The following is a 71,686-nucleotide window of genomic DNA, read 5'->3' as shown; positions in this document are numbered from 1 at the left end:
GGAATAGCCACCTTTGAAAATACGTGTGCTCTGCAGTAATCGTTAACTAACATGTTTATATATGGGAGACCAATACTCCACAGGACAGGAATTAAAACCTCCTTAAACTTTATCAAATACCATGTTTAATTAGCTACTTACACCCCATGGCACCTTTGAATATGCAAGAAGAGTTAACAAGGAAAGCAGGGCACAGATTAGGAAAAAACCTCTCCTACTCCCACAAGAGAGTTACAAGGCAAAACAGTTTGGGCCAGTCTAATATCTGTAATCCCTCTAGTGGTAACGTAGTGGCACGTAATTAATCACCCCTCCAAAATGCAATTAAGGGAAGTGAAATCACAGTTAGCACGTGGGTTTTGTGGCACGGACTCAGGAGCACCATGCAGAAAAAATGACCCTTCTGCAGTCTGAACTAGCCTGTAGTCAACTGCAGAGCTACTTTGCAAAGACAGTTTGAAGACTGAAAATGTACTTAGGCTACCTACAATGAGGGGATCTGAAGTTTTGCAAGAAGCAATGGAAATGGTTTAAAGAAAGAGGGTTCTGAGGGTTTTTTCCAGCACAGAAAGGGACAGAGGGTTTATAACGTAGCTAAACATCCAATTCAGAGGTTAACCAAGAAGTTGAGGTTAACAGCTTGAATTTCTATCCTGATTCCATCTCTGGTCAGCCACTCAGGAAAACAAGACATATTTGCTAATCTGGACCAGACGCAAGTCCCATCTAGTCCAACATCTCATCTGAGAGTCACCAGCAGCAAACATTTCAGGTGAAAACCACGATAGGTCAGCAAGGAATACTCTGCTCCCCAAAAAGATGTCCCCTGATCTATAACAGCTAGAACTTAGCTTGAACAGTGAAGCCTTTCTTCCATTTAAGAAGCTTTTCTAAGCATTAACTTCAACAGCCCTGGACATTCACCATTCATGTTATTATCTGCTTTGATCCCTCTTTGAATTTTACTAGTTCCTTGAGCCTAGCAATGGTGCTTCTTGGCTCGGCTTCACAAAGCTACTGGTCATAGTGACACACTCGCAAATGGGAGATGTTGAAGCAGAAGAGCCTTTTCCATTTATAACCAATCCACTACCAGTGAATGCAGAAAGAACTGAAAAAAAAATCCAGCCTGTAGCAATCCTACTCCAATCTTCCCTGAACCTACATGTAGCAACACGACTTCAGCCATGCTGCTATCCATTTGCAACCATTAAAGGCATCTGAGTTCCACTGAAGTTTTTACTTTTGCCTTCCTGAAAACTGCAGAACCATGAGGAGCTTGCCAGAAGCTGCCATCAGAAACTGCAAGCTCTTTCTTCAAGCAAGCTGTAGAATGACAGCAGGGTCTTGGGAGCGTGCAGGGACAGGAAGAACTTGAAAGAGATCTGAGAACAAATTTGATGTTGGGGCTCCCAAAAGCTTACCTTGATGAGGGAACTCAGTTCCTAAATGTGAACAAAGATTCAGCAAATCACAAGCAAGAGTTTTCCTATCTACACAGACCCTTTTAACCTGCTGCAGAAATGCAGGGAAGAAGCAAGGCCTGTCAAGTAATTCAGTGGCAATGCAGACACATTCTGCTTGCTGTGAATAAATTCTCTGGTTTTGTATTGTCTATTACATAGAGAAATGGAAGAAGTGCTCCTCACTCTGGGAAAACCAACATACGGCCAATGGAAAAAGAACCATTGCCTTCACGTGCAGTATTTCCTAGCAAGGTACCACCACAGTCAGAGCCGTCAGAAAAAGCAGTGCCTGAGCCAAGAGAAGTAAGCGAGCATATGGTTCTTGTACTGTGTATTGTATAGGGTCAGCAACATGTTATCTTACAGAAGATTTAATTACTTTTCTACTACCCTGCTGCAAGCAGTGTGAAGGAAAGTGTTTCCTGAGCTTTGCTCTGTGGTGACCTAAGCACTTTATACGAAGGTCACCATTTTCATAAGCATGTCGTGTCTTGATGCAAGTGTGTCAAGAACAGCTACTAGAAGCTAAGAACTAATCCCACCTGAGCTGGAATTGAACAACACAAGCCAGAAGAGCAGTCAATATCCTTCAAGCACATCTCCAGCTTTATAATTTTACAAACTTCATGGGCTGTACCTGAGAAGACTGTAAAACAAAATAAAAAAGACATAGGCAGGTTTCAAGTGAGGCTTGCATTGAGTTTGCTGAGTTCACAGAGGCATGGAAAGGAGTTCCCCTCCTGTTCACACAGACCCCAGCACACATGCACATACAGACAGTTCTGCAAACAGAGACCCAAAGTACATTTCCCCTGTTTGTTCTTCAAACTGACAGCTCAATTATAGCTTTTCAAACCCTCCTGCATAGGGGAAGCTAGGGCACAGTTTGAACTGACAGTGGGAAATGACTGAAGAGTTTTTTGAAGGCATGAGGAATTTGACCAGGATCTGCGTTGCTTTCTCAGACTGGTTCTTATGAACGCATAAAGCCAAAGGCCAGAAGAGATGATTGGAGTCATCACACTACTGTCTACTACAGGCCATAAACTTCTACCCCACCACAGTGTTATACCCGGCACAGCTCTGCTTTTATTAAAATACTCCTGATGCCTGTTTTGCAATGTTAACAGAAATAGTTAAAACTGGACAAACCAGACCAGACTGATAAGGTGATGCAATGGGAAGCAACTCTAGGAAAGACGGCATCCTTTATATCTTTTCAGAATTGAATTACGTCATGTGAAAATGCAAACCCCTAAAACTGACAAGCGCCAAATAAGCATTAGCAAGAGCTGAATTAGGACATGTCTGGCATCAACAGTTATTTTTCCCACCCTTGTAAAATTACTTTAATGTGTCTTAATCTTTGTTTCCTTTATAGTGTTCCCCCTTTAACATTTACTCAAATTTGAAAAAGACTGTTTTGATACACAGCTGGTCAATTTGCCATGTCCAGGCAGCACCTTTTAGTTAAAAACAAAAGAAGGCATGCATCTGTGTTTTGTCTGCTGTGGACATTTTCATGAAGAGATCAAGAAGTTTTATAATGTAGCAGGACATGTTACTCTACACCAGAGAATTCAATTCACTTTAAGGTCAGCCTGTACCTTCCCTGTAATCAAATGGTTCCAAAACCCTCCCAAAGCCAGAACAGGTGTTTCATTCATACTGTCTGTCTACCTGGCAAGGACCCAAATACTTTCTTTTAAAGCCTAAACTCCGTATTATTCTGGGGCGCACCAAAAACATACATATGTGCTGTCTCCTAGGCACGCTTCAGGCTTGGTCATCATTAGCTACGTGTTTTTCTTTGCACAAATCAAACAGGAACACAGCTGCTTTCATGTTAATAACTAAATCATGCTTTAAATTTATGCCACACAGCTCTCCCTTCAGCCAGAAGGGCCCTGCAGATTTAACGAGCTGACATGTCAACAGAGATCAGTTCACCCACCAGAAAAGTGCAGCTACTTCTAGGGTGAGACATGGTAGCTGTTTAGCACCGCGGGACAACGAAGACTGCTGTGTCAAGTTGAAGCCACAGAGGAAGCAGGGGGATGAGCGAATGTGCTCGGGATGGAAACCAGTGCAATGATGGGAGTTAATGCAGCCGCTCGAGTGTGAAAGAGCAGTGGGGGCAAGCTAGAGATGCATAGACAGAACATGCTTTCACTTCTTTTCTGAAAGGTGGGACATACCCAGCACTGCAAATGGGACACTGACTCAAGCCTGACTCAGAGAATAAGATTTTTCCTACTATGTCATTATAACTTCTTTGAATACCAGAAAGTTCATTCTCCCACAGATTACTTCACCCGGGTTTCTTTCTGTACCCTGTGGCTATGTGCACAAATATTCTTCAGGCATGGGGTCATGACAGACCCTTGCTGGCTTCCACAAACATCACATCACATCACATCCAATTTTTCAAAATCTAGGTGGAAATTATTAGTGGCAAGGAATTTCAGGGATTTCAGAAAAAAGTTAGCACTTCTAATGCAAATGAGCACATTTCTTTGAAGGAGGGGAAGGAACGATTCATGCCAATAAGGATTGCTTGGGTTAAATCATCCACTGCGTTTCCATTCTTTTCTCCTTGCCATTCGTGAGAGCTGGCGCTAATGCCACAAATAACTCTGAAAACAATAGGTCCCGGAGAAATTTAGTAGCTAACATGGCAAAAGGAAGATCTCATCCGGATCAGAAGGGCAAGACACCAGCTGACCATTGCACAGTTTGCCTCTGCCTGCCCTGTCCGTGTGACTGAGTTTTCATTAAATGCGCATCTGTTCAGCTGGAAAGCTACGGGTTTGCTTAGATCAGGGAAATGCTCTGATTTCATTAGCGCTACTAAACCAGCACAGAATGGAGCTTGTGTGCCGTGTTTGGTAAGTAACACCGTTGTCTGCAGGGAACACAGCGCTGATACAGATATACCTGCTCCCCAGGCAAGCACAAAGCTGCTACTATGTAAACAACTTCTACCTTCAAACTGGTCTTTTGTCAGTAACTTTTGTCACTTGGGCTTAGGGACTTTAAGGTCAGACTTCTCCTTTCCTATAATCAGATTGATCCAAATCTACTCTTCTGGTTTTGCATGGGAAATCTTTCTACTTATAATCTAGATTTAATTGGAGTCAGGAGATGGTGGGGCACACACTCAAGTACCCAGTATGAATGTAAATGGTTCTTGATAGAGCTAATTACACTATCATATTATATAAAGCCAATTTCCCCAGGACTGACGAGACCTAAATCTTGCCTTAAAGCCCCTCCACTATCAATTTCTAGCACACGGACTTCATGGAGACACTATCTTCTCTGCCATACAGGATAGTAGTATTGGCATTTTCCTATTAAGTCCTGTTTCTTTAATGAGAAATAACACATAGTTAATGAAAAGTGTAATTAGGAACAAGCAAGAGACCCCAGCAACATTACAAATGCCAAGCTGGACCCAGAGGAAGATTCATCTCAACAAATAATCCCACACCAGCAGATGTCCTTTGGTTTTCACGTGCATTTTGCCAGCTGAAGGGGATGCCCAGCCCAATACACAGTGCCTGTGGCTCCCCAAAGGAATCAGCAACAGCTCTCGTGTCAGTCACAAGGAATACAGTTAGAGGAAGGTGCACAGACCCAGCAAGCCAACGGACTTGTTGGACTTCGCAGAACAAACATTTAAATTTGGAATTTCCCTGTTACCTCCAATCTGCAGCTTAGCTTGATACTTAAAAATGCACAAAACTGAATGAAGCAGCGGAGACACATTCCAGCCATAAAGCTCCAGTTTTTGCTGCTCCCCAGCAGCTTTTCTAATTGTGCTGCACATGTTTTCCCAGATGAAATGAGAACTGTGGGTCTTATAAAGAGTGCCAGCTGGTAAAGAAGTTAGATGCAAAGTTTGAAAAAAAATATGTTAAAAATGAAGGGTTTCTTCCCTCCTCCCTTTCAAAGCAGTTTTTGAATGTGGGAAATAACCTCATTCCCCATGTCCAGGAAGTTGAATGGTCAATACCAGGAGCACTGGTATAATGAGTACGTGGGGCCTCTGCCAGAAGGTCTCTGCCACACAGGCAGGCTGTGCTGGGGTCACCAAGCAGCCACAGGGCTTTGGCTGCAAGACGGGAAGCAAAGACCAGCCATCCGCCACCCTGCCTCGTGCATTACTTGTCAGAATTGTAGACGAAGACCATTACTGGAACCTTCCAAGCTGTCAAGGCAAAAACCAGTCTCAATGCACAGGTTTTGTGTTTTCTTCTTACTTCAGACAGGGCAAGGGCAACAAAAGGTGAGGGAGAAGATAACTCCTCTGGAGTAACAAATATCAATGCGGACAAACAGAAGGAGCTGATATCCTAGGTATGAACCATTGACACTAAACACCCTCGTGTTTGCATTATTTGATTTAAGCACATTAGGAGACATAAATGTGATACCACTAACTCTGCCCAGTAGTCCCCATCCTTTACCAGGGCAGAAGCTGCAATGGAAAGAAAAAAAGTCAACAGACATTTGTGTGCAATGCCTCAGCCCCCATGACCGGGAAGGGTCAAACAGCGTATCCCCGCATGCTGGCTCTGGGGACGTGATTCCAGCAAACACGCTGATCACAGCCACAGCAGTTCGGTGTGAAGTTGGCTCATCTGGAGCATGCTGGCCACTCTGTCTGAGGGCACCAGCTTGTACTGGTGCAAGCTGTGCTGCAGCCACTCTGAATGGAAACTGGCACAGCACTGCTGCAGGGTGTCTTAGCATCATCTCAACACAGATGAGGATGAGTTCATACCTGCATTTTCTACTTATCTCAGAGCTGGAAGGAGGGAGATTAGTTACTACCCAAGACTCTCCACAGGGCATAAGGCAGTGCTGGATGACAGACAGAGCTTAGCTCCAGCTGCACATTTTGGGCTCTGCCTATGGGGAATGCTTTACTTTTTTTTTTTTCTCTGGGATACACTCAGTCCAAGCACAATATTGACAATAAACTCTTCTTTCTGAGATTCCCAGTCCTAATCCATGGCAGTTGCAGAGGGCGAAAGCATTGTAATGAAATATTAGCAAGAGTTGCCTTGGTAACTGCTCAGATGAAGCCCTCTTATATTCACTGAAGTTCTCCCAGCGTGACTAATACCTCCTGGGCTGTAGTTACACCACTCTGAACGTCCTGAATGCATGACCAAGTCAGCAGAGCAAACACACTCAAGCGCCATTTATACAGTTATGGCTTAATCTGATTATTTTGTAGTTTGACCAAGTGCAAGAGAAATTTGCAGAGCCTCACTCTGCAATCATTAGCTTCTCACTTTCATCTCGTCCCTCTCACTAATTCAGGCTAGGATTTCCCATTCTGCATATCCTAAGACAGAAAAAACAGCAGCCTAACAGCTGAGTGCAAATTGCAGTCATCTGTTAAAATGCATTTGGTAACATTTTCTTTATCCTGTTAACCTTATCAGTGAGCGTAACGTGGGGAATGTGGAGGGCCTTCATGCAATGCAAAGCAAGAAGCACTCCATGTACAGGCCTTGCCAGCCCCTCTGCCGCAAAATCCAGATTGCAATTTTCAGCAACTTAAAACTGTTGGTGTAAGAGAAAACCAGCAGAACCATGGGATGCAGGGAAAGGCACTGACAGCGATCCTTGCTTGACCTGAACAAGCCTTCTCCCCCCATAACTTCCCTCCCCACAAGCTCCCTGGCTCTGCATGCACACCGTTCCCGTTCTGCTGGGTGGAATCTGAATTGCTCAGGTACGTGCCCTTGACCATGTACAGCTTAAGCCTTGCACAGAAGGGAGATTTTCTTCTGCTTGAGCAGAAGCCTGCAAAGAAAGCCCTAGACTGCAGTCCTGCTGTCCCCAGGAAGGCTGGCACCATTCCACCCACAGGACTGTGACAGCAGGGGAAGCTTAAGTGGTTCCTTTGTAAGCTGCAGCTGACAGCAGCAGAGTACTATCATTACTCCAAACTTGGGCTCATTCCTTGTCCTGGCTCCCTCCATCCCAGCTGTCCACCCAACCCTTAATTTTCCTTATGCAAAGCTCCTTTCACTGCCAGGACTGAGGATTTATAGGTCCCAGGGAGAACGACTCATTGCCCTGATCCTCCCTACTTCTCAGTCTTGCTCTTATTTCTAAGAGTACGATTCATTTCCCTGAGTGGGAATGCAGAGCGCCTGCAAGAGAGGAAGACTTGCAAGATCCAGAGTTCTTGACTATTTAAAACTTTTTGGAAATGCACAAAATAATTTCCTTTGACAAGACAATCTCAGAATTCAGAGTGCCCTATTTCTGTCCAGCACACCAAGCTTCCAAGACTCCTGCTTTAGACACGACAGAGGCCAATTGCAGTATCAGAGGCAGAGAAAGTTAGGGTGATAATGTGCACTGTGATGTTTTCACTTCAGCTAAATAAGGGGAGATGCTAGTAGCTGTCCAAGGATTTGAGCTAAAAGATGAAGCACAGCTCAGCGAGCACTGTGTAGCTCCTACAAGGTAACCACTGAGCTGTATCTTATTGCGGCTACAAGACCACTTGGTTCTCCACACTTCCCTGTGAGCTTTCATCTCCACGTGGGACATGAGCCATAACCATATCCTCTGCAGGGATTAGCCTCAGCCAGCTAAGGCCTTGCTTTCCTGGTGAAAGCAAAAGGTCACAGAAGTCTTAGATCCTTCCTACAGCTCAAGGTGCACAAAAAAGGGTTGCTGCAGGTCTGCAGCTGTGGTTCCTGCAAGTCTGCAGCTGTGGTTCCTGCAGACGTGCCCGGCTGAGGTCTGAAACAAGCAGCACCAGATTTGCTAACAGAACAGCTGCTGCAGGGCAGAGCTCCTTTCAGGCTGCAATATTTGCCTGACCGGCTAGTAAAAACTAGGACAGCTGCGCTGCAAGGGGTACTCGAACCTCCTGGTGCCTCCCCTGGACTCTGATCAGCATAGCCTATTCCTGAAAAAAAGCTTCTTTAACAACAAGTGAAAAATAAATATAGCAGCACAATCTCTCCTGGCACTAGGGACTCACAGTTTGGTTTTGTGCTGCACTAAATTGCATACGACCCAGCTTTTAAGAATCAGTTTATAGGGGATACAGGAAAACATATTATTGCCCACTCTTAAGCTATTCACCAGTACCAGCTGACTCACCCTCTAAATGCACACCGCAGTCTGGATGCACTGCGGTAACGGGGATATTTATACCTTTCATTAGTGTTTGTCCCTTGCGTGCAGCATAAGTGAGTTTTCACACCTGTGTCTGCCATAGATAAGAACTAGCCATGGTTTGGGCTCCATATCAGGAAAAGATTTTACACAGCCATTAATCTGAGATCTAAATTACTTCCTATTTGGGAAAGCATCTGAGTTTTTTCCATGCAGATTATTCCTACAGTAGCTTAATAGGAACAGCTAGCTATTTTGCACTTAAAAATAATCCCCCCCAAGTACAAAGAGAAAGCAAATAGGAAAATAGGTGCTTTCTCTAAAATAGAAGAGCTCTGAGCCTCTTTTTAACATCACAGAGAAAGACGGTGCCACAGCCAAGAACCTAGGCTACATCTGAGGCTCAAATCCCTTCTGTCCTAGTTTTCTGCATGACCTTGGACACATCACTTAACTTTCTCTTTGTCTGTCTTCACCAACTCAAAACAAAATGAAGTAGCAGTCGTGGGGTATGATGAGAATGAAAGCTGAGAGCTTTGAGCTAAAAGCTCAACCATCAAATGTAGGTGTATTTTTAAGTTTGTAAAAAATGGATTTAACAGCCAAGCCCTGCTTGATTTTGTAGGTCAAATAAACTTCAGTGAAAATCCCACACATTCTGCACAGCCTCTCCAGTTCACCTTCCAGAAGATTAAACCAGAAGCACAAAAACTGACAGGTTTGTCAGGATTTACACAATTCAGAAACACAGCAGTCCCTCAACTCGGCTCCAAGGGCTGGTGAATGGAAAAGCCATCACCAGCTCTCATACACAGGGCAGCCTGAGGGATTCTCCAAGGCCATGAGCTCAGGAAGTTGCAGCGGGATGCTACAGCAGCCTCCCTACAAACTGCCCTGCTAAGCTGGGGAATTTAAGTTCATCCCAGAGGACGAGCTGGTGTGCAGAATGGCTGCATCCCTGGAGGTCAGAAACCCTTGTTTATATGCATGGGGAAGCACTTCAGGATCCTTCATTGCAAAAATTTTAGTGCGGTTTTCCAGCCATAACACATCAAATACGGTAGCTGGAAACATAACAGAGACTAGTCCTGGGTTAGTTCTTTGACTACTGGTTTTCACCATGAGATTTTCCTCCCTTGCAATAACCTTCAATTTTCTCAGCACTTTAAGGAAGGTTTATACTGTGCATAACCTTTGTACAGTCACCCAGGTAACCAGAGAAATCTTCTAAAACTCAGAATGGCTGGTTTGCTGGGATAGATCCTGTTACTGCTTTTAAATACTTCACATTAATATCAAGGATAATATTTTAAATAAAGAAAAAAGAAACCTCATAACCATAGCTGGGCTATTTGTGGGAGGTTTCTCCTCAGTGTTCAAAGATCCTTGAAAAACTGGCAAGGAAACCAAAAGCTCTTTTACTTTCTTTAGGAACACTAAAGGGGAAAAGGTACTTTGCGGATTAGAAGATTAAAATTACAAATACATTGCCTGGTAATTTTATAGTAATTAAAGTCATTAAGTTGATTGTATACTGCCATTTCAGCTGGTTTGGGCTTTTAGAATTTTATTTAAAGGAGCCACATTATTAAAGAGCTTCAGATGTGGAATTACTGCTGAAAGGTATCCACTCTGGATTGATCCATAGCTCTGAACTTTTAAGGACTCCCAAGATGAAAGCCATTTGGAAACTCCTTATGTGATTTATGCATATAGTGCCTGACATCCTCATCTTCATGCTAGGGGATTTATTCCTTCCCTAATGAGGTGAAGGTCAGGCATGCCACGCTCGTTCTGGAAACGAGAGGGTATGGGCGTGTGCCCATTGGCATTCTTGCTTTGAGCTCTGCACTTAAAGCATGAGGTATGAATAAAGGAATTTAATTAGTTCTTGCCTGCTTCTATTAAACCGCTCTAGAGGGAGGGATACAGAGACAGTGTAATAAAGAGGGTATGTGATTTGCATGCTAATAAAGGCACATACACTTTCTCTGGACAAGCCTTGACTCGATACCAAGATTAGAACTTGCACTAAACCCAACTTTGTTCCAAAGTGAGCCTGCCACACACAGCAGTGCGAGTTTCACAGGGTTTTAAAGTTAATTACAATCTATTCTGCTTTTACTGTTTAATGTCTCTCTGGCTGTTCCCTGGCCTGCAGCTCTCTGAAAAAGCAGATTAAGTGCTTTGGGGTGTTTATCAAATCCTTATTATTACAGGCACTCGCTGGCTTTGGGAGAGGAAGCGTCAGATTCTCTTTTGCTATTTGTTGATCATGTTTAGGGCTGGAGAGAACAGAGGAGGCCGGCTACCCACACAGGAGGGACCGAGGCTGTGGTTTGACAACATGTTGTCTTTGGCAGCAGTGTAGACCTAATCTGTTTCTGCCCTCCTTCCCTTTCTGGTTGTGCCAACAGAACCATTTGTGGAACCAGGCTATGAACCAGAAGAGGGAACTGACCCGGCTATAAAAAGGGGTGTAAACAATTTTTTCACAGTTTATTTTTTTTAAGCTATCTTAAGCCATTTAAGAAATAGCCCTTTCTATGAGACTGCACAAGTCAGACGTCTGGAAGCACAACTATTTCTGTATGAAGCTGTTAACACAGGTAAGACCTAGAAGTTGTTGAAAGGGACATCCAGCTCTTGCTGATTTAAGACAGCAATTCCTAGTATTAAGAGCAATAATAGCAAAGCAGAGTGTCAATAGGCCAGAACTGAAAGTGATCCATCCATTTCGCGGGAGAGGAAGACAGGTCAATGCACTTAAAGCAGAGTTTTTAATTCCTGGAGCACACATAAGTTGTGCTGTTTCAGCTAGCCTTACAGATCTTGTTAGGGCAAAAACCCAAATGTTTTGCTGAAGCAGTCTCCAGCCAAATCCAGATTTGCAATAGGGATAGGAGAGTTAGTCAGGAAAGAGCAATCAGCTGCAGTAATCAGCAGCAAAAGAGGAAAAAAAAATATTTTAAGTGCATATCTGGGTGCTGGATTGAGGCCTTGATTTTCATGAGTTTCCTACATGGTCTTGGAAGAATTGCTTGCCTGCACCCAGTTTCCCAGCTGTAAGACAGATACAATAGCACTGCAGACACAGCAGATGAGACGCTAGTCACTGAGGTAAAACACTCTCCTAAGGTAACTGAAAAAAAAGACTCATGTAAAAGCACGTGGCATCAGCAGTGGACAGGCAGCTTGTACCCACTGCAGGGACAAGACTGCAATGGGATCTCCTGACGGGAGTTTCAAAGCACAGCCATGTTCTCAGGAAGAGATCTGGGTGGTCTCTGATGCAGCTTACACTGGTAATTTGCAATAAAACACCATCTTGGCAACATACCACAAACACCTTCCTACTAAATGAAAGCCCAACTTTGTCCCTGGAGCGTACTGTTCAACCTGACGCAGCTGCTCTGAACACAGTCCAAAGGTGCTGCAGAGGGTGGGAGGTACATGGGAAAACCCTGCAGAAGTGTAGGTGAAACAACCTCCTCAATTCCCCCAAATCCCTCAGCTTACAGCCCAGGCATAACTTCTGCATTGGTGGTTTAACCACACCACAATTGCTCGATGGGTTCATTCCCAGCAGATCTTCCCCGGCCCACTGAACCGCCTGCACCAACCGGACTTGGGACCTTCACCCCCCTGCCCCATCCCATTCCAAAGGATGGGAACATCTCTCTTGTTGAACTGCATCCAAAGCCCCCCCAAAGCGGAGCTCTGTGAAATGACAAGCTTGGTGAACTGCTGCTGGCAGTTCACCCAGGACCCCCATCGAGCTCGGTGGTTTACACCCAGGGAACGGTAAGCAGGAGCCAGCCAGAGGTTTAGATCTTCTGTTTTACCGCCTGCTGTGCATTAGCAATCAATCATTAAGCTCCTCCAATCTATCACAAACCTCCTAATACACTATAACAGATGGATCTCAAGACCAACAATATCCTAACTCACAGGTGTGGATAAAGACTAGTTTGAATGCATTTCCCCCTCCTCCAAATTACATTACTATCACCAGTTAGCAGAAATTTATTTCAAATACAGCAAATCCTCCATATGTGCAACGGGCTGGATTTTTCAAAGGCTGCATCTGTCATAACCCAGTTCCCAACTATTCAGCTTTTGGGAAGATCCACCTTCACGCTTTTTAACCCCAGAGTATTTCACAAGGTGTACTAAAGGATCGAGATTTTTTTTGAGAGAGAGAGAGATGTGACTTGCAATCCAAATTTGTACACTGTAAAATGGTTACATTTTAAGGTAAACCATCAACTTCTAAAAATCAGACATGCTACACCAGACACTCAAGATCAATAGCTGTGTTCCGAAGTGCTGCCCTGCATGCAAAAGATTAGAAGAAAAGGATCGCACATGAATACGCTGAAATGTATAGAATGACAGAGGGTTGCTGTTCTGCCATATAACAACAACGCTTCACGGTCAGAACTCCTTCTCTGAGAACACCACAGCACTATCTGAGCCAGCAGTAAATCCCCAAATTCTTTGACAAGTACATACATCCTGTTACCCTGCTTTACAACTGCAGAAATTAAGGCAAACAACTGTCATGTCATTTACACAATGTCACAGTGAATCCATGCCAGACTTCTTTAAAAATAGTTGAAAATCCTCCACAAACATCTCCACTGTCTCCAGACAGCAAGTTTGAAAGGAGATGAGCTGGGGAATAGCATAAGCTTCACCAAGTAAAGGAATCCCTGCAGAATTCCTCAGGAATGCAGAAAAAACCTCACAACTCTTCCCAATATTTTTTCTACTCTCTTGGTGATTACTAATCTTTATGGAGTTTACATTCCATCTATCATTTTTATAACCAGAGATCAGAAAGGGATTATGACCAGGGGCTGCAAGCTATTCACACAGGGACCCTGTTTATCTAAGCAGAGAGAGCAGCCCTTCTACTTTAACCATTTATATGGTGGCAGAAACATTACCATCTGGGACATGTGCAAAGCTAATTTGCTGTCCAACACCAGTAATTTAGGTGGTGCCATTTATATCAGCAGAAGCATCTCTAAATACATAGCAGTCACAAATAACAAGCACACACCCCAAGCAGATTTTCATTTTTACACACAGTTTCCATCCAGCTTTTTTTGAAATTAATATCAATAATTACATCCCTTCTCTTGCACTGCCGGGAGTGCGCTGGGAGCTGGAAGTGCTCTGACGATAGAGTGCTGTGACCCGAAGACCTCTGGCAGGTGTAATTTAGAAAAGTCACAGTGCCGATCTAAATTCATACTAAAGGTCAAATCATCCCCTGGGGGCTCGCTGGGGCCAAAGCTCAGCTACAGGAACTGGGCTGCCCAAATTGACTAGAAAGTAACTGAAGTCCAGCCCATGCTGCTGGATTTAGTGTATCTCAATCACCAATGCCTACTCTCTTGGATGAAAAAGTTGGTTATTTAAGATGCGGCTGCCACCTCTTAATGGTAACAATGATGTTTGAAAAGGTTCCTTTGATCCTCAGCAAACATTACAGCCCTGATATCAGAAATACTGTAGCTTTTGTTTTGAAGCAATAAGTGGTGTCGCCTGGCTTCCACTTCCCTTTGAGCTGGAAGGTTAAAAGAAAAAAATTAAAACAAAACCCAAACCAAAACAAAAAAAAGGAGCAAGACCTTAAAAAAAGTCAATAAAATATTTGTAAATATTCAGTGGCTAAGAAATGAAATTGATTCCTTGATGCATGAGAGCATCTTAAATATCAGGAAGAACAGTGTCTGCTCTAATCTAGAAACTTGTATGTAATAAGAGCAAAGCAACTGATGAAGGGAAGAAAAAGGGACCTCAGGAGACTTTTTGGAGCAGGAAGATGTTCCGGGTTCCGGCAAAAAGGGAGAGTCAGGGATTTAATGCTTGTAAGGTCATATTGCAGACTTTCTAGGGAGTGGATTCTCCCCTAGTATTTGCTTGCAGAGTGCCCTGATACCTTTGAAGTACTATATAAATTATACAATAACCAAGAAGAGTGGGACTTACTGGCCTGATAGGCCTTTACCCTCGTTTAAAGACCACTCCTTCTATACAGATACTCGCATGTTACTTGAAAAAAAGCTGGCATCCATTCATTTTTCCTACCAGGTGTGTTTTTCATCTCCTGTGTAGCTATTGTCTCTGCTAGCATATTGCAGCTCATATCCTCAGCAAACACAAAGCCTGTACAGCTCACCATCACTCCAATGGGCTGCATAGCAGCTGTCCTGCCTGTGCACAGCCAGGGAACGGGCACGGGACTCTTCTTTTGTGCTTTGCTGTAAGATAAGCCACACAGACTAAGCTGCCATAACATCTGGAAACTAGCATTAAAAAGAAAATCTGAATTTGCATGCCCAGGTCTTTAGTTGATGGGGAGAAGAAGAGTTACTTCAAAACAAAACCCAACAGCCCCAACCTTTAGACAGGAGCTGTCTGTTTGCAGTAAGTCAGGTCTGGGAGGTGCTCTGCATCCCAGAAAGGTGACCAGCAATTTTCTGAAGCAGCTCTCAACCACCCTCAGCAAGAGCAAATCCAGCACTTAGGGATCCCTCCCCAAAAATGAATCTTCTGTGGGTTGGGGTTCAGCTAATGCCGGGACCCCCGGGGCAGAGATGGGCTGTGCTGCTGCTCACTGTTAACAGAAGAGTGCCACTTCAGCTACAACAACCCCTGCAACAGAGGAGCCGAGGGTTTCCAGGGCACTCTCTGCACACTCCCCACTCCCACCCCTGCAGGTACGAGCACCCACTGAAATCCACAGCCCCTCCCCACCTCCCCCGCAGCCTATTATTTTTGCATTTGCAGTCAAAAGCAAGCCTTGGGGACAACTGCAGACAGCTCTGGGAGGCAAAGGTTACAGGTGTGCCCTGCGCTCCCCTCCTGGGTGAACCAAAGTCGGCAGAATGATCTCCAGGCCCCGGGGTGACGGCTTGATGAATGACATGCCACATCAAGGCTGGCAGCTTCTTTGCCTGGGAGGAGCAGAGACGTTCATGAGCATTTTTCTCCTCTGAAATCATTCCCCTGCCTGACTGCCATTTCTAGCCCCTGTAGCTCATTTTTTCCCCTAATAAGCTGTTTTAATGATAAAAGGTACCAGGAGAAGATCCCCTCCTTGAGATGAAGACAGTTGAAACTCCAGGTATCTCCATGCTTCGTGGCTGGTGGTTTTCCCAGTCACCTCCTGGCACGACAAGGCGGCTGCAACAAAGGGGACAACTGCCACAGGGGACCCGGCACCATCTTCTCACCCCTTTCACTGCTGTGCAGCGTGGAGGGATAGGACAGATCCTCATCCCACAGGTCACTCCTGGTTCTTCAGGGCACTGTAGTTAGTGGGTATCTCCTTTATCTTCTTCCCACCTTGGACACTGGCTCTTTTTATCTCTGAAAAGAAGCCTCAGGAGCTGTTCTGGAGGCTGGTGACTACCCTTCATTTCCAGAACTGGTGGGAGCAGAAATCACCGAAACACAAGCCATTAACTCCAGTCATTCTCTTACTTCAGGCAAACTAGAGAGATGCTGCCTTATTAAAATATAACCCTTCAGAGTCCCTTTCTGCTATAGATAGAGGCACTCTACTGTCAGCAGGAGACTCCCCCACCACATCAGCAGCTATGGATCAAACCCAGAGATCTGTTCTTCAGCCCATACTGAAGCTCTATCAGTGTCGGAGCCTGTCCCGAGTGTAGTGCAGTGCCGTCACAACACAAGTACCGCACAGCACCACCATGGAGCCTCACAGTTCTTTACCTCAGCCCCACTGCTCAGTAAAAAATTTGCAGAAAAATCCAAGTCCAGTAGACAAATATCTTTTTTTTTTTTTAAACTGAAGATGTAAAATAAGCGAGACTGCAGAATTACTAAAGGGAAGTAGACAAGGCAAGAAACACCGAGGAAGAGCCTAGACAGCTGAAGCTACAGGCATCGCTCAGATGGCTGTATTGTAGCATGGACACCAAATGGATGGGAAAATATCGCCTGCAGCTCTCCGCCACATCCAGGAAGGGCCAAGGCCCACCCCCCTCTGTTTTGGCAGTTTCAAGTGACACATCCGACCATGGCTCATAAATCTCAGCTAACCAGGGCATTTCCTTAGGCCCCCGTATCTTTGTTTAATCTCTTTCTCTAGACCATGCTGACTTTCCAGATCTTGCATGCAATAGCTCAGCAGTTCCAGCAAGTGACGCGAATGAATGCGCCGTCCTGATGTACCCCCCCCCGACAGCTCAGGCTGCTGCTGCCTTCGTTCACACACAGCAACAGGCATCTGCAACCACCCTGTGAGCTGCAGTAGGGCTGTTTTGCAGCAGTGCCCCACACCAAGAGCTGGCCCGGACAAAGGTTTACTGTTAGATATGTCCGCTTGTGTGGTTTAACATGCACCTTCTACCATGCTGACAAAGATTAAATGAGTCATCCTTTAGCAAGTGCTCAGCTGGCCAAACTCAATCTCATGGGGAATCTTTGACTGTAACTCAAGCTACTTAAATCTGTTCTACATTAGACTCCCGTCAGCCAAAATGGCTTAATTTAAAGCATATGTTGGGGTGTAATTGCACCTTTCAAAGCGGACTCGATAAAACCTAAAGGTGCTTGAAAACCCAATGCGGTACAAACGACTTTTCATGAAAGCCTCCTAAATATGTAAGCCAAGCAGTCTACTCTTCTGAGAGAGCAGGAATCTGACTCAAAACGCACCTCAGTTAGATCATGTCTCTGTCTGATACTAATCCATGGGAAAAAGTTGGTATTAGTACAAGACACAGTAGCAAAGAGTTTAAATTGTCCATGTCTGGGGACTGTTCTTTGAGTTTTGGTGAACGCCTGCTATTAAAATCCTTGTGCTGCAAATAGTCCAAAATCAACTATAATTTTAGCCTGTGACTTAAGCAGAATTTAAAAATATTTTAAAAGCAAAACAAAAGATGCTTCACTTTCATTTCTGAGTTACTAACCAGCTGAGTTTGGATTGGGGGAGGGGACACTAATTCACCTACAGAAATAATGAATGAAACAGTAGGTTATCTTTCATAGAGTTTTAAACATGTTGGCCACAAAACTCCAGAGGATACAATGTCCCATGCATCCTGGCATTTTCAGTCATCGGAAGATTCTAGCCTAACATTAAAAATTAGAGGTTGGTATTTGCATGGGATAATAGTTTAATCTTTTTAACAATGAAACTGCCTGGCTGACAGTGGTGGTGAGGATTAGGTATTAAGATGCATTTTTATAAATGGGGACAATCAGTCAGAGCTATCAGGATGGCTTTTGTTAGGATTACCAAAGTAATATCCAGAAGTGAAGGTGTTCGTAGGAAACCAGATGCCAAAAGCAGCAGTGCTTTGCATTGCAGCAATTAGCAAACAGGGGAAGACTCATTACAAAAGAGACTCACCATGTGCATACATAGACCCACAAATATTTGCAAACAGAAAAAACCTTATGAAATATACCATCCTAATGACACTTTCGGAAAGCATCTATACTAGATCTCACACTTGTCCCAATCCCACTGGCTACCCTAACCCATTTACACCAACTGAATATTTACACCAACATAAACCCATTAAAAATGATGCCCTGTGTGTTAAGAACACCACACCATGATGTAGTGAGCTACTTCCACATGTGAAGGACCCATATTTGGGCAATAAAGTACATAGGCAGTTGTATCACATTTGCCTCCACACTTGCTCCTCCCTTGAGCGAATGCGCTTGGAAGGGGCTGTGCTGCAGGCAGCAATCTCAGCTAATACCAGGATGAGGTGGAGAAGCTTTTGGACTCTAATGTTTCTGAATGGTGTCCCATAGACCAGTTCCTGCAGCTGGCATGAATTCCTGTGGGCATCTCTCCATTCAATTCAAAGACACCACACTTGTCTGAGCACAAGTTAATCTTTCAGAACGCTTGGGGAAAAAACCCACCGCAAATGGTAAAAAAAGGGATATTCTCATTTGCCTCCATACCAAACACTGCAGCAAAAACATAGAAACACATGAATAGGGTGAAGTCGGCGTACACAGGCCGTCACTGTCTGTCATCAGCAGAGCAAATGGCCCCTACAATTAAGAGCACAGGCTCTGTCTGGTTTTGGCATCGTTCATTTCTAATAGCTGCTGCCATATAATATACAGATGCTGTCGGTGAAACTAAACCTGGAACACCATGACAATATATCATTTTTATCCCAATCACTGATGTGAAAGGTATGCTCATCCTGGAATGCAACAATTTAAGTGTTGTTCCTGTCAATCTTCAAAAGCATTTGCAGTCAAATTGAGCTGCCCAAACTACTTACTCCATTTGAAAAATTATCAGTAATAAAAATAGTGTTAGCTGATGAGCAGCAGAGACAGGTGATGCTGAAATGAATTAGCATGTAAACTCTTGGGGACTTATCTGTATCTCCTCATCCTGCAAAAAGCTGATCCTTGTAATACTTGATGTATGTGGTCTTGGTTCAGGAGAACAGAGGCAAGTGGAAATAGTGGGGACAAAGTGGTGTCTCAGCAAGTCTATGCCTAAACAGTGGGAAACACTGGGGTGGAGGCAGGCAAGAGAACAGTTTTGGTGCAGGAGAACCTGATCCCTGGGGGGCTTCCCTGGTGGGTGACATGCAGAGTCTCTCCTCCACAGCGGTGGTAGCTGAGCAATTCCCGTTACGCAAGCGAGTGACTTTTCCTTCCCTCACCGTTGCCCTGATTAGCCTGGGCGATGCAAGCAGCAGAGAGCACACTGTGTTCACAGCCATATAAACTCCCATCCCCACACACCCTTTTTCCACGTGGGAAGCCTGAGGGAGGCCAAACAAAGGGATTTTTCAAATTTCAAGTATGTACTGTAAGTACCACAGCCACAAACAGGATAAAACCAGGAGCCAGCCTCTCTCTCCACTCAAAAAACACTACTGCAGAGGCACTGCCTGTGCCAGTACAGTTGCACGTCCTTTATCTTTGCAAACAGCGTCCTCAGCTCCCCATTCAGCCTGTTACATCTAACACAGGATTTAGTTAATCATATACAGTAAGAACACAGCCCTCTTTGTCAGAGCCCTGCAAGTGTAAAAGACTATTCAGGCAATGGGTGGGCATCACTTGAAATTATGACACTAATGAGGGTCAAACACTCCTTGTTTCCCTTCCATTAGTCACATCGAGTCTGTGTAACACAGTCGAAAACCTGCACCTGCCCACCTCCAGGCACTGAGCAGGGCAGTGCCCATAGAGGGGTCCTTAATGATGCCGGGGCTGGTCTCCAGACATGGGCAGGCTGGAAGCGGTGGCATGTGGCCAAGCACGCAGTGGTTATGGCTCCCTTCCCCAGCAAGGGACACCTGCGCATGGCACCAGGAGACTGGGAGAGAGCTACTGGCCCATCAGTCACTCCCAGTACATTTGTCTTGGAAGGTAACTTAACGCATCTGTCACCAATGCTATGAGACTGGCTGTCACTGAAGTTTGTGCCTCAGGTGTACAAAAGCCTGTATATGCTTATGCCTGGCAGTGCCCCTCCAGCACAGAGGAGATGGAGCAGTTTGGATTCCTACCACAAGCTGTCATGCAAACTGCAGTGAATTATTTCATCCCTCGCCTTCCCGCTGTATATATGGCTGCCCTACTTTTGGGATAGGGCTTGAATGCTTCAGTAACATAAAGTGGGGTTAGATGTGAGCTCCTCTAACCTCCTCTCAACCAACCACATAATGACGCCTCAGCTCCTTAGCTCAATCTCTGCTTGAAAACTTAATGGATTTGGTCTGCTAGAGTGGCAGCAACTCAAGCAGCAGTTTCTAGAAGTGCCTCTGTTGGGACTGAACCTCAAAACAGCCAAAACCACTCCACAGATGCACCTCACACCTGCTTGTGTTCAACCACAAAGCTTATGGGGAAAGCCCAAGTAATGGTTGCCTGAGGTAAGCCCAAAGTGGACATGGTGACCCAAAAGTTGTGTTCCCTACACTCCCATAATGGTGTTTTCAAAATCAAAAAATTAGAAATGAGCTTATGTGGGCTTGGGCTGGTAAATGGCCACAGGCTGCCCTGTGTGGGCTGACCTACTGTCATCCCAGGACCTACAACAGCCAGAAGAAATGTGCGTGGGCAGAATTCCTGAGTCCACAACTGGCCTCAAAAATCAGATAATACCATGGGAAAACACGGGGATGACCCCTGGGGGAAGCAATCCTGTATCCCCAACAGCCTTCTTGAGAGTGAATCTAAAGCTGTCTTCACTGCACATAATGCCATTAGTTTCTGTAACTGCAGTAAATGCCTTGTTGTTTGAGAGCCGACTACCAAACACACTGCCTAGACCTGAGCAATTAAAAAAAACCAAACATATATTCTGCCAGCCAACTGTTTAATTATCAAGGGTATTAAGCACAGTGTGCAACTAATAGAAAAGCTTTAGATTTTCAGAACAAGATATTCTCTCTGCTCCGTTTATTGGAAAGAATCTGAGTACAAAATGGGATGTAAGTGCAATTTGTTCCCATCGGTACCACCCATACTGTGGGCTGTGATGGAAATGCCACAGGTCTGGGTACACGCTCTTTGGTATGCTCCCAAGGGAAAAAGTGGACTGAACTCCTTTTAAGAATTGGGCAAGATTCCCATTATGGAGAGAATTCCCTTGGTAGGTTTGTCCTACCCTGTTACCATAGTTGGCTTTATGTCATCTCTCTGACCCTCCTGATCTGCAGAGCAGAGTTTTTGGTGGTCTGGAAGAGGGCAGTGCTGAGCCCCACCATTTCAGGGGGATCTCACACTGTTCTGGCACTGGAAGCTCTCCAGGGAGATAATGCTGTCACTGAGCGATGAGCCCACTGGGACTGCTGACACAGCATTTCTTTTCAAATGTAAAGAGTTGTTCATGGTCCAAGAAAGCATTTCACACTGCCCAGCCCAAACATTTAATAAAACCCCTCCTCTCCCTGAGTCTTGTTTAAGAATCTCAATTTAATTTTCATTAAGTTAATGAGCTCTGGTGTTTTTCATCTACCTTTTGGCTTCTGAACCATCTTTGGGGTGTACTTCAAGTTTTTCCCTACAGAATACATGAGTAGAAATGCAGATTTTAAAAAAAATGCAAGCAGAAAAGGAAGCTGCAAGTAAAACATCTGATATTGCAAGACATGATAAAATCACAAGAGCTGGCAGAACTGGCAGGCTGCCCTCTCCTCCTCCATCCATGGCCTATGTCCCTTTGTGAATTGGCCTTTGTTTGCTACAGATTCACTCTAGCGGTTTCTCACACCAGAAATTAAGCCTTATTTTATCCAAACCTGGCCCAGAGGGCCTTTGGCTCCTAGCCAGAACATACATAGCATTTCTTTTTATTTGTTCTTCCTTTCTCAGTCTCTCTCCCTTCAGGGTCCTGTTATTATTTAAAAAAAAAAAAATCCTGGATTTTACTGATTAAAGTGCTTACTTTCATGTTGATACATTTGTTTTGTACTGCCTTTGGGGTCATAAGGAAGTACAAATTATTTTGGATTTAAAGGGAGCTAGGAGAAAGCTGAGGAGAAAAAGGGATATTATCAAGCATTCCTTTGGTACTGACACACAGGCACTGATATTAGCCTGGTGATGATTCAGGGCTGGGGAGGGAAATGGTATTTGGATAAAATGAGATGCCCTGTGATGTGCCTGCAATGGGCTAAGGGAACATGCTGTTATCAGCAGAGCCATGCCAAAGGATGTGCTGGGAGCGTGGTGGGACATCGGGCCCTGTCACAACTGCTGCCGGGCTGGACGCAGGCAGCACGCCTGGGAACAGGCATCCGAGATAGGGTGCATCGCAGTCCAGTGACTCAGCCGGGGCTGTGTTTCCTGAGCCCACCACAATACATGCTGCCATTTCCCTTAGTGCCATAGCTTTAAAATTACAGGGAAAATAGCACCCAACAAATTGGTCTCAGCACAAGCCATGCATTCCAGACAGGAGACAGATGCCTGACACCAGGGACACTCACTCCAGACCATGCCTCTGCCAGATGTAGTTGCCTGCATCTGGCATGCATGTGCAGCAGCCTGGGCCAGACTTCTTGTCCTACCTACCTAGACGTGTCCATGCCGCAAGCTGCTTCCCACGGGGCTGCTCCTCTCCTGCTGCAGAATGTTGGTTTCTTGGCTTTGCTCCCAGCGAACTTCTAGACTGCTGCTACACACCACCACCTCTCCAGAGGCAGGCACGGAGTCTTTTGCTGTTTTGCTGCTGCCCTGAGCATTAAGAAAACATTGGGTGAGGAATCTCCAAATGGAGACTGTCTGAGCAAAGCTAAACCTGCCCTCTCAGCTGGGTATAAATGTGAGTGGCTTCACAGTGGGGTGGAAATCTGCATCTGAGAGCCATCCAATTCTTCCCCTCTTCCAAGTGCGGAGGTCTGAGATCAGAGACGTTTCTGGTGTGCAGCTCACAGATGCTGCCACTTTCCTAATTCCCAAGGTTTGAGGAACGCAGTACCAGTGGAGTCACGAGCACCCCAGAAGTCACTTACTGTCCCCTGCATACTCACCCTGTGCAAGCATCTCTGCTCCTCAGGGATGCCAGCACCTTGCTATGACTCTGGCCTATCTTTCTGGCTCTGGTTGCTCTCAGAGACCCCAAGACATAGGGTGAAATCTCTGAAGGCGGAGAATGGCCAGAATCAAATGGGGAAATATTAGAGGATTGTAGGACAAGAAAGATTTTCTTGAAGACTTACAGGTCTTCTTTCCCATCCTCCTCTTGTCCGCTCAGTTCCTTCTTCATATCGTTATCATTTCTACCTTCAAGTTCTCTTTCCTGATCCTAGAGATCTGACTGTGTGCAGGCCGCTTCCAACAGATAACTAGCTGCTACCTAACCCTAACCTAGCCCATTTCCTTCCTTCTCTCCTGCTTGTGAGATGAGACCTTGTGCAATTGTCTGATTACTCCCCCCTAAGGGCTGGCTGTACCACCTTGCCTTCGTCTGATAATACCTGGACCTTGTAAGCATTTGCTGAAAAGCATGGAAGAAATAGCTACATCTACAAAGACCTCAAGCAGACTAGAGAACAGTATCTTTATCCAAATCTGGAGTCAATTGTCTTTTAAAATCAATTTAAACTGAAATAAGATCCATTCCTCCCTTGTTCCCTCTCCAAAAATCAGCTGTAATCACAGGGTACTCTCAGTCTCGCAAAGGCTGGAGACCAGAATGCACCTCTGACAGGAGTACTGGGCAATTTATCACAGGAGATTATACCCAGGGAGGGTGCTCATGTGATTAGGATTTAACAGTCAATTAAATAACACCGACATTTCTAACAAAGAAGCTGGGATTAAGGAAGGACTTCAAAATGACTCCTTTTCCTTCCCAACTCTGATGCCAACCTTGGGAATCTCCCTGTTATTAACCCAGATGTTCGATTAAAGCCAACCGGAACAAATAAAATTGCTTCTAAATTTCCACTACAATGGGAATCAGACGGTCAGGTCTGCCCTGAGGCAGCCAGGCCGTTAGGAAAGCGTGCATAGGAAGTTATCCTGTGTCTTGGACTTTATCAAAAGGATTCCAGCCATGCGTTCAGTGCAAGTGATTATGCTGTTGCTGCTCAGGTCATTTCTAATGAGCAGACAGGGAAGTACTACTTGTTTTCAAGATTAACCACTAACAGACAGTGCAGATGAATGTGGCGCTGCTGGTTAGAAAGTACACATTGAGCTGTGATTGCCCATGCATTTACAAAGAACACGTTGCAGTGCAGTGCTTGCACAGTGATCTGAATGTCTGGGCCCCACACAGCGTATAAATACACAAAACCTCTCCCTTCCCAATCTCTTCCAGCAGGCAGCAGTACCTCCCTCCAGATCTCAGTGTGGCTTTCCTTGAAATTTGCCCCAAGTCATGACCACTGAGCACCTCAGTCTTGTCAGCTGCTCACTCCTTCCTCACCCACTCCTGCCTGAATGTGTCCATTGCTCCTGCGTTTATCCTGCTTTATCCCTCTTTACAAGCAGGGCAGGTCAGGCATAGGGATTCAACAGACCTACCCTAGATGCTCAGCAGATCTCCTGTTCTGATGGCATCAGCTCCAGTTTCATGGCTTTCCTGCTCTTTATCTAACTACCAAGCCACGCTGTCTCTCTTCACATCTCACCTCTTGTTTTCTGTTACAGTCCATTCGCCCTCCCTTCTTGGCCATGAGAGAGGGTTGCATCCATCTGTAAAACACCTCATGCACTTTGCGCAATGCATTTCAAAACAGTGCAGGAAGAAATGCATATCACTGTACTGCCTCTTCCATACTGTGAGACGCTGTACTGGGATGGTTTTTAAAGCAAGATCACAGGCTCAGCATTTAGGTAAGCAGCTCATTTCAGGACAGTAAGAAGAGCTTGCTGCCCAACCTGTATTCACCATTCACTAAACACAAAACATTTCCATCTGCTCCTTTCTTTAAATGACTTTTTAGAATAGTAAAAAAAAAAAAAAAAAAAGATGGCTGTGTCACTATTTCCTCATTTTATCAATTTCTTCCCCCAAATGCTGCTCCCCAGAGCTGTTCTTTGGGAATAGCGCTTTGCACTGTGTCAGCCCTGGTGCCAGAGCTGTTACAGCACTGGATCTCAGCGTACAGCTACTGTTCTACTTCGGCACAAGCAGCCTATTTAGAAGTTACCTGGCTATATAGAAGGACACAGCTTTTGTGGCCCAAGTTTCCTCACTGCAGAAGTCAGGGAGGTGATATTACATACTTGTGAAGGTAGCCAAATGCTGAACATTTCATAAGCAGAAGAAACAACCTTCCCCTCTCCATACCCCCATTTACACTGCAGGCTGCCATATAGATTTGATGCATCTGCTTGATTGACACCAAGTCCCATGGGTTCATATCCCTCTCTCCACTTTGTGGGGTAAGTCCACAGTCTTGTTTTATAGGTTCATCCAAAATGTCACAGTTATTCCCAGCATCATGTTCTGGACAACTCATCCTGGCAGTGCTTGATGTGATGTTTTCCTAGAAGAGTATTTTCTGAGGTTACTTCATCATCTAGTCCTTGTTCCACGAGGTCATTCAAAAGTCAGGATAGTGGAGGCAAAATCCCCTTATGCTCTTTTTGACATGTTGGAAACTACAGAACTGTTTGCTGGAAGAGACTAAATGTGGCTGAAATAAATCCACAGATTTTCCCCTACAGAATTGCTAGAATAATAGCAAGGTTATGGCTACCTCTTGCTCTTAATAATTGTTGCAGCATCCCCTAAAAGGGATGGCTGACCACAGTACAATTTTTTTTTTTTTTTATGTAGCAGGAAGGAGTTGTTGAGAAACCACTTGGAGCACACGAGAGGCAGCCTAACACTCTACTTGGGACCAACTACTTGCCAGGGATGCTCATCCTCTCACATCTACATCATTCTTTAACAACAAATCCATAGTTTTCCATAACAAAGCTATGGGTTTTTTTCCAAACAGTAAACATAAATTTTCTCCCAAAGGTCTTCCTTGTTTTTATTAAGCCATAAAATGCTTTAGGCAAAACCAGAGTTAAGATTACCATGGTGTGGTCTCCTGTGCTCCTCAAATAATCTTCATCTGCCAAGATGTAGAGTAGCTCTGCAACTCCAGTGATGACACCAAAAGGGTGACAGTGATACAGTGAAGGTGATGCTACCCATGTGTTCATGCTTCATTCAAGGAGCATGAGGGTATTAGGTGTTTAATGACAAGTCCCAGGAGAGACACTGGCACTGTTTCTTATTGGAGACTTTTTGTATTCCAACAGACACTTTGGATTAGAAAATCAGATCCCAAAGTCAACATTTAAACAACCTCCATACTTTTGGCATGTTGGTTTTGCCAATATATGTTGTTTTACTCATTAGTGCATTTCCCAGCCACCCGAGTGACAGCCAAACAGTAGTTTGGGTCTGTTTATTGGAACAGTAACAGGTTCTGCTCCTTCTCCCTAAGGCCACACAGACACTCAGAACTAGCATCCCCACAAATATTTTCCAGGAAGTAGCGACTTTTGGGAACCCGAAAGATAGAATGGAAGTGGTTGATAAGAACAAGCAGCTGTAGATCCCTTGAGGCAACACACAATGCAGAATGGGATGCTGCCTGACACTCTGTTTAAACTGGGTGGATTTATGAGCTTCTCTGATAACAACTGTTATCTGGAGCTATAATCAGTTACCACTCCCTTTGCTGGAATTTCTCTTGGTTTGTTCTGTTCCCAGCTCTGAGCACTTCTGGAGAGTGTTCGGGTGTAGCTCTGCCTTTTGCAAATTCATGAAGATGGGAATCTAAGTCTAATGGTACCCTATGAATTTGCATTAAAGTCTCCATTGACCTCAGAGATCCAAGATGCGTTTAGACTGGGCCAGAGCAGTAGGAGCAAACATGGCAGCTACAACTGCATGCCTTGGAGTAGCAGTGGATTGTACAATGATCAGTCTGTTGTGCCATTCATGACTCCTGGGTCCCAGCTACTGATACTAGAAATGGGTGACTGAGAACAGGCTCCCCATGAGCACTGCTTTTTGCATTTTGAAGTCTCCAAATACCAGAGGCATTATCTTAAGCTGCAGAGCGTTGTAAATCAGAGTCACTCTTTCCAGCAGTCAACTTTGATATGACCCTCCCTCTCACTACCCACCCCCTAAAAGGAATTAAAAAATGTTCAAATGGTCCTACCCCCATAAATGGTACTGGATTCAAAAAGAGAAAAAAGATACCTGGATTATTTTATTTGCATATCCAGAAAATTCATGGTGTAAAATTTCCTGGCTGAATAGAGGATAAAACCAGGGCTTAAAATAGTAAATTAGGACACCTGCCTCTAGCTCAACTCTACTGAGTTTACTGCAGATCTACTTTAAAGTATATATTCCTTGTATAACAGTTATTTAAATAACTGTGCCACCTCATATTGCATTTTCTGAGCACTCCTCAAATCAGTTCAAAGCTTCCTACTTTTTTCATCAGATTCATTTTAGAGATGGGTAAATTCTAGTATAGGATGTAGCAGTCGACAGGTCTTGCTCAAAACAAACATCACTGTCAGAAGTAGAAACTAGGTCTCCTGAGCCTTGGCCCCAGTGCTCTAGTTTCTCTGAATGCCTGTGATGCAAAATTCATGGGAAGCATGCCAGGAACAGCTCTCTGCTCAGCAGAAGCAAACGGCACTTTTTTCTTTCTTTCTCTTTTTTTTTTTTTTTTTTAAGGCACTGAAATCAATGAGGGTTGAGTAATGGAACAGACATGACCCACAAGATATCTGATGAAGTGGCATAGTTTGAGGTTTTTACCTAACTACATGGAAAGCTGTTATACATATATGTATATGAGACTTTCCTGAATATTTAAAGTTTTCAGGGAATTAAGACTTAGGGCAGTGAGTCAGCACTGGTTCCCACTGAGGCAAGGATTAACTCTGCTGTCAGGATAGTCTCAAACCAGCTTGAAAAAGAAAACCCACAGAGGTTTATGACAGACTATACATTTTGGAAAATAAAAAATCTGCATATGGGACCTTAAGACCAAACCAGGTCTGATACCAACCTTTCGGTAGCCAAGACCAGAAGGGAACGCCGGCCACAGTGTCACTGGCAGGCACGTACACTGCCAACTGTCCCACACCTGCAAAGCCTCCCGTTCCCAAGGACAGTGCAGCATTTGGGAGAAGGTCAGAAAAATCTTATAAAATTGCCTCCCTTTACCCTGAAAGGGTTTGTTCCTAATGTGGTCACACTTGTATCACTTAGCAAGAAGGTGACTGCTGAGACATCAGTTCCCTCTGTGATCAAAAGACCCAAAGCTTGGCGCCATTATCTTCTGCAGGAGGATGCAGGCTCTCCAAAGGCAGTGCTGTGTCAAGATGTGCTGGGTTTCCAGAAATATGAGCTCTGTGCTACAATGATCAAGCTCCCTCTCAGGTAATATACTTTGTAGCCTGAAAGCTGCTTCCTTAATCTGCCTTTTGTAGTTCACATTTTAATCAGTACCATCTGGGATTAGCTTCCTTTTATTTACTTATTTTTGGGTACAGGGAGTCTTAGATCCTCAGATTTTGGTCAGCTTGCCTGGAAACTCTTCAAAGTTTGAGATTACCAGTTAATGCACTGAACTCTGGGATGACGGTTCCAGGCACTTGAGAGCCGACAGAAGACAGCAGCAAAAGTGACCCATCAGCAGACACTGCACTTAACTGCAGTGTCGACTTTTTAAGGTCGTTATTTCCTCAGCACAGCTGGCTTGCGGGCTGTACAGTCACAGATCCGGCTCGTGCGCTCGGCTGAGTGATCTGGCACAAATGACCCCATTTTCCCAGGAATGCAGAGGGAGTTCGCTGCGAGCATGGCTCCGTTGGTCAGAAAAGAAATCAGGCGTATAAATTCCTTTCTTTTAGCCTCAAACTAGTCAAAGGGAGAATTAAATCCCCAGCCTTTCTAGCCCTTGTAGAGGAAAGAACTGAATGAACCAGGGACAAGCTGCAAGTAATGATCTCTGCCACCTCCCCAGTGCACTACCCAATTTATTCTGAAGTGCTATTTTTATTCAGCCTCAGACATTTGAAACACTTTGCCTAGAGCATGAACTATCACATTTCCCAGCTCAATGAGCAACCCATATAGAGTTTTGCTAAACACTTTGGGAAAACGCTGTTTCATGAAATAAAACACGCAGTATCTTAGGATTTTTGCTCAACCTCACTTACCTGACAGGCACTGCAACTCATAAGAGTGGGCGATAGTCTGAGTAACTTCACATCAGGACGCCAGTGCGTTGCCTTTTGGTATGCGTCGATAGACAGATCAAGGTGCTTCTCAGGACTCTGGTGCCCTATGAAAGCAGTGAAAAGATTATTGCATTTAGAGCCAGATAAGCAATTAACTCAGTTTTGATATATGTGGCATGTCCTAGCGCACAGCTTACAGTCAGCTTATCAAAATGCAAAGCATGACTTTTACTTCCATCCCTGCAATAATCCCCAGTCAGGACCCAGCAAGCCCGGCCTCCCTGTGCAAGGATCATCCTCCATCCTCTCAGAAGAACATCTGCTGTGGGTTAACAGATAATATACGTACAGCTCTGGGGCTCCCAAGATCTGCATTTTATTCCTGGCGCTATCAGATGGCTGACGGATGGCCATGCCTCACTTTCGGAGCACCGCTGCTTTCCCCTGGATAAATAGACATATCCCCCCACAGAGCCGGTGGAGATCTGCTGCAGGAGATGAGCAACACAAAAGCGAGGCATTTCTGAAGCCCATCACCAGCTGTAGCACCAAAGGTTTTTATTTTAACTCCCTTTTGATCGGGACAAGAGTTGTGCCGGGTGTGGGTGCCCAGGTGAGGGCACCTCTGTGAGGAGAAGCAGGGCCGCCTCAGGCCAGACGCAGCCGGTTCCAGCTGGCTCCAGCCGCCTCACCACAGGGCACAGGCGAGCGCCTCAGCAGTGCCGGGCTGTGGCTGGGAAACGGGTGTCAGAACGGGCAAAATGGGTGAGGTAAAAAAAAAAAATACAGTAATTGTGAGAGACAGCCCTGTGAGCGCTGGGGGAGGACGGGGAGCTCTGGGAGCCAGAACGGGTGTTGCCCTGAAGCCAAACCTAAGAAAAGGGGGTGGTAGGGGTTTCTCGCCATCCAGCTCCGTTTTAATAAGCAATAAACTAATTTTCCTGTTTTGCCCGTGACGCTAATTGGTAAGCGATCTCCCTGCCTTCACCCACGAGCTTTTCCATCTCATTTTCTGTCCTGTGGAGGAGGGGGAGCAAGGGAGCGGCTGGGCAGGCGCCTGGCAGCCGGCCATGGTCAACCCGCCACAGGACTGCAAAAATGAGCTAACGCTCTGCTCCCAAACTGAGGGTCCCGCATCCCCAGCAGAAGAGGCATGTATCTGCTTTTCTTCACAGTCCCAGTCCAGTAGAAAGAAATCAGAGAACACAATTTATTAACACAATAAAGCTCAGGTACGTACACTGCAGAATAATATGCTTGGTTCAGCCTGGCCACATTTGTTTTACTCGCTGTTGGCTATGTGAGAATAGATGTTAAAATAATACCTTTTTCATCATAATACATTTAAAAAAATCCTGTTGACCTTATTAATTGTTCTTAATTCTTAATCCTGCAGTTCCTGTTGAGGATTTTGTCAAGAACTCCTGGCTAATATTAAACAATAGTGTATTTCCCAGCAGGAAAAAAAGCCTGATTAGTTTTCTATATTTTTTCCGTGGCTGATTAGTCCAACATACGTATGGGGAAGCTGCCTCCCCTGTGATGCTTCAACACAAACAGTCATCAATGAATTAACTAAAATCAAAACCTCCCTTAACCTGTTCAAAGTAACGTTTGCAGCAGAGGCGTTTTTCTCTCTGTGTATCACCAAGACTGACAGCAACTGAACAAAACAGGAGATAGGAATAGACAGCTCTCCCTAACATTCAACTGAAAACCAAAATTGCTGCCAAATCTAGTGTAACAGCTTAGCTCAGTCCTATAGGTAGGCTTTCAGCACCCTCCAGCATCACTGCGTGCTTTAGAAAAATAAACTATATCCCTCACAAGCTGTCCCAGCTTCCTTTCTGCAGGGAGCACTAGTGAGACAGCCTCTGCTCCACACACTCCTTGGGAGCTTAAGCTGGGAAGAAGAAAGCAGCAGTAATGGATATACATGAAGGTGAAAGACACTCTTGGCCTTTTTTATTCCTTTTCTGAGTCACAGTGCTCCTTTCTTCAGTGAAGCACAAGTGATGCCAGGGAAGCTCGTTGCCTCTTGTCTTTTCCCAGCCTTGGCAGCGTTTTGCCTGTTTGGCACCTTGCAAGCAAGCGTGATGTTACCAAAGCCGCTAATTCTGTGGCCCCAGCAATAGAAGATGCAGTGGCCTCCTAACCCTGGACCTCTGATCACAACGGACTTACAGCTGAGATTGACTAAAGCCTTTCAGCACCATGTAGTTCATTAAAAGAATGTCAAGGCTCAAAAGAAAAATCAGTATTATGAGGCATCTACAAGCTCCTACCAAAAAAACCCCAGGTGTTTTACAGAGTAGATAGGCTTGTCTGAGCAGCAAAATTTTGGCCAAAGACACTAAAATAGCCCAGTTAAATCAGATGTCTTTAGGATGCCACTGCCAAGTCCTCGTAAGTAACAGAAAAGAATTTCACGACTTGGTGCAATGTAACCATGTAAGGGCAACTCTGTCCATCTTGTACAGTACAAGTACAGTTCATTCCCTTTCATGGCTCTAGAAGATCTGAACTATTCCTGTCCCAGGAAAACAAAGAACATTTTACATCACAATACTAGAAAATGAAACTCAAAATTGTTTTTTTAAAGGGACACATTCTCCCTTGTTAAGATTCTGCAGAAATTTTTGTAAGACTTCATGTGCCATGCAGTCTTGCTGGTGAAGACGGTGTGAACTTCAGGAAGCCTTTAGCACAGCACTAATCCATTTCCAATTGAACTAGGGTTTAGGGTATGGCACCATAACATTTCATAAGCTTATTCTGACAAGAAATTAATGAAAAAATAATTTGTTTCAATTTTTTAACATTCTGAAAAACAAATGGCAACAATCAGTGTCACAAAGCAAAGCAGAAGTGTAAATTTGGTATAGCTGTATGCTAATGGAGTTTTATTGCTTAAAAAGACATCTGAGAGACCTCAAGTTCATCTTGAGCTTTTAAGCTGTCAGTTCACTTTGCCTTATGGAGGAATTCCACTGAAATCCACATGGATGAACAGAGTCGCAGGGGATTAGAAGCAAGTCAACAATATTTAAACTCTTTGGTAAATGAGGGATTTACCAGCAGTAAACAGTTACTGGTTTTATTTGAAGTTCTACCCTAATGCCAAGGCAGAAGCAGCTAATTTAAGATATGTCAGAAAGAAACATCAAGTCCAATTAAAACTTATCTCCTTTTACTGTGTGCAAAGGAAAGTAATGAGGATTGGACATAAGCCAAGCCAAAATCTCTCCAGTTTGGAGACTGTATTTGTCTTTCCAGAAAGTGTTTTCAGAGATTTATCTACTGGAAAAATGAATTATTTCCAGGAGAATCACAACTAACAGCCCCCCTCTTTTTTTTGGTTTTTTTTTTGTTTGTTTGTTTTAATGCATCTTTCATGGTTGACTTAGATGTCAGAAGAAAATAGCTCAAAAATAAAGTGTGGGTTCATCTTTTTTTCTGCGTGTGGTATTTAAAACGTATCTCATGTGCTTTCTGCATTATTAAGTTCAACATGAATTCAACATGAAGCCTTTTTTTGGTCTTTTTAGCAGAGTTCCCCCTTACTTGAAACATTCAGGAGTTTATCTTTTAAAAGATCTATCAGCTTGGAGGAGGACTAGTAAATTCAAGCGTTGTCAGTGGGAAGACAGAATGCGCAACCAAAGATGTTTTAGTTTACAGCTATGCTAAAAAAGGTTAACAGCCTTTTTGGTTTTCTCTGATGAAATTGCTTCTGAAACAAAGGTTTAGTCACGTACTTCATTATATCCACACAGTGGCTTACACTTGAAATCCTAATTCACTTAATGATTTGAAAAAAAAAAAAAAGATTAAAATTAAAAAACCACACCACACTGCAACTACACATTAACATGGCCTGATTTGCTCCGCTTAGACTCAGTAAACATCCATGGTGTCAAGACAGGATCTTCCAAAGAAATATGCTGTGTTTTGACACGTCTGAGAAGTAAGAAAAATACAGGTAAGGAGAAAGATACTACACTTGGGTAGTTCAGCCATCCTCCTCCTTAGTTCAGAGGTGATAGCATCTCTATTCCAGGCTCTCCTGAGAGAAGCCTAAGGCTTAAGTTTCCCACACCCACACGCATTCACAGTAACTTGCAAGTAAGTCAGAAATAAGCCACATGGTAACCAGTTCTACATGGAGACAACTTACAGCATAAACAGGAAAGCATCACCAAAACAGTTTGTATCACTTGAGAAAACTTTGAGAGAGGGCCTATACAGAGATTTGAGTAAGGACAACTGCAAACATTGGCCTAGAGATGATCCCACAGGAGCGAACATAGTGTAAACTGGATATAATCTCTCTCAGTAATTCTTGAGAACGCGCAGATCAGAACACACCATCTGAAGGCCAGCCTGTGTATAGTTGTAGATACTATGAAATTGGTAAATATGTGGCTGACAGTGGAAATTTTCAATACTAGTCACATCACACTAGCATATTTTAAAAGTACCAAAACCATACATGACATTCTATTGAAGTCATAAGCACCAACTGACAAATAAACCTGCTGTGTGCAAACAAAATCTACCAACACAAGAGCAGCACCTGGAAGAACGGATATCGCCCTTGTATCCCTCCTGCAAAAGAAAAATCTGAGAGACATTATACCACTAGAAAAGACATCATGCTTTTACGTCCTTGTGGAATTACAGCCAAAGTAAATCAGAAGTCTCTTTTCCCAATAGAGGTGCCAATGATTTTAACTAGACACTTTAAGACACAAAGTATAAAGTGTCTGCTCTTCTCTGAACACCCTTCGCCTTTCTTATACCCATATCTTAGTGCCAGCAGTTGCTCCTAGCTTAGCACTAACTGCATTCAGTTTCTCAATTTCTGCAGAAAGTAGAGGAAAATAAAGATTGTGTAGAGCTTTTGCAATTTAATATAGAGCTTAATACTGTTAAGACATAACAAAGTTGTAATACTGCCAAAAGCACTATGGCCCACTAGAATGAGACGCAAGATCCCAAAGGTTCATTAGTACAGCTATAGCACCTTGAGCACAGCACTTTCCAAATGCAATACCAAAGCTGAATGTGAAGAGCTGATCAAAGAAGAAAAAAAAAAAAAAAAAAGGCCATGAAACAACATACTTCTGGCATATTTTGACACACAAAGCAGGAGCAAGTTCAGAGGTGTCAGAATATAGTACTGCAAGGTCTAATTCAGCAAGCTGAATTAGATTGCTATATTGCAAAACGTTCAAGATCAAGAAAGGAGTTGAGCTACAATTGCAAAACTTATTAAATCTGGAAAAGAAAGGTGATAGGGAACCAAAGAGCGAAGTGGAAATTCTTGATTTTCAACTCTGGCACTGCCTTACAAGCTGATTTGTTTTAAGAATTCATAATCATAATCTGTGTATCTTTTGAAAACACACATTTCTAAGTCTTTTAAGACTAGCTATAATAAATCCACTGATGTTTATGAGTTGAACAAAAGACACAGCACAATACAGGTTTGAACTGTTTATTTTATATCAGATGTTCCATACCAGAGGTTCTTCAGTTAGAAGTTCCTAGAAGAAAATGAAACAAACATTGTTACAAACCAGTTTGCTTCAACAACTCAAGTAAATATTTTTGAGGGACTGTGTAGTCATCCTATAAATACAGTGTATACATTTTCACCCTAGAAGTTGGATTTGGGTATGGAAGTTACTCCTTTGAGAGTTAGAGGATAAGATAAACATACGTACTTGGAAACAATTCCATCATTTTTTGCCAGACGCAGAATGGAGTCATCCGATTCACCCTTTAAAAAAATAAAAGACGATTATGAAGTGACGAAATAATTGCTGATACACATTAAAAAGAGGCAGCTGCAGCATTTAATGCTGGTAGTGAAATGCAGAATGCTTTCCGCAGATCACTACATTTTATATGCACAGATTAGCATTTTCAAAACAAGCTGTTAATTATTTGTCATCCTTTAGGGTAAGAAATAGTTTTAACTTAATAAAATATACAATAGCTTTAATAAGATATATTTCTGGGTAAGCAGACTTCTGATGAACTCTAAGAAGCTCCACACCATGTTTAACAAATTTAAGTTATGGTAGTATCATCTCTAATAATTGTAAACAACAGATAAAAGCCAGACATTAGTAGCTTGGTACATTCTTAGAAGAAAAAAAATCCACTTGCATCCTTCACTGATTTTAAAAAAAAAAAACAAACAAAACCACCCCCCATACATAATTCTACAAACCAAAGGAATGAAGAAAAAACCAGAAGAAACTGATTCTTGCAAGTGAATTTGTTCATGTCTTCACTCTGTCTTCAGTATCCCCATAAAAGCTCTTCCTCTAGAATGAGCTGAAGGCACATTGTGTTTTCAGGGCCAAATATCAATCTAAAAAATTACTAATCAATATAAAAAGATGCACAATCATTTTGTAGGTCAAGAAAGTACTTACCATTCTACGAATTGCTCCACAAATGGCATACGTTTTGAACTGGCCATTTACTCTGCCTGTTACCTTGTCAACCTGTAATTACATGCAAGTTACTCCACACAGATTCTTATAAAATTTTATACTCTTACATCACACTTGCCAAGCATGCAAAGATAAAAATTGCTTGTTAAATTCTGCAAATGTTTTTCTGCAAACTACAAAAACCCAAGGCAAATATTGAAGTTAAAAAGACAGCTATAGAATATCTTTTCCCAGCAAATTTATAGTTTATTACATAGCGCAGCTATAAAATTTAATGGATCAGACAGCGTAACAAGAACACGATAGAAAATTGTGGCTAAAAAAAGGAAAATGCTTGAGTTCTTAAAAAATGTAAAAATTCGACATAAAGTTCACTTGTGGATTTTACTGCCTTTGTTAATTTTTTCATGTTTCTTTTCATTAAGATCAGTATTAAGGAAAATTGAAGTGAAAAGGGGAAGGAGACAGTCTTGTTACACAGGTAGAACACACATTGTCTCACTCCCTCCAGTTGCTGAGAAATTTAACAGGAAAAAAGACTAAACAATATAAATCATGAAATTAAACAGTGTAGTGAACCCTGTAATACTACATGGGTTTGTTTTTGAGTTCTGCTAATCTCTGATCCTTTGAAAACAAGGAACAGGGATCACTGAAGGAATGAAACACAGTGAACAAGAAAAGTATTCACCTTAACATTTACAGGAAATTGCAAACAGAGCATTTTTTAAAATGATTTCTTTAGTCAGACAGATAACACAAGAGATTCAGTTGTTTAAAAACACGGGACATAGTCTTGTGGTCTCCCATTCAAGAAGAAATAAATCAAGCTACATAGCTCATAAGCTATAGGAACATTGTGTCCACAGAATTCCTGCAAGGTGAATACCAATAAACAAATAGAGGGAAAAAAAGCACACTGAAAGGAGTTCAAATTAACTGGAGCCCACATGCATTAACTGGGATCCTGCAGGAGTCAAGTCTACTGTGGTTTTCTCAGCATTTATGTTAAGCTTGGAGGGATTCACAATAACGCTACCTTGAAAAGATTAATTTCATCTTAGACAACAACAAATTCCTTATGTTACAGAAAGAAAACTAAATGTACAAGACCAAGTCAATACAAATAACCAGCATGCCTCAGGAAAAATTCTAAGCATATAATACCCCAAGCACTGAGTTAACGAAATGATAATGCTGCACACAAAACACACAAGCAATCTCACTTGTCACCTATCAAGAGCAGCAGTATCAAGAATTAACAGAAATGATTCAAGCAAAACATGGAAGATGGCATTGTAGTTAAGCAAAGTAGAACAGAAATAGAGTTCTGCTCTGCAAACTGTATCTTTCTTGAGGGTTGGACAAACTAGAAAAAGCACAGAGATCAACAAGAATAAAAAAATTAAAAAATGGTGCACAAGGACAGCCTGAAGAACAGTCCTTTCTTACAGACAGGTGAAGGCAGAAGGCCAAGGAATTTCCTAATTTATAACTCTAAATATCTAATTAGGAACTTCTATTTAGTCAAACAATTAACAGACTATACAGAGCTTTATGCAATTCCCTATAATGAATATTTTCCAATAGGCTGAAAAATAACCAGGGGTGACATAGTAATATATTTGTATGTTTGAAAGCCCTCAAGCTCTACACTTATATGGTCTCTAGTGAATTATTTGGAGATGCAGCACACTGTTATATTTCTTAACTTCTATCAAAAGTTTATAGGTGTAGTTCTCTCATCACGTTCTTCTGCTATGAAACTTACCTCAGAAATATTTATCTGAATAGAAGCGTGATCCTTAGCACCAATTATTCGGTTGCTAGCAGAGCTAAGGAATAAAATAACAAGATAAATTTAAACAAGAGGAAACAGACAGTGACAATGAAAAAAAAAACCATTAAGGCCAAATCTACATGCAAATTAAAGCCACGCAAGAAGTTTAGACAGTAACAGTTTAACCTTTCAGTGCTCAGAAAATTGAAATACAGTGTTAAGTACATTTAAAGGAGACTTTCAATTGGTAGCATCATGCTAAGTTGCCAACTATCCCTTCACTTTGGTTTTTATATGCCTAGTTCACCCCTACACAGTACACACAGCAGCACACGCCTTCAAAACACACAGAATAAAAAGTTTTTCTCTTCTGAAGTGCAAAAAATACAGCAATCAAGGTAATTTATGAGAATGCAGTTTCTATGCCTTTTTCATTCGGAGCCATTACAGCTGTCAAAAGATGCTCAGGTTGCAAACCCTCAAAAATCACGTTGTAAAAACCGTTCGACTTAAGTCTAATAACATGCATACAAATGGTTTATTTTTTAGTGGTTTTTCTTTTTTTAACACACACATTCACAAAAAGCTTCTCACTGTCCATTTACTAGAACCTCAAAGTTGTACTTAAGATGTGCTACCAAGGCAACAAGCGATGACTTAACAGGTTCACAAGGAGAGCCTGTCGCACAGAAACACGAGCGTACTACAAGCGTGCACATTTACTTCTGAAACGAACCACACGTGAACTATGACCGCAGGGCTGACAGTTACTCAACAGAAGATGCACAGTATTCTCCTAAACTTTATAGTCTTTGCTTCACGTATTTTATGTAAGGCATTTAGAAATATAGAAACGGACAGAAAACAGACGGGGTTTTGGGGGTTGATTTGGGGGTTTGGTTTTTTGGCTTCTTTTTTGCTTCCCCCCCCCCAGATATTCGCTACTATGGAAAAAACCTGCTTCTGCAAAGACCGTTTATCGGCCTCTGGAGCGGTTCACTGCCACGGTCCCTGCCCCTCGGGGTACGCACATCGCAGACCCGCCACCCCCACCGGCACCCTCGCCGCCGAAGGGAACCACTCACCATTTCCGAGGGACGTAGAGATCCACAAACTCCCCGGCGTCGTTCTGCATCTCGTTCGGCTTGCCGCTGAGGAACAGGCGCCAAGAACTAATACCTACAAGGAGCAAGGCAAGGCTCACGGGCCGTCCCCTCAAGGCCTGGCTTACCCAGGGTGCTGCTACCCCCGGTCCCCTCCCGCGGGGAGCGGGCCCAGACCCGGAGCACGCCGCCCCTTCCCCCCGAGCCTCACGGCAGCCCAGCAACCGAGGAAAGATCGTCCCCCGGTCCCCCCCGGCCTCTCCCTAGGGAGCAGCACCGCCAGCCCGCTCCTACCTCGCGTGCGCCGCGGCGGAAAAGAAGGACCGGCGGCGGAAGCGGAAATACGCCAGAAGGAGCGGAATGCTTCCGGCGTGGCGGCGCGACGTTCCTTGCGCGGGCGCGCAGCCCTTAAACGGTCGCCATGGCGGCACCGTCCCCGTCCCGTCCCCCCCATTCCCGCTGAGGCGGCCCCGGGAGAAGGGCACCGGCACGGTTCAGCCCGGGGGGACGGGACACCCCCCCCCCCGGGGACCGCCGTTCGTTGAGGGAGGGTGAGGGCACGGTGAAGCTGAGGGGAAGGGACCGGAGCAGGCCACGGGAGCAGCCCTGAGGGAAAGCGAAAGACCATTGCAAAACAAGACGTTTGGTTACAAAACGTGTACCAAAACCAGTGTTTATTTCACAGCATCTTAATTTCACAAGGTCAGAAAGGGAAAAAAAAACCAGCCAAAACCCAACCAAACAAAAAAACCCCAAACAATGGAACAGGCTACAACTCAGACTTTTAAATAATGGGAGTAAGACAAAAACATAACAGTATCGTTTACATAAAAATGTACAGCCTCTTTTCAGGAGGGTTCTCCGTCAGGGAGTCAGCTCATCAGCATCTTTAAACGGTTACACAGAGCTAGAACCCCCCCTCGGCACAAACCTTGAAACCTTGTTCCTCGTCGAAGCAAGAGGAGCTGGACTGTGAAAACGTCAAGCCGGCAACATCCACGTCCTGTTTTGCATCCCGCTTTCAGTTTATTAATGGCTAACGTAGTAATAGTCCTTTGCCACATGGTGGCAGCTTTTAGGTGAAAAGATAAATATTCCCACACAGGACTGCAAGCTACACTTTAGAAAGAAAAATCGACACCTATACATACACACACACACACAGATCACCGTATCCCTGCAGAAGGACTGTTTCTGCACAGATAGCACAACAGAGGTACCGATGTACGAGCCGCAGACAACACCTCTGGACGGCATCAGCCCCAAACCCACGCTCCACCAGAGACATGGGCACAGCGTTCACTCCACCGCGTCGTTTTCGGCCCATGCTCCAAACAGCCTTTGAGCTCAAGAACACTCTGTGTGCCCAAGCCCACGTTTACAGTAACCTTTAGACAACATTCAGCTTTCTGTAATTTAATGCTCCTTATCCCAATTTGTTCTTCTGAAAGAGAAAACAAAAGCTTGCCAGTTTAGGATGTGAAACCGTAGATTCTGGGAGTGTAATGCCCAGTGCAACTAGACAAACTTCCACTGAATAGAGACTGCAAAGTGTTGCAAACCAAAATGCGGGTTTTTTTTCCCCTTAGATGGTGAGAAAGGAAAGTTAATTTTGTTACAGAAAACTCTTTATACGCTAAATAAAGAAGTTCCCAGAGAAAGACATTTTCCGATTTCATTCATACTAACCAAAGTGCTTTACTCGTTCTGGAGATACCATGTGAAAAATCTCTTCGCTCAGTTCTACCTCTGTCCCCTCCCCTAATGACTTTAGGAAGTGGTGGACCACTTCAGTTGTCTTCGCCACTGTTTGCTAATTTGAAGGCTCATTATATGCTAGATGTTTAGCGCATCACTATTTCTTGCATGCAAGGACAGTTATATTCAGCAGAATGTTTAACTAGTAGGCAATTTTTTTAAACCTTTTGGAAGATAACTGGCAAGCTTATTGTCTAACTTATTAGCTACCACCTCACTTACAGAGACTGGAAAGTCCTTCTGTGTTAGAGAAAAATCACAAGCATATTAAATTTTACACAAGTAACTTGAAGCTACATACAGCTGAACACAGTTACAAAAGATTTGATAGTCACTGTAATTATTATATATGAAAAATACATTTTGAGCCTTAAAGAGGAAAGGGCTCCGTTAAAGTTTGCTGCAATTCTAATGAAGCCAAATTAGCTTCAGACAAAACACAGCTGAAGAGCAAAGATTCAGCTTTGGTTTTGGCTACAACCAACATTTAATACAAGGAACAGGAATTTACATTACTTTACATACTAGATAGCAGGTCCCTTACCTCCGTATGAGGTCTAGTATTTCATTTAGAAGTCAAACTTAAATTACAAATTTCTCAGTCGTAATAGCCAAGCATCAGTTTTGTTCCTTGCAAATGGACACACAGTTACTTGTATCATAATATTGCTTCAGAAAATAAACCCAAGAGCCAATATCACAGAAGGTTCCACATATAAGAGTTCATTCCCAACCTGGATATTTAAAAAATAAATGAAAGACTAGCCAATGGTCAGAGAAGTTATTTAACCTCTGCATAAGCATTAGAGCTCTGCTGGGCACCAGCCGTTAAGTGGCTGTTCAGATGTGCAACAAATGCCAGTTTTATGAGGACCATCACAGTGATGCAATGCTTGGAAGAACAGAGTAAAAAGGTAGCATTTTAAATATTGAGCATGCTTTGTTACATTGGCTTAGTTTGGCAGCAGTAGCTCTACTGACTTAAGTATTTGCTCAGAGCACGCAAGACCATATATAATACGGTCTACTAAAAAGGTGCTTATTTCAGACTATTGAACACTGAAACAAAATCATAAATGATACATTTAACAGCAAATTGCTCTTAGTCAAGCACTCATCTTCCACTGAAGAGTGAATTAGGATGGCAATCACTTTGCTGCAGCTACCTTGTTCAACGTGGTACTTCATGACATTTTCAAACAATCTTTCCTTTTTAAATAAAGTGTATACTCTTAAGGTATTAATAGTTAAGTAAATTAGAACGGAGTAATTTCAATCTTGCTACTTATAGGTCTATAGTATAGTAGAGAATAGATGCCCTGTGTATCATTAGTGCAGATATACTGGAATTGTTTTCCTTATATGCAAGGCCAATGCAGGTAAAGAATAAATGGCTATACAAATTCAGGATTCCCCGCTAAATAACATAACTAACTTAAAAAGCACTGGTACCAGACCAGCCAGTTTTAGGCACATCTTTAAAAAAATAAAGTATGCATTTCATTAATGTAAAAATGCAAGAAGATTCTTAGAAACATCTGAACTTTATGGTGCACTGGAATGGAAGTGATGCTTCCTTTAGTCTCAAGGAATACAACAAAGGCTTAAAAAAAAAACAAACAAAACAAAACAAAACCAATACCATAGTATTCTTCATAGGGAAGAACAGTTTTAGTAAAACCGGAAAGATAAATAAGGAATAATAAGCAGCCATGACAGCTGACTGGTGAATATTTGTGCTTTAGATGTCCAAAAGAAAATAAAGTCCAATAACTCTTCTCGTACCATCCCCCAGACTTGGCATACGTGTCCATAATGCACACCTCGACAGTTTAGTAACACACTGCAGACTTCAAAACTAGCTGTGGCCGTGGCAGGACGCACACAGCGGCACAGAAAGGCCAGCGGCAACTCCAGCAGCAGCATTCAGTGATGCGATCCACCGGCACCACTGGCTGTCAGCTGGAACGCAGCTTTGGTTAAGACTGTTGCGTGAGCCGTCTGTAATGAGGTAAAACTTGGTTTTCAGGAAGATAGAGAGCCAGTTCCAAAGCTACGAGGACGGTGAATTCAAAACCAATGAGATCTCTTCTGTTGAATCTGAATCTCTCTTCTAGTTTCTATGATAGTAATAACAAAAAAGAGGAGAGGGAGAAACAGAATCAGTTAATCCACAAGATACTAACACGCTGTTAGATTAAGTCAGCATAAAACAGGAGTCACCGATGCATGGCCTGAGCTGTACCTACAGAATCAAAAGTGTTGCCAGGGATCAGACAAGTAAACCAGCTTATCAGCTCAGCTGTGACGCCCACACAACAGTTACATGTTTGCCTGAGAAACAGTAAGTGCAAAAATAACCTCACTGTGGGATCAGTAGGACATTGGACTGCACCAGTCAGGTAGTTTTAATGAATTAAAAAAAAAAAAAAAAAATCAAGGAAGAGCCCTAATGAGACATAAAACTGACTGAAAGAGCTGGTCTTAAATGCAAGCATGCACTGGTGAAAATCTTGGCTGTAATCTTTGTCTTGTTCTACGAGCTAGAGAGAAAGTTTTGACACCACCTGAAACAAGCCTCATAGTACTTACATCTATAAGGTGTTTAACTTCATGTTTCCTGAGATCACTGCTGATCTTGGCTGCAAGCAGAACGCAAGCACCAGCACACAGTTTGCGGTTCTGTTTGTTGAGTTTGCCTTGGAGGACAAGCTTCTCAAAGTAAACATAAGCCATGGAGACAGTAACCGGCTCCAGATTGCACTCTTCACTCAGGTTCCGCATCTCTCTCTTTAAACTGGGAATAGGAAAAAAGAAAATGACAGCCTTTTATGAAATGCTCTAGAAACACTGCAGCACAGGAACTCAGAAGAGCATACAGGCAAGACTTCGATTTGGAAAACCATGATGAGCATGATCCTAGACTGAAGAAGTCCAGCTGGCAGCAAGCTGAAGCTGATGCACGAACTGATTTAACCTGGCTGACAACATCTACTGTAGAAAAACAGTTCCTCATCTGCCCATAAACATCAGGGGCTTAGCTGTCTTATTGACACACAGGCTATTGCTGTATGATTCCCTCTGGGCTCCCAAACTGGTTCGTGATTCATATCATAAGACTGAACCACCCTGACCTACTACAGAATACCACATCAAAGCTGTGCAGATCACAGCAGTTGCTACATAGAGACCTGTCTACTACACACCTCGTGGAAGAATCAGGTCTGAGAGGGAAGGCAAACTGGTTTATGCGCTTCCCACAACAGCTAGCCCTTCACTTCAGCATTAAGGCAGACTTTATGGTGGATGCTACCTCTCACGGCTGCCACCCATGCAAGAAGATCGCTGTGCAAACACACTACTCAAAACAGCTACAAAGAGGAGTATGCAGGACACTGGCAGAACACAGACTCTGCCTGAGCAGGCCTTCCACTTAGAGCTGAGTTACACAGAACCCTGGTGATTCAGCAGAATCGTGTTTAAGCCGGCTATTTCAGCAGGCCCTGATTGCATTAACCGCCATGTAATACCAGCAAGATTACAGCTCTCTGAAAGCGCAACAGCACATCTTGCTGGTGAGCGGCCAGACGCATTTCCTGGAAGATGAGGAGTTCTGTGTGGTATAGTCCTGCCTTCATGAAATGCTTTTCTTTACCAAGACTCCCCAAACCTAACACTCTTCTTTATCCTAGAATCTTGTTAGAGTCCATGGTCATCAGTGAGTCTGGTAATTGAAAGGTGAAAATAGCCAGAAGGTCCAAAAAGACAATCCAGTTAGAGCAGGACTGCACTACAGCCAAACAATCAGGTTACAAGTATTTGTTTCAAGGCTAATGGTGCTTCACTGTTAATTGGCTATTAGTGTTAGTACACCAGGGTTGGTGAAACAAAACCCTTTTAGGTGGAACTATGAAAACCAACTGTTACCCTTTCTCAGCATCCTAAACATTCCTGTACGGGGCTGTCATCCTACAGTCAGCTCAACTGGCAACAAGAGATTAGTGTTTAATCATATATACTATTAATAGATCTAGTATTTGCTCCATACAAGTGGAAGATAAAAGAAGCTTTGTACAGCATAGAAGATGTTCTCATTATTCAATGCTTGTTTCTTACCTCCTAATTTTGCTCAGTGTCAACTTGATATGAGGAAACTTCTCTCTAAAGGTTTCATTCATATCCTTTTTAAGGTCCGAGGGTTTCACATATTCTATGACTGTAGTCTGAAACACAAGAGGCAAAATTTATCGTTTCTCTTGTGAACAGTACCGACAGCCAAACACGTCTTCCAAAGACACTAATGCAAAGGCAAACCCCAGTTTTATTATTCACAATTTAACATTGCTGTAATGTCCTAAGTAATAGACCATGTTGAATCTCAACTACAAAGTCTTAAAAAACTAGTAAGCACATGGTTACAAGCAGCAAATAACAACATGTAGATATGTGTTGGGTTGGTCCTCGACAAGCTGAGCTTACAAACCCAATTATTTGTATTTTTCCTAACCAATTCTCAAAAAGCCACAACTTTTTCTTCCCAGAGGAAGTTCTTTATATGAGGATCTTCCAGGCACTCACTCTGTTCAGGTCTGTCAGTTACTCACCATGTAAGAGGCAAAGATGAGAACACGTTTATGTTTTCCACAGGGCCACTGAGGATCATCCAGAAGGTTTGGATCATACTCTACAGCTTCCCCAGCTTCACCTCCTGAGTGAACGAGGAAAACACATTGCGTCACAAGATAAAGAGCTTTAAATTCCCTGTTTCCTCTTTAAAAAAGTTTTCAAACAGCAAACTTTAAGAGTGTCAGCAGATCCCATAGTACAGGCAAACTGCAGCTACAGTCACATGTTTGCATTTCATAAATGCACCAGTCAAGTATTAGAATTATTAAAAAAATAAAATCACACAAGCTCTTTCTCCAGCATGTGCTTGACACACCATTTTACACTTAGTGCAAACTGTGTCATCCACAAATATGCACAGAAAACAACTGCACAAGACTGAATTATTTTGCCTATACTCTAACAGACAGCAGAGTTATCAGGTTTGCCCTTTTACATAAGAGAAGGGATTCTTGTCACAAAATCATTGGCTTATGCACTGTTTCTGTGCTAGAAGGCAAGGAGGACCACCTGTATCCATGTACACCAGATGTTTCTTGTTGAGCAATATAAAACTTCACATTTCCAAGGAAAAGCTTTGCACTCCTTGAATTGCATAAACAGAACTAGGCCAGATATACAGCGGATGTAAGGAACATGTGCAAGTCTCAGTCCTAAGGCTCATCACTTAAACTTCATTAACAAGCCTTCTTTACTAGGTTGTGCTAAAACCAGTCTCTTTCCAGCTGCAGCACATCCTTCTTAATAATGCACTTTACCACTTGCAATTGTTTCAGACAAATATATTCCTTTTACACTTTCCTGCTGTGTGCACAAGTGGTGACAAAGCTGGCAGCTGTTCTTACCAATGTCTGTTCCTGCTGGTATTGTTTTTGCCGTCACAGGTTTATATCTTGATCCAGGAAGACTCCGTGAAGCACTAGCTCGACATGAGGGAACAGCACTATGGCTGTCAGCTTTGCGAACAACCAGGGCATTGGTCGGATACAAGAATTTTGCATAGGACACAACCTTAAAGAAAAGAAAGTTGTAGTAGTTATAGGGGAAAAATTTATTGAAAAGCTTATTTCCAGACATCTAGGATTTTCAAACTCAGAGTCCCCTGGCATTTGTATTTGGGAATGGGGACCCTGAAACTGTGGGACAGGAAGAGAAGGGAAAAGTTGGATGAGGAATGCCTTGCTTCCATGACTTCAGTATGGAAGTGTTGTGGAAGATTTGGTGTGGTGGCAAAGAAAAGGGGAGAATCACATCAGTAAAATTCCGGCAGTATATAAATTTAACAGAAGAGGTACAAATTTCACCCATATTCCTATCAAAACATCACTCACATGTTGCCTGAGATACCAGAGTCAAATCAATTCTCCAGAAATGGAGGCAGAAGTGATCATGGCCTTCAACAGCCTCCTCAGAAGCAGCTTCACCACAAGCCAAACGTTTCAAATTTTAAGGATCGAAACAAACTTCCACTGCTCTGAAAAGTTACAGCTTTCACTTTATGGATAGCAAAGCACTGCATAAATTAAGTGATTTGCCCCAGCATGAAATGGTCCTTGGTTAAAAGCAGCCAGCTTACCCACCTGCTGTCCCCCGCTCCAGTCAGTGGTTTGGTCATTGGCATTAGAGATCAAGAGAAAAGAAAAAAAAAAAAAGAAAAAAAATTCCTTACCTTGCCATCAGCACCCAGCTCTACTCCTTCCAGTCCAAGCACCATCTCAGTGGAGACTGAAACTCCCCCAGAAGGATGTCGTTGCTTCTGTCCTTCCATCTTTAGATCACTAAATATAGATAAGAAAATGCACTATTGGAAAATGGAGCATAAGTCCAGCTTCCTCTACAGTAAACACCGGGTCCACCCACTAGCTATGGCCAACACCACCAGGTCAGAATTCTATGTGAGGACAGTGCAATCCCTCAATCCCATCTCCAAGAAAGCATTAATTTTTAAGTACTCTTCAAAACGTAGAGATGTTCATTAACTGAAGAATCTGATTTCATATAATTTTAACTCAAATCTGTAACAATATACCTAGCAAATGTAAACTTTTAATATGGTCTTTCTGCATAAGACCATACCATTTGTAAACACACCGATGCTCAAACACTTGACAGCAAACATGATTTATATAACTAGTTTTCCAGAATTAGAAACTTGCCTTTCAATTGCAATTTTCCAACCACTGTGCACACAGGCCCAAATTAAGAATTAAGGCTGCTAGCAGAACTCTGCTTCAGCAATGGCAGCACGCAGCTTTGTCACCTATATTCCAATGTGAAAAAGCAGCTTTCAGTTGAAGAACTGTATTGCCAGCTTACAAGCAGACCGACACAGTGCTCAGAACTGCTGTAAAATAGCTCCAGTGACCTTGCTGCTGTTCTATTAAGTGAGAGAATATTTTCCCATCAACTATTTTTACGGCAAGTATATTTGCATACAATACAGTTCCCACCACTAAACATCCGTTTCCTTCGTCCATAAGTTATGTACAGGACAGAAGTGACAACACAATTGTTTTGCCAAAAGTGGATTAGAATAAAATTAGCATTTTCTGTGATATACTTGTAAAATCACAGACCTTCACAGAATCAACTTAAGACTTCACAAGGAATGGAGCAAAGCTGCAGGGAAATCCAGTTAGCAGGTTTTGATTCTTGTAAGTGATCATACTGACAGTTCTATACAAAAATGCAGTACAAACACTAAAAGCAGTTTCAATCAGTCTAAACTGTTTCTGTTTTCCTTAGACTGCAAATACTGACGTTCATGGCTTAGAGCATCTTAAACTTATTTAGATGTAACTTCACTATAAAACCATGACTGTTTCCAATAAAGGCTGTGGCATCCTTCCCTGACGCCCTGTATGCTTTTTGCAGACACAATTGTTTGTTGCACTAAAGACATTTGATTTCTGGCCACTTTAGGAATACAGGAAATCATACACAGCAACAAGCCACATCACGTGTTCAAACTTGGTTTCAGGGATTTCACAGGACTGGAGTGCTTTAAAATGTGCACAGACACCTGAAGAAAAGTCTACCTTTTCCACTGTTTTTCTCTTGGAGTTTGAATGAACACTTTGACGCTGTGGCAATGTCTGATTTTACTGCTCTGATAGCAAGCTCTTGTCCTCACACATAAATGGTAAGTTAAATAAGTTCACCTGCATCAAACCAGGATACCTACACCAACCATGCTCATTTAAAAAGATCTTTTGCAAACAATAGACCAGACATTTCACAAAGCAGTTAAAGATGACTCACCTGATCCGTAAACTCTCCCCGTAAGGTAGGATAGAAAAAGCCACACACAGTGTTCGTTTAGCACAGATTAACACTATCCTGTAAGCAGATGGGAAAAGATGAGGATATGAATTAAGACTCCGAAGTTACAAAGCAGCTTTTTATGGGACATGAACACAAGACTCTTCTTATATTGCTCTAAAAGTCACATAGATGCTGCTATGGATTTTATGTTTTCAGAAAACAGCACAAAAGCAGAAGTTTCATGCTGACCTTTTAAGTCCTTAGAGCCAAGCTCTGTATCAAAACCCAGCATTCAGAAACTGCCATCACCTCAGGAGCTCCTCAAAGGAGATCCTAGTCTTTAAATACATATCTATATTTATGTAACTTTTACATAAACCTTGTGAAAAGATGTAGATAATATTTTACATTTAGATGAAGTCTCACACCGCTATTAATAAATATGAACGCAGCCTCGCCCTTCTCTTCTGCCCAGCAACTATGAGCCAAGAATTTGGCTAAACCAAGCCATTCTCCTTAAATCCTCCTCAGCTCTAAGCAGTCTGTGTGCTAGAGATAAGGAGGGTGTTAGAAGAGAATGATTTAACCTCCCCAAAGTAGGATGGCAGAACCATCAGAATATTGCTGCAGATGTAGCAGATATGAGCACCTACTGCTTTGGATAGATGTATAAAACTAACAAGACCCCAAGGACATCACCTTGTTCCCACTGATATTAAAGGGCTAATCGCATTGAATTAGAGTCTACGGCCGAGCACATCCTACTTGAGTATAGGAGGCACCTCGATCTCCAAAAGTTACCTGCTGTTCTTGGTGTCATACTGCCTCATGTTCTTGATGAAGTGCATCTTCTTCAAACTTTTGTGTCTTGGAGACCCAGATATATGCTTGGTTCTGCAATTATAAAAAAAAACCCCAAACCTGTTAAGTGCTCTGAAAAAAAAGTCATGCCAGTTGTATGATCAGATGGCAGCACTAGCATGCAGGACCTCAGATATTGGCGTGGAAGAGGGTGGTGGGAGGAGAGGACTGCATGCAACGAGTTGAGATTAATGCTGCTTTTGAAAAAAGTACCTTCGTACACTGGCATATTCCACTATGTCTTCTAAAAAGTCTAGAGAGCAGCGCTGGGAGATAAAACGCCTTCTGTAAAATGTACAACACCACGAAGAGTGAACAATATTAGTTCATGGCCTCTGAGTTTATGAACTGCAACAGATCTATGAACTCTTAGGACAAATGGCAGGGGTTTTCGATTTTTTTGATGAAGAGTGCTTAACTAAGAGTTTGAAGATCCTAAAAAGGCCAAGAACTTGTCTCCCCCTCTAGGACCCTTGAAATACATATTTATACCAACTTCATTAACAAGAGCATTCACTATCTTCAACACATAAGAACACCTACCTATAAGTTAAACACCTAAAAAGCTTCCAAATACTCCTTTAAAAATCTTACAAGAAATGTCACAAAAAGCCACCCACTCATCAAGGCAAGGGAATAAGTCATTTTATATCAATCTATAGACAGGTACAGGTATATCTGTATGATGACCGAACATCTGTGTGCACTCTCAATTCAGAACACAGTTGTCTCCAGCTGCAGGAGTCAGCAGGCTGAGAGTCTATGATGGTAGCTCAATAAAATTGACAGATGTCTCCAGAAAACAATAGAGAGAGTTATTAGAGGAAGCAAAGTGTATTTGGTACCCATCTGAAATCCCAGAATGGAACACACAAGAATAATAGGAGGAATCATGTGAGTTAGTGTAACAGTAATAGGATATTACACTTAAGCAAAAAAAAAAATAAGACTTTGCCAAAGTAAGATACATTACTATTGTCAAAGTCAAGTCATTCTTTGTTGGTAGAGATTTACAAATGAATTGTGAAACTATGACTGCAATTTCCATAGGAACAATGCACTCAGATTCAACTGCCACCAGCAAAAAGCTGACACTACAACTACCAGATTCCATATTTTCTGCTTTTGTTTAAGCTTAAATTGTGCTACATTTTTAGCACAAGCCACATGCATTCAAGGTTTTCTTCCAAAGTGACATAGCAACTCAATGGACAATACTGCCATGGAAGTCAACACAGAAGCAGCATACAAGACAAAAGTTGCAGGACTCTGGTTTGACAAGATCTACTTTTGGAAAAAATTCAAACTTTAAACTGCATCAGAGCTCTGGCACCCATGAGCAGCCAAACCACTTGGACAGACCAAGGCCAGGCTCTCACGCCTGGACGTTAACATCCAACACCAAAGCAAAAGCATGGCACCTTGGGTGGGTGCAAGGGGCAGCGTGGGGGAGAGGTCAAGAAAAATGGCATTTATTAATCATTAACAGCTATGGAAGAGTTTTTACACAGCAAAGCCATTTGTAGCTTCAGCTGATTCAAGTTGAAGATCAAAAAAAGCTACTTGGGATTAAGTCTGGTCTTGAAGCCCAGCACTTCAAGGTTTTGAAACAGCTGGTCAATCTGCTAATCCTAGTGACTTTGCCTTCCCTCCTCTCCAGCCTGAGCTGGGTAAGAAACCAAACCACACTATTTTGTTGCTACAGAAGAGATACACCAGAGTTCTGGACATGAACAAAATCCATCTGCTTTTTCTTAAGCATGGTGTCTAGAAATGCAAATTGCCTGAGTGACTAAGCAGGTGCTTTCACCTCTTTTCCCCCCCTTCTTGCAAGTTATTTCTTCTCTTCTGAGCTACTTGGAGCTATTGCTAGAGCTGCCTGCCAAAACCTGTGCCAGTGAGACGTGGCAGTTTCCCTCTACATGGCACATTGCTGTTACAGGCAGCGTCCCCAAGGCACAAGACTTGCTATAAAATTACAGATTTCCACAACAAGCAGATTATTAGCAACAGTGGCATTTGCCCTTCTTGCTTCAAGCTAGACCACGAACACTAAATACAGCACTTCAGACAAGATGGTGTTCTGGTATTCTTCCTTATACATTGCCATAAATGTCACTTCAACCCAAGTATTCCTGAAACCAGATTAGCTCCTCATTCCTCATCACAAGTTCAAGAGAAACAATTTACCATTTTCTCTCTGTCTTCAAGTACATAAAGAGAATGAATGCCAAAGTCTCCTTACAATCTCCTTAATAAAATATAATTAGTCCCCTTTTCCAGTGAATTTGTAATAATTTATATTCCCATATAAAACTTTACTTTTTCCCCAAAAGGAGATTGTCTCCAGGTTCTCAGCAGCGCTGTTCAGGCATTCTTAAAAGAGAAAAAAAAGACCACAACTCAAACAGGTGGGAGGATGAAAAATTAGCGTCCCTTTCTGTAAACACAAGAGAGGTAAATCCTCCCACAGGACTAACACCTTCAGTATTGCTAGAGACTGTCTCCTACAAATCAACAGCTATTAAGGGTGCTACTGAAGAACATTCCTGGCACAGCTTCAACGCCCTTCACCAGCACTTCAGTTTAATTTTTTTTTTTTTTTTTTTTTTTTTTTTTGCTTTTCAGCAAGAACTGCACAGGAAAGTTTAATGCTTTCACATACACACGGTCCTCCAGTCTACTTTGGCATTTAACCTCCAATAAAAAAAAACGCTTCATGAAATGTCAAGGCCAATCTCAAACCTCCTGGCATGAACACAGTTGGTGACATCCACCGCCTTCCTCCCCTCCTGGGGCAGACCTGGCTGGATGCAGACAGAAAGACGCCATGCGTGGTGAGCAAAGGGAAAACACAGCTAATGCCAACGACAATAGGCACCGGTACAAAAAAAATCATGTAGTTCTGTAAAAGGATGCCAGTGTACGTAACTGGATGGATTGGGAGAGCCACGGCTAGACCCTCACTAGTAACTCCCCAGAGCTGTAGGTGCAACTGCTCTCAGGGTTGATGAAGGTGTGCTTGGCCACCATGGTGGAGACCCATCTGGAGCATCACATCTTCTGAACACTGTCCCGTTTTCTTAGTAACGGGGACAGAAGTGACAAACACCTGAACCTGCTGCTCTGTAAGAGCATAGCTGGAAGCAAAAACCTGCCGCAGTGAAGGGAGGATCCTGCCCCTTGACTCAAAACCACAATGACTCATCCCCACTCTGCCAACAGGAAACTTCATTTTTAGCTTCACTTGTAAATAATGTTTTCTGTCCTCAAGTGAAGCTGTCACTTTGGAGGAATCCCAGATGCTAAGCAAGACGCTCTCCCTCAAATCTCAAAACAAGGTATACATAAAGAGGTCTCACTAATCCAGTTAAGAGTACCCGAAACAGTTTGTATGCTCAAGCCAACATTTTACAGCAACACAGCTCCCTTGCTGCAGTCCAAGAGAGACTTGCTAGATTCCTTAGTACCACTCATGTACAGAACTTCTTTATTAGGTAGTGCAGTACTTGGAGCATGCTGCAAAATTTAACACTTTGAGTAGTCTGCACTTATTGTTATATAAATACACACACACACATATATATATATTCTTTAGTTTGAGTGCTCTTCTCATGCAGCCAATCCACACTTCAACAACAGGCAGCACAGGATCACTTCAGTGGCTGGTAGCTTTGATGAAAAAACATCGAGTCACGTATCCTGTGCTAAGCAGCTTCATCTACGATAACACTTCTTGCTTGTGCTCTGATCCACTGGAATTCAAAGGATTTTAAGTAGTTTACACCGAGCATTTGTTGCCAAATGCAACTTAAATGCTAAAACAGAATACTAAAATCTATACACGCACTGTAAGTTACCTTACACACACCCCCACCGACAGGCTACCTGACAAATAGAAATCGAAGCATCCAATCTTAAACTGTTAATGAATTCTGTGGAGCAGGCTGTAATTTCAATAGTATCCTAAAGAAAGTTCAAACACACCCATTAGCCAATACCAGCTATTTCCTTGACAAACTATAGAGGGTTTGCTTGCTTGTACGTCCTTGGCCAGGAGCTCACCTTTGGGTGCTTCCCCCCACTAATTTAGGAGCCAATAAAGCACAACCCTCCCAGAACTTTAACATTAAAAACATCATCTGTGTTTACACAGCCAGCACCTCCAAAGGGACCCACCAAGAGAGAAAACACACACAGCACATGCTCAGAGATAAGGGGTTATCAAGCAGAGGAATTCTGGATTACGCCTTAGCTTATCTCCATGTGCACACACGGATACACACACAATCCAACACTGCTGCCGAATCCCTGATGATCTAAACCTACACTTAAAAAAACAAAAACAAACACCACAAAACCCCTTGTGTTCAGATAAAAACCCATCAAATTAAGCTCAGAGTTGCATTTTGACTCCCATCCTGGGAAGGAATAACCAGCCCACACATTCATCCTTTCTGACAGATTTCCCACTGAGAAAACCCAACTTCTGAGTGCTTCCAGCTTCAGAACTGTCCTCTTCTCGTCCTGCCCGTGCCCCACCATGTGCTGGCAGAGAAACTCTCTGCAGAGGGCAAACAAGAATGCACAAAGCAGCATGCAGGATCCCCGGCCCCGAGGCTGATACAGCTCTTAAGTGTTCCCAGCAGAACAGGACACAGCTAAGAGCAATCTATGTATAGCACCGGTAATCCCTACATGTCCTGCCTTACAAACTGAAAGGAAAAAGCTGGTTAAGTCACAGCTCCAGATTAAAGAACAGTGACCTTTCCGATGGCTCGCCAAGAGTATTTTCCCGCTTCCCACCCACAGGCTGGGCTACCTGCAGACACCCAGGAGGACAAGGGTGAAGTTTTAGGATGTTGCTGTAGTTGGAAACGTCCAAGTTGCCCATTCTTTAGCAGATATGATAGTTGAATGCAAAAGAGATACTAACCCTGTGCTATCAGACATAGCTTCAGGCACACGCAAACCTCTTCCACGCCTGCTCCTGGGCCACTGTGTCCTCTAAGGGACAGTGGGGCAGCCCTTTGGGCACCCATGTCCCTGCTCAGCACTCCCAGGCTCCGCTTCCAGGCTTGGAAACAAGCAGCCCTCACGAATCTCATTTTAACCCCTAATATTGGGCCTTACAGCAGCCAAAGATCTTACTTAAGCCCCTGCACGCAGCTGCCGTTCGGCGATTTTGAAGCTTCTCTCTGTTTTGCCCTTCTGGTTCCTGCATTTCTGCCACAGCAGGTGAACAGACTGGTTGGTCTCGCTCCTTCCTGAAGGGCTAAATCAGAAGTTTCTACAATCTTACTGGGATTCTCCTCCCATCCCAATTAACCCCCACCTCTCACGAGGACAGGTTTGCACTCCAAGCCAACTGCACAGCCAGGGTTCAACCAGCGCTCAGCTATTTTCACCCACGCACCACCTGGAATCCATCTTCTGCCATGACTTCTTACCCTCACCACTTCCTAGGATCACCAAGCCCTGCGACACGAGCGTTCAAAGATGCTGCAAAAGCCAGTAACACGACTTGAGATTTCCTCCAGCCAAAGGGACTGGCAGGGCGGATTTGTTTCGGATGGAGTCGCATCCATCGCCCTTTTGCTGGGGAAGGATGCCCTGCTGCACGCACCCACGCAGGCACGCACCCCCCAGGCACTGGGCTAAAATTAGCAGCAAGGCTTGTATCCTCTGTTGCTCTTTAGCAATAAGTACTGCTAATAGATGGGTGGAATGGGGGAGGTCAAGGATTTTTAATTACTGTGTAAAATTAGGGACTAATAGAATTTGGTTTCCTATTTCTCACTTGAAAGAGTTTTATTTTAATATGGACGTCCCTTTGTAAGGTCCTTTACAGGCCTCAGTATAATCACAGCTGTCAAGGGACTGAGTTATTAATATAACAAGGACAAAAATCATTTATTGGTTTTTGGAAGCACTAGCTTAGTAACAACAGTCAAAGGCAATTTGCACAAGAAATCCAGATCCCAAATCCAGTTTACAATAGGAAGACATACCTGTCAGATTTGTTTTGCCAAGACATATTTTAAAGATTAAGCTGTGTCGTTTTCCTTCCTTACAGGCAAGCCAACAACTAGGTATGAACTGTGCTTCAGTTTAACTAGGTAAAATACTGGCATCAAGGGATTAAGAAAACCAGTTCCAGTTTTTAAGCTGACTTTTTCACAGCTGCCATTACTTATACAGTCCAGGGGACATTTACTGTTTTCAGGCCTGCATCTCAGAGCGTACGAGTATCAACATCCCTATTTTCATATCGGTTCCCCGTGCCTTACCACCCTCAGCGCTCAAATTAATGAGTTTTCTGCTCAAAAGCAGATTGAGTACAGCTCACCAGTAGCAACAAGTTCTCAGTAATTAAAGCCAAAAGAAGTCAGAGACCACATTTATATTGAATCACCATCAAAACCACATATGTGGTGAAAGAAATTACTTCAATGAAGAATCAACACCATGAAGTGCCTGGCACCGAGCAAGCCATTTTCATGGATAGATGGTTTCAGCTCTGATGTTCAATGAGAGGCAGCAGCAGAGAAGATACCCTGCATAACCAATAATAAGCATACAGCTAAGCGCTCCTTCTTTACAAAGTCAGCTACTCACTGTTTTACGGCACCACAAATGTGCCATTTGGATTGCAGGCCACCGTCCCAGGAGCTCGTTCTAACATTTGTTTAAGTATCAGACTGCCAGAGAATAAATACAAGTCTTCATTTTAAAGAATAAACCCAAATTAGCCACATGAGCATGGAAAGTACCTCTACGCTTCAGAGCAGGTCCCTCTGTGAGACCTCAGGATGACGAGGAGGCTCAATTCCTCCACCTTTGTGTTCTTATTCAAGGTTTGTTTGCAAAACTGAAGGGGCACCAGGGGCTTTCCTGCTGGTCCCAAACAGCCAGGAGAAAATCTTGCACTCCTCAAACACCAGTAAAGCCACATGCAAGGAAAAGAACGTGTCATGCAGCCTATGGGACAGGCAAGAAGGAACAGAAATTAAGTATAATTTGAATGAAGGTGGAGGCAGAGTAAGTGGGAAGCTCTAAGCCTGGAGAGTTTTAAATACTAACAAGGAAAGAAATCAGATACTCTTCACAGTGGCTGCTACTTCACTGCTGATTCACAACCACATACGATTAAGACCTAATGCTACTAGGAAATGAGCTTTGTATTCATTGCGTTTCAAAAATCACATTGTTTTGGTGCTAAGAGTGTTTAGACAATCCAAGGATGAAATAAGGCCTTCCAGTAAGTATGAAAGCCATCTGTTGCAACAGAACCACCAAACCAGATGTAAGGGTTGCTGTGCCCAGAGCCCACTTCTAAAGCCCCTTCCTAAAATCCCTGCTGCTTCTCACAAAGCAAACTAGGTGTGCTGGCCAGGACACAGCCAGTAACTGTATTTCTCCAAGTTTCTACCAGTTTTTGGAGGTACTCCTAGCTCATCAACCTGCTTCCCTCTGTTCTTTGTGCTCTGCTCACTAAGCACTGAACTGCTGACCGAAACAGGCCAGTGAAATGCAAAGTGTGTCCTTGATAACAGGGGGCATTATGCTAGAAATATTCATGCACTTCCCCAAGAGATGATGCTGTCATTTCATCATGTGCCTTGTTAAAATAAAAGCCTTCAGCACAATAAAATTCCCACGTTAAAAGAAAAAAAAAAAAGAAAAAAAAAAAGAGAGAAGCTTTTAACTGGGGAGAAGAAAATTCAAAACAGGCGACTGGAGGAAACCCAGTTTAAGAAGGTTTAGAGAGGTCTCCCAGTGTTTTTATGGCCACTTGCTTCTTTCCACCACAACATCAGTCATCTCCTCCAACCCACAATCAAGAGGTTGTAGCCTGACCAGGGCAAAATTTTATGCTTAAGTTGTAGTGACCACAACAGAGCAAATGCAAATCCGTCCATGCTGTTGAGCAAGCAGCTTTGACCGGTAGCAGTTCAGCCCATCCTGTGGCCGGCTAGCAAATGAAATGGCTACCCAGGTCTGAGGCTGGTCTGCAGGCTATTGTGAGCTCGGGTACCACGATGCTGAGCGAGAGCTGGCACAAGAGGAACGCTGCCCGAGAAAAGTGGCTGCATGGAGTCCGGGTGTTCGGAGCTCCCAGGAGAAGGGCTGCTGGGATCAGGCAGCAGGGTCAGCTGGCAGCAAGCTTTTAGTTTTAAAGACTCGATACATCTCACAAATGCTATCTCGTGAAACACTTTTGCTTTGCTCGCACTTACAAGGCCAGTTAAAGGTTCTTCATTTAACATCTTTTTCAGAGGTTAGACTATAATAACTTACAGTAAGTTATATACACAACAGCTATAAACCAAACGTTAGGAGTTTAAAGCTCTGCATTTGAAGAGCTAGCACGACAGAGTGGCTTTAGCTGAGCACCCTCCATCTGCAGTCACCTGCTTTATCAACAATACCTCGTGCTCATTAAAGAATCCAAATTTCATTATGCTAGTGTGCACGTCAGATACGCATTTTTAAACTCAAACTACAGAGCCAGAAGACTTCAGAACAATCTTCAAAAGAAGGCTCAAAAGCATCTTCAGGCTCGCTCAGCCTGACAGCCTCACAGCTTTAACTGGTTGACAGATGGAAAAAGGAGGAATACATGACAGCTGAAGTTAAGTCTTCAAGATTTAATATAACTAAAACACATACTGCAGGAAATAAAAAAAAAATAGAGAATTTTGCAAGAGTCATTCCTCCTCTCTCCACATTTTTTTTCCCCTTCTAAATCAAATGAACCACACCCAAACCCAGAGCAGAAGAGCTCACCTGTAGCTCAGAACTACTCTTTAAAACTGAAAGCAGAGATCTTTCCCACCCTGCCTGCCTCATCCCACAGTTCACAGGAGCTTGGGAAAAAAAAAAAAAAAAAAAAATCACCACCACTAATAACTCTTCTGAACTGGTTCAGTGGTTCAGTCATGGTGCCAAGAGCACACAACAGCCCTGAAGAAGCTTCACCTACAGGTAAATGAGACAGCTGTCCGGTCAGTCGGCAAAGCAGACGCAAGTTCGGGCAGCCCACGTCTTTGCAATTATCAAGAAGGACTTTGGGGCTCAGCAAAGTTATGGTAAGGAGTCCTGACAACCCAAACACATCCTCCTCACTGGCCGTAACACTCCTACAGGACTTGCTTACTGGATGTCTGAAACAGGGCCCCACCAACACCTCCCCAAAGTTAAGCTATTCAGCTGTTTACATTTCATTTGGTAGCATTTTCCCTCTCAGCTGATGACTCATTGACTTGAAGAAGCAAGACAACATCATTCTGACCACCCTCATCATCTCCTGCAGAGGGGAACTGCGAGCTGGCAGCGAGGGAAAAGGAAAGGTGGAAACGCGCTTCCAGAGCATCCCCTTTCCCACAGCATCCTGAAACTCGCTGCTGGGGCTCCTGCACAACTGCTTGGAAAAGCTGGTGAAATCAACTGCAAGTACAGTTCATTCTGTACAGAATCCTTCTGGCTGGAGATCAAAGTTACTTTAGCAGCCTCTGGACTCTTTTAAATGAAGAGGTCAAACAACCTTGGTGTTAGCAGTGTTTAGGATTGTTTGACCCAGACCCATTCGCAGAGGTATGCGGGACACAAGGACGTGGATTTTGTGATCTCCAAGTTTCCTGCTAGGCATACAACTTACTACTTCTGATTAATATTATCTGACATCCCCAGCCAGGTATAAATACTACAGGCATCTATAAATTATAAACATTTAATATTAGACACATGCCATTCACCTGCAGTTGCAAATATGAGAGAAAGCTGTCAAAGCAAACTGTGCTTGCCGAGAAGGAGAAGCCTTAATGTTTCAGCTGACTTTTAAATAAAGTTCAGGTTTAGAATATGTTCATTTTCAGCCCTGAGCAGCGCATCCCAGTCTACTGTTCATGCCTGAAAGGTCAAAGCTTGCCGGCTCTGACAAGATCTTGCTGCTTCCTGAAAAGTACCATGTGGGCTCAGGTTATTCCAAATAAGGCTAGAAACTAAAACTAAGACTTTTAAACATTGTATTTCATCCATCTCAACAAAATCTGTTTATTAGCAGAGGGTTGGGTTTTTTAAAAAATATTTATATTTCTTGAAGTGAAAACAGCCACTAAGCTGACAGGAGGACAAAACAACACATTAACCATCATAAGCATAAAAAGCCTGACCAAGCATTTCCACCATTCCACCCAACTAATTTGATCACACCTATGTCAGCAATCCAGCATCCAATTAACACTTAAAAGCAGAGTTGGTCCAAAGTGCTACTGTTATCAACTATTGTTTAAACTCCCACCCTTAAAATGACCTAAATTAGCTCAGTCATTTCTGATTCATCAGCAACCATGAGCGTTCAGTTCAGCTCCCTGACCACTGCACACCAAGGACATTAAAGCATCAGTTGCAAATAATGTAGTCTCCGTATTTATTCTTAGGCCCAGCAAAATGCAGCAAATATTATGGCAAAACCAGCCGCTTTACATTGCGCTATACTGAAACCTCAGAGGCACGACAAGCATTGACATTCAGGCCTGTTCCCATTCTTCATGCTTTCATAACCTGGCTATTTTCAGGGCCCTCTGCTATCTGCATTTCCCCAGAAAGCCCTGCCAGTTTGACCCAGCTGCAGAAATTAATTAAAAAAAATCTGTGAATGGCACTTTGTTTGCTGTTTGCTGCCTCCCTCCACTGCTCTTTGTGAGGCTTGTTCTTTGAAAGAACAAAAGAACAGAGCAAGATGGAAAAGGAGAAGGGACAAGGGTTGGCAAGCAGATTAAGCAAGCAAGCCGCTATAACACAGCATTGTAATTTAAGATCCTGTAAACAGAAGATTCCTTAGGAAAACGAAAGTGGAAGGTTAAAGTCATTAAGTTCATAATGCTCAGCCAGCAGCACAATGAAACCAAGCATCCAGATTGAACGGTGCCTCCAACAGAGCGTGCGCTGCTCAAGTTTCCATCCTAAAGGACCTGCCAGCTACCGAGCAGCTCCGAGAAACTCCACGTTACATCAGCTGAGCAGATCACCGATTCCTTGGGCTGTACTAAAGATCCTGCCTGTTGCTAATAACTAACCACCGACTCTAGCAGAGGTGCTGTCACAACCTGCCCTGAGCTACGCTGGCCAGTCTCATCAGCTTCTCACAACTTCGTAATCAACTCAAGATCAAGTTTTGTAATAAAACTCCGCCCAATGAAACCTCCAGTTCTAGATAAAGTGATGTCCACTGACCGGGGCAAGCCCCAGCACGACGAAATCCCCGGGGCACGGCACAGGACCGCAGCCGCACTGGTCACCGAACACAGATGGAGCGAACCTGGAGACCCTTCAGCCCGCGCTCCTGGTGCATTTAAGGGAGGCTCCACTGAGGGCAATTCAAAGCAGCTCTTGACAGTGACTAAAAAAGGACTCTGAGGAGAGCGGCTGCCTTAAGCAGGCACCAAAGATTAGATGCCCAGAGTCCCAGCGCAGATTCCCCATCCCCCTTCCCTCCGATGACTTCACATGCCTATATATTTGCATGATGCATGCAGTTAACCTATCTAGAGTAGCAACGTTACTGTATGGCAAAATGTTACCCAGATTCCCGAGTCCCAGTAAAAGGAAACCCATTTTGCGATTGTTTGTTGATTTCTGAATCTTATTTTGCAAGCAGCATGCCACACACAGAAGGGGAAGCAGCATAACCACCACCGTTCTGCAGGAAAGAAAGCCCCCAAATCACTCCTCATGTATTTGCAACAAGAGGAGACGCCGCTGTTCCGCAGGGATGAAGGGCTGCTTCGTCATAGAGCAAACCATGGAACTATCCAGCGAAAAAATAAAGTGCTCCAAGTCCCTCACCCTGCAAGTCGAGGGTGAAATCTAATTACCGAGGGACGGTCCATCTCACCCACTCCTGTGCCCAGCGTGACTGGGAAGAGATACGTTGGGTCCAACACATCCCCACAGGCAGCTTAAAACTGTCCTTTTGTCAGAAGACGTGTGTATCGCCAGGTAAAGATGTGGATCTTCTGCCTAGAGTTTCAGCGGATGTTCTCCACTCACCCTTTTCTTCTTTAAAGACAAAAAGTAGAAGAACTCTCGCTCCAAATCACCCTCGTAAGTAGTATACAAAATGATTAATGCAATACAATATACCCTTTCAGCCATCTCTTCCAAGCTGAAAAATCATGGCCTGTTTTGTCATTACTCAGACAGAAGCCCTTTCATTGCCTCGATTACCTCCTCGCACTTCTCTCTACCTTTTATTTCTGATTTATCGTTCTTTTCAGGTGGATTGATTAGAATTACTATAGCAGAACATAACATCCAAGATCAGATGCCAAGGAAAGAGGCAGGAAGGACATCAAATGAGAAGATCCTAGGAATGTTTTCTTAGTGTCCTACTGACTTGGCATGGGAAGGGGAAGGATTGAATCATTTACACAAACTCCATCATTCCAGAACTCAGTACGCACAGGCACACCGAGCATCACACCCGCAGAGGTAACCGTGCTTGTAAAGCTCTTGATGCAAACTTGCCCGAGAGCTTTACCTGCAATATTAAAGCAATGAAATGAAATTGTACAGCACGGCTGTATGCGGCTATTGTGGACCAGGAGTGCTAGGAAGGAGCTGTGCCACAGCAACACCCTCACTTCAGGCTTTCCTACTCCACAAGCAGTACACAACAGTGCAATCTGTGCATAGAGGGCATCCATCCAGCAGGCCCAGCTTCAATTTCTCCAACAAGTAAGGAAAGAAAGGTCTCTTCCATTACACATAGAAAAGCAACGGGTGGTAAATGACAGTCCAAGAAGGAAAAAACCCAGGAGGGATGACACACCTGAGGACCCCCACACCTCACTGACAAACAGCTACTTCTCTTTAAATTCACCTGAGCCTCTAAGCAGCTGTTTCCTGGGGATACGCAGGACACCTCCATTGCGAGATGTACCCTGAAAGGGAACACCCATCAACTGCATTAGCAAAGCTCCCCAGCTTTAAAGCACAGGCAACATCTCTATCTCAACTCACTAACAAAGCTCTGGAAGCCACTATAAAGACCACAGAGACTTAAAGCCTTTGATACTGCTTTGCCTATCTGCAGGCTCAGAGGGCCAGCTCGCTTTACAAAGCTGTTTATGCAAGAAACGGCCTGAAAAGAGTTCCTTCAGAGCTCAAATCCCCAAGATCTGAGCAAGAGCCCGCCTTCCAGTTGATTAGAAAACCAACACTTTCAGGCTGATGGAAGTCCCTTGGAAACGCAGCGGTAATCCCGCACTGAAGGCCAGAACATCCTCCCCTGAGGCTGACTCCCGAGTTCCCAGCGTACAAGCATTTATTAATATACAGAGTTACTGCATAGACGAGCAGCAGAGATCAGGAGAAGGCACTACATCAGCAGTGCGGCCGTTGCATGGAGGAAGAGTCCTACCCAGCAAGGACTCTGTTGGCTTCATCTGGAAACAGAAAAATGAAAAAAAAAAAAAACAAACCACAAAACCAAACCAAAACCAGGCTAGGGAATAGCAGGAGGCAGGGTTCAGGATACCGCAGAACTGCAGCCAGAGACTCAGCGAGTGACCTACCCCGCAAATCCCCCTCACCACACACTCCCGCAATCTGCGAGCCGTCCATCCCCGGGGCTGAGCCGCACACCCAGAAGCAAAGCAGGGCAGAGCAGGGCAGCGCTCCCGGGCTGCCTACGAGGCTGAATATCCCCGGTCGTGTCCCCCCCCCCCACCCCGGGCACACCTCCGCCGGGGCTGCCCCGGGGCAGGTGCTCCCTCCCGGGGCCAGGCGACAAGCGGGGCCGGCGCCGCCTCCCACGGCCGCTTTCCCCGGGGGCGGCCGTTTCCCATGCTCCGCTCCCCAACCCCCGTCCACCACCCCCCCCCCGCCACCCCGGAGCCGCCGGCCGGTCGAGGGCCCTGGGAAAGTCCGGTTCTTCCCAGGGCCCCCGGGGGGTCCCGCCGCTTCCCACGCCCCGCGGGGTCAGGGCGAGGCGGGGTAGGGATGCGCGATCCGGCCCGGCGTGTCCCGTCCCCTCACTCACCTCTGCCGCTGAGCTTCCAGCGCGAAGCCGCCGCCCGCCGCGCTCTGCGTGGGGCTCAGCAGCCCCGGGGCTCCCGGCTTGGCGGCCGCCAGCATCCCCGGTAGGGCGGGCGGCGCCGGGGGCGGCGGGCAGAGCGTACCGCCCAGCAGCAGCTGCGGCAGGAAAATGCCCCCGCGGGGGGGGTCCGCCTCCCCCTTGCCTCCGGCGGCGGCGGCGAGGGGAGAGACGCCGGGCAACAGTAGGGCGGGCGGCGGCTGGCAGGCGGGCGGCGCAGACAGTAAGCGCGGAGGAGCTCCGGCCGGCTCCACCGCCGCCGCTGCCTCCTCCCCCTCGCCCGGGCCGGCGGACGCCGGCGGTTTCTCGGCGGGCGGGCAGGGCGGGCGGCCGTCCAGGGAGATGTTGTTGAGGAAGAAGAGGGCGGCCTGCCGCCGACGGGAGTCGCCCCGCTTCCGCGGCGGCGGCTGCTGCTGCTGCTCCCGGGGCGGGCGGGGAGGCGGGGAGCCGCACGCCGTGGCCGCGGCCGCGGCCATTCTCCGAGTGAGCCGCGACCACCTCGGCAGCCCGGGCGGGGTGGCGGGGAACGCAGCGCGGCCGGTAGCTCGCACGTTCATTGGATGCGTCGCGCCGGAATGTAAATGAGCCCGGCAACGGCCCAGCGCTCATTGGTTCGGCTTCTTATCACGGGTAGGCACGCCCTCCTCTCGCAGGCCGGTGGGGTTCTGCCGGGTCCTAGCGCCGGCGCTCAACGGCGCCGTGGGCCCAAGCAGCTCGGTGGTGCCCCCGCCGGGCGGGCAGGGGCCCCCCCCGGTGGCCGGGCTGGCCGCGGCCCGGTGGCCTCCCCTCCCACCCCCGGCCCTCTCCCCGGGGCCGTCACGTAGGCAGCCCCTTCCTCCCTCAGTCCTCCCCTCCCACAGCCACAAGCCCACCGTGTCCCCACCCAACCACCCACCACGTCCCCACGCAAACACCCACCCTGCCCCTTTGTATGATTTTTGCAAAACTTGTCCTCGCCCCACCTCCCCGCCCAAAGCTCCAGTGACTCTGGCAGTCACCCGCTCCCAAGGTCTCCTGGCCTTCCTGCAGGCAGGGAGGACACGTCTGCTAAAACCATCGGCAGGCGACTGGGCGCATCGGACCGCTCCCACAAAAGCAGATGAAGGCAGTTGCTCCTCTTGCTCCAGCCTGGCAGCCTGGGACCTGGCCCTCCGGCTTGCGGGGCTGGGGTGGACCCCAACCCACCGGTCCCGAGGGTGCAGATCCCCATGCATGGCATAGATACCCACGCACGGCCCTGAGACTCACCGGCAGCCCCCGAAACCCGTGCCGAGGGATGAATCCCCACGCCTCCCGGCCCCTGAAGCAAAGTCGAGGCAGCGCTGATCGTGGGCCGTATATGGGCAAGGCGGACCCAGATCTGGGAGAGCATAAACTTAGTATTTATCTCCACAAAGTGACTCAAGGCATTTCTGCGCAGCACGCCACTTCCCAGACTGGTGTGTTTATACTGCACAGAATAAACACACCCCTTAGGCACTTGAACCGATGTCTGCCACATCCCGGCATGATGCTCTGACCGCTTACCAAGTAAGAAAGCTCTGCGCTTTCCACCGTCCTTGGAGGACATTGATGTGCACTGATGATGTCCATGTGATTGGCCTGGCAGAGGAGGTTTGGGAGCTTTATGGGGCGTGATGAAGCCTCCGGTGCTGTGAACAGCAGGGTGTGGGGTGCTGGTGGCGTCTGTGCTCCTCTGAAACCAAAATGGCCCTTGCAGACTCCCATGCTTCCCACCTCACGTGCTCCGAAGCAGCTTGTGCTCCCAAGCGGGATTTTGCCCATAGACATGGACATACCAGACCAAATTTGCCGTTAACGAGGGACTACTGAGATGTTTACAGTTAAGCAGGTATTAATGTATTTGCAACACTGGACCGTTAGAAAGGTAAATGCTTTTGCCAAATATGTTTAAAGAAGCTACATGACAACTCTTAATATTGCTTGCAGTTTACACTAGCAATCAAACCGATGTCTGATGATGTGACCTGAAATATGGGCACTGAATAAAAGATGGATTTTGAAACTGTCCTATAACACATATAGGTTCTACGTCTTTTCATATGGCTGTTCCATAAGATCCTTTTTTGTATACTGTTGCAAGCAGGACATCAACACTTGTCTTATAGTATTAATAGTAGTTAATAACAGGATTAGGCTAGGAGACATAAGACAATGTTTTCTTGTAGGCTTCCATTAAAAAGCCTACAGTGAAATATAAACTCTTCCCTTAAAATCCCGAGAACATCCTCAGTATCTTATGCTACTCAATATAGGTCAGATTTTGAGCCTAAATTGTTTGGCAGAATCATCTCATATCACAGCTGCGGAAAAAATAATTTGGGATAAAAAGGAATTAAAATCCTTCCTGCTGGCAAGCTCATCAAATAAGCCAAGGGATAAATGGGCACGGAAACGTAGCTAGGCTTGCTGCAAACAATTCTCTAGAACACAAGAAAGGATTTTTAAAAAAAAATTTTTTTTTCATTCTTTCCTTGTAAAAACAGCTGTAGGATGTAAATCGTCCCACTGAGTCAGTGCAGGATGAAGCAGAAAGAAGCCAGCCTCCATAGCTTAGTGGGTTGCTAACTTCAAAGCTGAATTTAGTGGTTTGAATGTTGCTGCTGTTAATGCTGGGGAGCTTTCATCTATGTCTGACAAGCAAACTAGCTCACAATGTATGAGTACAGTGGGCATGTTGCTGTGTTTCAGGGAATCTGCCACTAAAACAGTTGGGTGGCACATCAGCATCATTGCCATAAAAGACAACGGCTGGGTACAACCCCTAGCAACCTTTTCTCCGTTTCCTGCAAAGAGGGAATCCCCGCAGCGGGGGGATGGAGGGAGCCCAAGCTCTGTTTTGACTGGAGATGCTCCTAATTCATACAGTGGGATGCTGTTTTGGAGAAAGGCGGACTCATCACAGTGCTCCTGCACAGCAGCTTCAAGTTCTGCGCTGAAGCGTGCTCCAATCTTATCCACTGCAAAACCCCTGGACAGACAGGAAGGCAGGCAGTTCTGCATTTACAACAGCGTTATTGCACAAATGTCCAGCGTTACTCTGAATCTCCAGTACTCAACTCACGCTTATTTTGCTCCTGGCACTCCTGCTCTACCTTAAAGGAAGCCCTGAGCTGTGCGGATACGTGTCTGAGCAGTCAGGGGCTGCTGGAATAAGGAGCTGGTGTGGAGTGGGCCAAGCCTCCAAGTCCTTATTCCAATATTATATGGGGAGTAGAGTCACCAGAGTCACCAGGATTCTTCTACATGCAAGTACTGCTGGATTTGGTCTAAGCATCTGATATGAGAAAGCATTTTAAAGTATGTATGTGGGCTGGGTGTTATGTTTTTTTGCAAAATCATGGCCCAAAATCAAGCAAAGATAAACAGGTCATGAATATATTTAGGCTGGGAACCAGAAGAACAGCCTTCCAGTTGGAGGAACTGCTAGTATTAAGATAAGGCATCAGAAATTTCTGTACGCTTTTTTCCAGCCTAAGCGGGGTGTGGATGGGGATCCAAGAGGCCTCACGGGAGGCCAGGGTGGTCTCTGGAAGCCTGGGAGGATGACGTTATGAAACCCTTCCTAACCGCATTCACATGTTGGACCACTCCTGCTCTCTGCTGGGACATCCATCTCCATCACCCTCCTCCTGCATCCCAAACCCATGAGCCAGGTTTGACTCAAGCTGTTGGCCCCACCAGTGCATTAGCCGTGCGACCTGCAACGGTTTTAATCTGCCTCCAGTCGGTTCCAGTTGGGAGTCCTGCTTTCTCCTGGCCGGTGCTGGGGTGCAGTGGCCGTGTCCCCCGGATTCCCGGGTGCTCACCCGCAGCGGGTGACGCAATCCTCTGTTCTCACTGCAGATTTCCAGTTACAGCAAAATAACATGCTGAGCCCCAGGAGGCAAACATTGCCAGCAGACCTCTGGGCTGATAACTGTGTGCCTCGGAAAATGACTCAGGCTCTCCTGTGTGACACAAAGTATTTAAAAAACATGGAACTGATTGATTTAATCGTATAGCTCTGCACTCTGGAGGGCTGTGTGCTCGAGTAATGAAAAATGTATGTGGTGTTTACGTGAGGATTTGTGAACGAATGAATCAAACCCTCTCCCCTGAACAACATGGTGCCACACTACATGCTGTTATTAATAGATCAATAATTTTCATGGGAGGATCTTGCAAAATGTGTCTTCTGGAGAGGTCCCACCAGAGATCAGCCCATCTAGCAGCAAGTTTGGCAAGAGCAGGGTGTGCAGCACAGCCCTGCCAGAGCCCGGGAACTCTCGAAGGGTGGATACAATGTTCAAGGCAGAGCAGAAAGCCATGATGCCCAAGGGATGCAGGAGGAACATGCCCTTTGGCTCAAAAATTCCTACAATAAACTCTGCTTGAGATAAAGGAGCGAAGGAACTCCCCAAATGTCTCCCTTCCAAGAACCACCACTGCATGCTGGACTTGCTAAACCTATCTGCGACTTCGCAGCCTCCTTTCGGAAATGTAAAGCCTTGCCCTTGTGCTCTGTTCTGAACACCCGAGTTGTCCCTGTCCACTCCGAGCTCCCGGCTGTGCACCACAGAGCTGTATGCGAGGCTGCCTGGGTGCGTGCTGCCTTTTCCACACATGCAGGATGCATCTGACATTGGAAAGGATCAATGCCCAGCCCACTTAAATCCCCCAGACAGGACTTAAGCAAGACTTCAGTAATGCCTGGAATGAGTTTTTCCTGTGGTGAACTGAGGAGTGAAGCTGTGTTTCCAAAGCCAGCACTATAAATGGGCATTACTTACCGATCAGATCTTGGTTAAAAGCATTTCACTACAGAGAAGGTGGTGCTCAATCTCATGAAAAAGGCATGAATTAAGTCACCTTCAAAATATCTATTGCCACAGAGGCAATGCCACCGCAGAAGATTGTAAGGGGGAAGAATGTGATGTGCATTTCTCTATTTTTGGTGCTTTTGGTTCCTGCATTGCAGCCAGCCGCGTCCCCAGCACAGTTCCCTTTCGCTTCGAGCTTGTTGGACTTCCTACTTTGCTGCACAGCACCGTCTCCGTTACACACGCAACAGAGGAACCTTTGTGTGGTGGCGATTTTTTTTTCCCCCCGAGATGGAGATTCATACTCACGGCTAGACTTGCGCAAACTTATTTCTCACAGAATTTTACAAATCAAGCCTAGAGAGTAGCTGAAAATGTCAGTTTACTGCTGAATTTAGTGGGAGGCTGATGCACAGGGGGTCTGCAAGCTGAGAGCAATGATCTGTGCTGTGAGAATGATTCAGCATGTACAGATGCTTAAGGATCAGGAAGCAAAAGAGTTACGATGGTCTGTTATCGGAATTTGTTTTGCATAACAGGCAATAAAGGAACCAGTCATTGCTATTTTGGATGGACTAAAAGTGAACAGAAATGCTTATGCCGTTGCTCTTTCAGATTTGTGTACGATTTCAAATCCAGCCCCTGACCTGAGCGAACCCAAGCTGTGCTCTGAACCCGTTCCTCTGGGAAACCAGTTCACTGGCCCAGATGTCCTACCTACATCATGTCACTGATGACATCAGAGCTATAATTTGTCTGAAAAAAACAAACATGAGCTGCCAGTGTCCCAGAGGGCCTGATCTGTTCATGGGACAGCTTCTCTTCTGCTTTATTGCTCTGTGGGTTGTAACTCATGCACTCTAGGGGTAATTTCAGTGGCTTTTTGGAGATCATTGTGTAAAACATCCTCGTCGTGCTGAACGGAAATGTGGCAACAAAAATGGTTTAACTATGCAAAAAGCATAGAATGCTGGGTCTGGTACACAGATGCCCCTTGGAGTCATTAGCTGAACTCCAGTGGAGTTATTAAAAGGCTGCTGTGCTCTCAGAGAAGGCAGGATCAACCCGTCGAGCAGTGTGTTCCTGCAAGGACATTACCTCAAGCAGAACCAAACCTGCATATGGAAAACCTCTGCGAAGCAGAGTCTTGCAGGTCTCAGTTTTCTTCCTTGCAGCAGAATAGTTCAAGTCTGAGGCTGCCTGCATATCACCAAATCAATACATACATTTATCTGTCAAGAATCACTCAAACAAAAGACTGACAAGCATAATTACGAGAATTAATGAACTTCAGCAATTATCCATGTCTGTGCAACATGGTAGGGGGATAACAGCAAGCCAGGGGCTGGGTAGGAGCCGAGTTTCCAGGACTGGATCAAGTGCAGGGTATAAAGTTCATTTCAATTCAGCAACTTGCTCAGAGGAGCACTTTGATCAGAGCTGACAAAACTATTTTTTGTTTCTGTCATTATGCGATTGCCCTGACTATGAAATATGTGTCCCTGCCAGCCGCTTAAACACATCCTGCACGGAGATACAGGGCATCAGTTGAAAATGCCTGCTGGAAAAAGGCAAGAAGCAACATAAAGAAAAATAGAAGTCCAAGAAATGAAGGTGAATTCTGTGGCAGTCTTGTGCAATGGGAGGAAAAAAAAACTCTGTGGAAAAAAAAGAAATTGAGGAGTTCATTATTTTTGGCAGGACTTCTGCACATTTTGCTTATCAAGGGATCGGCATAGGGAGGGGATTATTTTATAGTCGCATAAAAGTTCCCTCCCTCCTTCAGTTCTCTTGAACCCAGGCTGCCTCCTTGCAGTCTGAGGGGGCCTCTTTACGGGTTTACATTTCGACTTCTTTATTTTTTCTAGATGGGATATTTTTAAAAGACAGATTTATCCAGTTCACCACATGTGTTCAGTGCTGCTCTGGGTATTGTTGCCCCCTGCTAGTCAGTCCGAGCAAGGGACAGACGCAGTGCTGGCTGGCCAGGACTGAAAGGTGAAGGTGTCACTTGTGGCCCCAATCCACTTTCCACGGCCGTGATCTGATGAACACTTTGAGCTGGGATGAAGCAGCCCTGCAGCCCCCAGCTGCCCATCCCCTCCTTGTGCCAGCTCCTGTGCGCTGCATCCGCATCACAGCACCGAGATGCAAAATGAGAGATGGACATTACCTGGGCTGAGCTGGTCCCCAGGAGAAGGTGCTAAGTTGGGGTCTGCTTATCGGGTGGTCATGCCGTGAGAGTCCCAGGCTCACTCCTGTGCTGCCCACCCGCCTCCCCCTGCCTCACGCAGACACAGGGCATTGCCAGTGCAGCTGGTGCTGGGGATGGAGGTGCCGCTTTCACCGTTAGACCCATTACCACTTTATAACCTGGATGCCTCAAGCATTTCTGAGCACAGATCACCAGGACATTGATTCCCAGAATATCGACTGCCAGTGGATAACTCACAAGCCAGGACTTCACTCCTTGGCACAGAGCACGAAGGGTTGAGCCCAAAGGAGCTTCTCCAGCTGAGCACAGCCTCTACTGTGTGGTTTTTTTCGGCATGACGTGGTTGCCACAGCAGTGCAAGTGAGATACAAATTCCTGCTGTGACTCCAACCTGTCAACCCTCGCTCTATTTTTGGGGGTCTGGCCTGGTGTTAATTAGACGCTGCTGAGAGACGTGATTGAATGTGAGGAGGAAAAACCCATCAGCAAGGGACATGATCTCTGGCAAAGGGATACAGTCCACCTGGGACAAAGTGCAGGCAGGAGTGTGTTAACCCACATACTCTGCACAAGGTGTAACACCCTGTCCTGCCCCGCTGCTCTGCTGAGGGTTATTTGGAGGCTGTGCTTCCACAGCCAGCCTGCTTTTTGAGGTGGTTGGTTTTTTTTTGTTGCCTGCTTGCTCTGGGGAGGTGGGAACGTGCTGCGGCGTGTGCAGAAAGGATGCTCTCGGCAGGCTGGGCGCTTGGCTTGCTGCGCTTTGCCCTTTGTTCTTGTGAACGGGCAAACGAAATCATGTTTAAATAGAAATAACGGCAGGTAAAGGAAATGGTGGTGCCTCAGACAGGGCAGGTACCGTCTGTGGCAATTCTCTGGTCTCCCTCCGTTTTGGCCCTGTTCTCCGTACATGCGTTAGGAACAACCCAGCCTGGCTCCTGGTGCAATGTCGTGGCTGCAGGGATGCTCACTGCAGCCCTTCTCATCCCATCCCTGGCCAGAGAGCCCTGTCACTTGATGCTGAAGGAAAACTTGCCCATGCTTAACGCATCAGAAAAAATTGTTTAAGGACAGTTTATCCATGTGAAAACAAGGTCCCAGCATTCCCACCAAGGTCAGTGTGAACTGCTGAGCTGGTGCTCTGCTGTGAGCCACAGCTGAGTCTCACACACCTGCCTTTTCCAGGCATGCAGGACACCTTGGGGAGAGGGAGCACGCAAGCCCTCCCTTCCCATGCTCTTCTCCCTGCCCTCTCCAGGGACATGTCCCACCTGCCCGCCCACGTGCTTGCTCCTCACTTAACTAGAAAAGAAAACCATGGGCTTTCTCCAGGTCAAAGACGACCC

At 44.7% G+C, this 71,686-nt stretch overlaps 3 protein-coding genes across 4 annotated transcripts in view; all 3 read right to left on the bottom strand.

Annotated features, from left to right (window-relative positions):
• Positions 1–34,828: 34,828 nt before the first annotated feature.
• Positions 34,829–38,771, bottom strand: RPS21 (ribosomal protein S21). The gene is made up of 5 exons (XM_052785997.1): positions 38,678–38,771; positions 37,584–37,647; positions 35,792–35,863; positions 35,072–35,127; positions 34,829–34,891 (listed from the first exon to the last, which is right to left on the bottom strand). The coding sequence occupies exons 1-5, from the start codon at positions 38,725–38,727 to the stop codon at positions 34,882–34,884; spliced, it is 252 nt and encodes an 83-aa protein (XP_052641957.1). The 5' UTR covers positions 38,728–38,771; the 3' UTR covers positions 34,829–34,881.
• Positions 38,772–40,771: 2,000 nt separating this feature from the next.
• CABLES2 (Cdk5 and Abl enzyme substrate 2) lies at positions 40,772–63,781 on the bottom strand. Its single transcript, XM_052775788.1, has 10 exons — positions 63,252–63,781; positions 49,418–49,489; positions 49,145–49,237; positions 48,341–48,418; positions 46,749–46,857; positions 45,925–46,090; positions 45,058–45,161; positions 44,570–44,676; positions 43,046–43,250; positions 40,772–42,573 (listed from the first exon to the last, which is right to left on the bottom strand). The coding sequence occupies exons 1-10, from the start codon at positions 63,779–63,781 to the stop codon at positions 42,433–42,435; spliced, it is 1,605 nt and encodes a 534-aa protein (XP_052631748.1). The 3' UTR covers positions 40,772–42,432.
• Positions 63,782–71,424: 7,643 nt separating this feature from the next.
• RBBP8NL (RBBP8 N-terminal like) overlaps positions 71,425–71,686 on the bottom strand; it is a 23,886-nt gene continuing 23,624 nt past the window's right edge. For both annotated transcript variants that reach the window (XM_052785984.1, XM_052785974.1), the window contains one exon: positions 71,425–71,686. This exon is cut by the window's right edge and continues 612 nt beyond it. The gene's annotated coding sequence lies outside the window, so the exon portion shown is untranslated.

This window comes from Harpia harpyja, chromosome 1, assembly GCF_026419915.1.
Source record: "Harpia harpyja isolate bHarHar1 chromosome 1, bHarHar1 primary haplotype, whole genome shotgun sequence".
NCBI classification, from domain to species: Eukaryota; Metazoa; Chordata; class Aves; order Accipitriformes; family Accipitridae; genus Harpia; species Harpia harpyja.
This window is presented reverse-complemented; position numbering and strand designations above follow the sequence as displayed.

Coding starts and splice junctions, on each gene's coding strand:
- CABLES2 (XM_052775788.1), bottom strand. CDS start 63,781: ATGGCCGCGGCCGCGGCCACGGCGTGCGGCTCCCCGCCTCCCCGCCCG. Junction 49,238..49,417: donor GAATATGCCAGTGTACGAAG/GTACTTTTTTCA, acceptor TTATAATTGCAG/AACCAAGCATATATCTGGGT. Junction 44,677..45,057: donor TCATCTTTGCCTCTTACATG/GTGAGTAACTGA, acceptor CTTGTGTTTCAG/ACTACAGTCATAGAATATGT.
- RPS21 (XM_052785997.1), bottom strand. CDS start 38,727: ATGCAGAACGACGCCGGGGAGTTTGTGGATCTCTACGTCCCTCGGAAA. Junction 37,648..38,677: donor CTCTACGTCCCTCGGAAATG/GTGAGTGGTTCC, acceptor TTTATTCCTTAG/CTCTGCTAGCAACCGAATAA. Junction 35,128..35,791: donor GTGGAGCAATTCGTAGAATG/GTAAGTACTTTC, acceptor ATTTTTTTAAAG/GGTGAATCGGATGACTCCAT.